The sequence below is a fragment of the Pholis gunnellus genome (assembly GCF_910591455.1).
Source record: "Pholis gunnellus genome assembly, chromosome: 14".
Classification (NCBI taxonomy): Eukaryota; Metazoa; Chordata; class Actinopteri; order Perciformes; family Pholidae; genus Pholis; species Pholis gunnellus.
Genome location: NC_136541.1, coordinates 14,414,472 through 14,480,660, shown reverse-complemented (window position 1 = coordinate 14,480,660; position 66,189 = coordinate 14,414,472). Strand labels below are relative to the sequence as shown.

The 66,189-nt window shown below is 41.0% G+C and overlaps 2 protein-coding genes across 2 annotated transcripts; one reads left to right on the top strand and one right to left on the bottom strand.

Annotated features, from left to right (window-relative positions):
• Positions 1-11,541: 11,541 nt before the first annotated feature.
• Positions 11,542-15,304, top strand: LOC306706420 (transmembrane 6 superfamily member 2-like). The gene is made up of 10 exons (XM_079173498.1): positions 11,542-11,781; positions 12,304-12,407; positions 12,486-12,583; positions 12,710-12,813; positions 12,902-12,984; positions 13,067-13,191; positions 13,654-13,755; positions 13,868-13,960; positions 14,055-14,174; positions 14,273-15,304. The coding sequence occupies exons 1-10, from the start codon at positions 11,690-11,692 to the stop codon at positions 14,480-14,482; spliced, it is 1,131 nt and encodes a 376-aa protein (XP_079029624.1). The 5' UTR covers positions 11,542-11,689; the 3' UTR covers positions 14,483-15,304.
• A 3,816-nt stretch (positions 15,305-19,120) lies between these two features.
• On the bottom strand, positions 19,121-47,786 carry LOC306706080 (neurocan core protein-like; the record flags this gene model as incomplete). The annotated part of the gene is made up of 20 exons (XM_079172990.1): positions 19,121-19,239; positions 19,760-19,942; positions 20,993-21,137; positions 21,580-21,662; positions 21,981-22,087; positions 22,286-22,337; positions 23,942-24,055; positions 27,888-28,004; positions 31,561-32,625; positions 35,986-36,145; positions 36,243-36,400; positions 36,493-36,582; positions 36,725-36,862; positions 37,576-37,860; positions 38,264-38,391; positions 39,835-40,009; positions 40,567-40,749; positions 41,677-41,880; positions 45,386-45,465; positions 47,719-47,786. The coding sequence occupies 20 exons, from the start codon at positions 47,784-47,786 to the stop codon at positions 19,121-19,123; spliced, it is 3,654 nt and encodes a 1,217-aa protein (XP_079029116.1).
• Between the last annotated feature and the right edge of the window lie 18,403 nt (positions 47,787-66,189).

The following is a 66,189-nucleotide window of genomic DNA, read 5'->3' as shown; positions in this document are numbered from 1 at the left end:
CAGCTGCAGGTGTTCTCCTTTTCTGTACAGTAGTTTAATAACATGTGACCAGAGAGTTTGGATACAATCACGGATTTATAACACATACATTCTCAACATTTAGTGATTTGATCCCATAGCGAGGACACTGCATCAAAGCAAACCAAATCAGCTCATTGCTTCTTATAGGAAGACAAGAAGCCACAAGATGGCACCGGAGAGCATATTTTCATTGTTCTAACTCACTACTAGGGTATTGCTCTTTGTGCTGAAGGACACTCACTCACATAAAGCTCATCGACAATTAAAAATCAAGACTCTTACCTGTTCAAACTCCCTGAGTGTGTGGAGCTGAAGAGGAGGAGAGTTGTCTGTTTCATCACTGCACAAATCTAAGCAGAGGGACACAATTCCTTTAATCACTAGTAATTGTGGAATCGAATTTTACACAAGCCTACTAGTTGTTTTAAAATGAGAGATATGTACCTGTCATGTGACCTGGGATCTTGGATGAAGTCTGCTCTTTCACAGCACTGTCCAGAGAAACAAAGAAAGGTATAGCACACACATTACACATGAGAGCGAGAGAGAGAGAGAGAGAGAGAGAGAGAGAAATAAACCGTCAAAAAAACAAAACAGCAGCATATCCATCACAACATTTAGAGAGGTGTGAATATCAGACACAATAAGCTTTGTAAGAGGCGAGAGCTCTACTGGAAATTAAAAAAGGCACTAAAATCCTCACACTGAAACAGCATGATCTCATTTGCACCTCTTTAGTGAATTGGGGGTCATCAGGGAGTCCCAGCAGGGGAGAGGAGGGATAGGAGGAGCCACTGAGGGTTAAAGTTCAATCGAGCCTCTCAGGCCTACCTGCTGTCTACCAACCAAAACCCGACAGTTGCAATCAGTAGAATTATCCTTCCCTCTATCTGGTTATAACCGAGTGATTGACAATGAAATAAACCACTGTGAGCACTGACAGCAGCCACAGTAGCATTACCACTGTTTAAACAGGACTGCATATCCCTTAGTCCATTGCTCCCCCTTCCAGTGTCTGTGTGTACATTCCTCTGACAGCTGCTCCGTCAGAAAATGCATAGACAGTTGGTGCATGCTGATGGTTTACGAGTTCACCCTGTGGATAAATAGTCTACATGCTGCGTCATTGTATCAATATCACTACTTTTTCACTATAAGCCTACTGCTTGGACTGTGCAAATATCAGTGGGATGGTCCATTTATAGTAATAGTAAGTCTCCTGTATATGTGGGAGGGATTTGGTGATGCAGTAACCTACATACAATACCACACAGCCCATGGAGAATTTGAACTGGAGGAACTGCAATCACTTAGTCTGAATTAGTAGTAGGCTGACTCTTATACTGTATTTGATGCATAACGTGGGTTGTGATCATTGAAAGTCATTCAATGAGTCATTCTGTTGTGCTCCCTCAGCACCTGAGTATATAAATTAATCTTATAATCTTTTGTATTACTTCTGGGCCTGCTACATTAAGTGTATCCCTGGCCCTATTGCCCAAAAGCACATTTGGGCCCTTTAAATAGCTGCTACTGTATTGCAATGCAATTTCATTTGTGCAATGTAGGCCAAAATTACCCTCCAGAAGCGCGTCCTTGTCCTTATATTTCATCCGAAAATTATATTAGCAATGCATTTCGGGGGAAATACAGACATCCGGTGCAATGTGCCATCAAAGTTGAAATGTATATCGCCAGTGGGCTCAATAGCACTACCCACCGATCCATAAAACGCATGCAGATGGCTACTGTGTGTGATACAGCCAGGCCTTTATTACACCGGAGGATGTACGGATGCTTTATGACAGAAGGCTGAAAACATTTGATAGAAAACAGCGGCATTGCAACCGAAAGCGGATTTTAATTCCAACCCAGGCTGCAAACCCGGGTCGCGTTTTGTTAAAATACCCATTGAGCACTATGGACTTCCGCTGCGGTGTCACCCCCACACACAATTGAATAAAAATGCCTCCTCACCTTTCAGACTCTCCCCAGATTTGCTCCGGCGGCGATGAGCTCCAATCCATATAGGCTACTCCTTCAGTCAACGGGCATCCATGCCGGTGAGCCGCTGCCTTCAAATCACTCGTCCATTGTTTAATTCTTAGAGAAAACACAACAACACAGGAACATGTCGATGAGCGCGGTCCAGCATCTGCACACCGCTCAGGTCCGGAGGGTGTGTGTGTGTGTGTGTGTGTGTGTGTGTGTGTGTGTGTGTGGATGCGCGCCCTGAGAAATGAAAGCAGGGATGTTACAGAGCCCCCATCCCACAGAGCAGAAACCCTGCTGTTCAACCAGCCCACCACTATAAGCTGAGAGGAACGATATGCTGCTTCACAAGCGAAAACGCTTTCTAAGGATACATCCTTCAAAATAATGAACTGGACATTTCCTGATTTAACTGAAGACGGCTGCATTTTCCAAAATAAAAGTACCACAACCATGTTTCAACGGACAAATGTACATTGAGACAGAACAAAATGCTAATTTTAGTAGCAGAATGCATTAATCAGATATGAACAGACGGTATATAATAATGCACTCTAAACAGTAGTGGTGGAAATACTTTACTTAAGTACAACATGATAGAAAAAGTAATTCATGTAAAGTCTGACTTAAGTAAAAATATTGTACTTTTACTGAGAAATAAAGTAGTCATTATGCAGCAGAATGGCCACTGACTTTTGTTATTATCATTATTTATATTGTATATATGATGCACAAGAAGGATTTTAATGTTGTAGCTGAGGTGAAGCTAGTTCACTATTGGGCAGTTAAGTTCGCAATGCCCTGCATTTTCTAAGATTCTCACATGTTTTGATTGTAAAAACTCATCATTAGTTCAATCAGTCAAATATTAACTACACCATGCAGTATTTGGTATGGAGTACAAGCAGAACATGGAAAAGTAAAGTAGCCTACACTAAATACTACACCATTCTTAATTGGAGAATAAACATTTGTTGTAACTGCAAACAGAAAGCCTAAGGTTGCATTTCAATATGATCCCATTATCTCTCCTCTAGTTTCTAATTTTAACAGAATGATTGCAACATACTTTGAAAACTGTTTCAACACATTGTGCCCTCTGAGGATAGGCTGCATCCTTCAAAACAAGTCTCTGTATTTGATTTTTCCACAAACTTGTTTTCAATCAAAATCTTTCTGAGACCGAACAACAAACAGTTGTTTATAGGCCTTAAAAATATGCTCTTGCACAGAACTGTTGATTTGATTTTTACCAATTACCGATTTTTATGGCCTCACATCCCAGTCTGTGCTGCTACTTTTCCCCAGTGAAATATAAATTCAAACACCGTAAAGTTCAGTGAGATCCTACTCAGCTGTTACCTATATCAGGTTGCACAAGCTGCTGATTGTTTATTCATTGTAGATAGTGTCATTGACTCGGGGGTGCTGCTCTGAAAGGGTAAGGGGACAAAGTTAATAAGATCATGTCAGTGTTCGCTTTGCCGGTCAGTAACAGCAGGAGGATGTGAACAGCTTTGGTAATCTTGTTGGAGGCAACAGAACCAAGAATCATTTCTCTGAGCTAATAAAGGTCCAAATATATCAAAGCTAAGAAGTTCTGTTACACACTAACTTCTTATTGGAAGCCTATTTGTTTGTCACCTCTAAAACCACCACATTCACACTAGCCTGAAGGGGCTGCCTGGACATTATCAGCTGTGGTGGTTTGTAGTTTATGGGCACATTTTTAGCATGGCGCCCTCTCCTGGAGCGGTGGTGCCACACTCCTTCAGATGTGTTCTAACAACCCAAGCTTTGACCTTTCTGTGTGCAGACAATCGCTGAAGACTTCTGTTTGTGCTATAATTTAATATAAAGTGACGTTCTGATTATAAATATATCTAGGTACATTCAGATACTTAGGACAGATTTAAATGAGAATTTTTTTAATTTGGATGAACCAACCCTTTAAGAATAGGGTTAGGTTTAGCCTGGTTCAAATCAGGATAAGATACTTGTCATGGTTAAAAGGGTTCATTCATTAATTGGGAATCCAGCCGAGGCAGTTGGAGCTGCAATTATACACCCGACTGTCAATTGCTACTGCACAATTTTATTGCCAGACTGCTTGTTTCTAGTATTATAGTTCATAGTACGTCTCCAAATGTCCTTGCTGTTTCATTTATATGGGCATGTAACTGAATTCAGATCAAATAATACACTCTTAGCTGATGTGAAGACCCTCTAAATCAGAGCAGTATTGTTTTACAAGTGAAGACAAAAAAGGGTTTCATTGATCCAATGTCCCTTGTACAAGTTGGTGACCACTAATTATTTTCTTCCTAAAGATGCCGCTGTTTATCTCGACACACTTTAAAATTCCACAGTTTAATCCACAACTCGTTCCACCACACTGTGCTCCAGATGTTACGAACAGCCGCAACTAACTGGCACAAAGTGTCCTTAAAGTGACGGCAGAGTGTCTTGAAGGCGCTTACGTGTCAAATGATAACATCATAATTGTAACATTCAATGTAGAAACACTTCTGATAAATGTCAACATGTAAATGCTAATAAATAATATTTAACAGTTGTTTTTATGTTGCATCTGTTTACGGACTGTCACAACTTCATAAAAAAATCATAAATTGCGTGACAGTGAGTTGGGCTGCTGTTATTTTATGCATCCAAACACTACTAAGTACTTCTCCCCAAAGGTTATGTTTCACCACCCTTTCTAATATAATTATTGAATCAATTAAACATTTTAGTGTTGACAATTTTGGTTGTCTTGTTTTATAACACCAATGTGGGCATCTGACTACTGAGTATTGAACATATATATATATATATATATATATATATATATATATATACACCTAAATATATAAATGGATAATGAACTGAAAACATTTTTCCACCTGTGTTTATTAAAACTCTGCAATAGCTACACTTGACTTTACATTAACACCTCTCATAGACGCACTACAGATGAGACATGGTTTTTATTCTTATCAGACATTTCCACAAAAAACAAGTAATGCAAGCTTAAACTTTTAAAACAAACTTTCGCAGAAACGAAGGCCTATTTAGTCTTGTTTTAATCTCTTTTTCTTATATCTGTGATGTGGTTCCTGTGTATTACTGCAAATCCGCTGCAATGATCTCAATAGACACTAGATGTCCTCATGAGACCACTGTGCACTCAGGCATTCATCACCTCCAGCCAGAGACACCTCCTGTGTCTATTACAAGACATTTACAGCCTTAACGCTTCATTACAGCCATTCACTTCACATCTCAGTCATCTCAGTACGATCACACCAGATACAGAAGATCCAGCTACATTAACAACAAGTCTCTAATCTGATGTCATCTTCTTTTTCCTAAGTCCTCTTCTCAAAGACCACACGAGGTCCCGACTTGCTCCCCGGAGGTTCTGCAGAGATGATCCAGATGGCGGGGGCTTGCATGAAGTCCCTGTCAAACATCTTCTTCTCCTCGGCCCGGGCCATCGCCTCTAGTTCTGGGGAGGTTTCTGGGCACCAGTCTGCCATGAACTTATCTTTGGCCTCACAATAGTTCACCACCACTTCCTCAGGCTGCACCCCAAGCACCCAGTCTAGCAAACAGAAAAGAGAGGGAAAGAGGGACACAGTCGATGCAAGAGGAGAGCTGTGAGTGATGACTCATAATAGCAGAAACAGACACTTTGAGTATCTGAAAGGGAGGGAAGGACCAGTAGGCTACAGTAACAAACCTGCAACATCATGAATGAGGTCCTTGATGAGGTGACCGATGATGGCATAAAGAACACCGAGCACGACAAAGATGGCCATGATCAGGTAGAGGACATAGGTAGGCAGGTGGATAGCATCCCGAGAGGGAGGTATGTAGCTCTCAAACAACACCGTCCCATCGTCCTCCCTGTAACGAACATTTATGTTGTCCTCCATCACCTCCGTTGCTGTCTGAGAGTCTTCAAAGCTGCTGTCAGCCTGGGAATCCACTTAATGTCTCAGAGTCATCGCTGTATCAAAAGAAGCCGGCACAAAGGTCTCCTCTTACAAAGCGCAAAAGGATCGGGAGGAAATACCTCATTGCTTCACATAATGTAACACAATGAACATACATTATACTTTCAACAAAGGTTTTGCATGCAGAACGTGAATAAAAACGTCTACATTGCAGCAAAGCAGCAGGCAACAGTCCTCCAATTCACTGGGTGTTTTTACACTCCTGGCCACACTAAGCAAGTAAGACTTCAATTCAAAGTACAGCTACATCCTTCACCCTGACACATTTTTAATTTGGTTTCGCTGTACCTATCTGTTTGCTTGTGGAGCTACGCAGATGAAAACTAGATTAGCTGCAGCAGCTTGAGGTAGTCAAGGTCAGAGGAATGACGCTGCGAGCACAGTTTTCCTAATGAGAATTTACCTGATGCATATAGAAAAGCATGCACATCTATCTATTTATAGTTCTATATAGGCCTATCTATCTATCTATCTATCTATCTATCTATTTACATCATTATCCAATAGTATTTAATATGACTCATGTACAGTAATCCTTGACATTGACATAAATAAGGTCACTGCCCAGGTATTAGAGGAAGGTAAGATGGATTAAAGGACAAGGACAAGACATAACAGCACTCTTGTTTTATTCAGTTGTTTGCTGGAGAGAAGCTTAGTCCAACACCAGAACAGATCAAACTGACATGTTTGTTCTTCCACAATACATTACAGCAACATGTGTGACGTAGTGGCTAAATGCAGGTTATGACCGTTTGACTGTTTGGTGAAGAAAATGCACAGAAATGACAATACATATGCAAATAAGCCTTCTTGATATTATCATGGAAGTTATACATATATAGTCATATACATACATACATACATATATAATCTTTGGATTGAAATGTCAGTTTTTGAAATGAAATGTATTTTTACAGCTCATATCAACATCTTGAAGTTTACTTGGTGCATAATTAAATTATTTTAGCATGAGAGAAAAAAATGTTTGGGCAGCGAACAATGATATAATGCAGTACATTTGGGATGACTGACATAATGGACCATGTTTACATACATTTTCAATAAGTAATCGAGGTAAGCATTTGTTTCTTAGCAAAATGAGTACAAACTAACTGTTGAGCAACATGTATTTTATATAAAACAAAAATGACTTAGCATTATGCATCACTACAGCAAAGATGCAACACTGATCACTGCACTGAAATGAGATATGCAACCAAAGCTGAATGCTAAAGTGGAAACTCAAAGGGAAGTGGCATAAGGGGTCGCGGGGCAGGCGAAGGTCACACTATGAATAGATATTCGTTCTTCTCCGGGGTATGATGCAGCGATGGAGCTTCTCAGTGGAGGAGGGATGGATGGACGATGGCAGCCTCCGTCTCCCTGGTAGAAACCGGGCAGCAGTCCGTCCTTTTCCATCTGCAGCCTGTCTCTCTCCATCAGCTTACTGCAAATGCTCAGTCGGCGCTCTTCTTCTATTTCTGCTCTCCCTTCCTCTGAATCATCCTCTACTGGTTTAGGGCCAAGAATCCAGTCTGTGAGGAGAAAAACATGTTAGAATGAAAGTAAATGATTGTCTGTGACTTCTTAGTGTGTTTTTTTAAAGGGGCACTCCGCTGGTTTTACGTATGAACTTCAGTTTACTTGTCATGGAGCCTGAGGATTCAATGTTTTGGGGCCTAAAATTCTGGATATTTTGGCCTCCCAACTTTGTGGAAGTGCAATCAAAAATCAGCAGAGTACCCCTTTGTTACTTTAGCAGCACTCAAATTGTAATCAGTTTTTGGCAATCACCTTGATGGTATAACAAAGAAACTGTTGGGAAGGTTGACCTTTGCACACAAACCTCAGGGTTAATGTGAAGGAGAGTCATCAAACAACATGGTCACCCAAAAGGGGAAAAAAGGCAAAGACAAAACACGGATGCAGCCTTGGCCCAAGAGCTCAAGAAGGAAAAGAGACTCAAAGACACCAGATCGGAGAGAGTGATGGGAAGGAGACACCAGCCGGGGGTTACCTGTTAGGTCATGTAATAGATCTTTAATCAGATGTCCCACTATGGCGTATGTGGCCACTATTACCAAAACCACCCCGACTAGGACATAGATCACATTGCGCGGCAGAGTTATAGCATCTCTCGCCGGCGGTACGTAGTCCACGAAATAGGCCTCCTCCTCCTTCCTCCTGGACAGCTGGAGGAGCTGTCGGTGCTCAAACACCAGCTGTGTGAGGTTCAAAAGCAGAGCTCCTCCTGAGGCGTTTAGGGACACACCTGGTTGTTGGTTCATGGTTTTAGTTGCTTTGGTAAAGTTGTTTTTTACAAGTGGATACTGTCTTTATAGGATGGTGTGTTCAAGGAACGTGGTGAAGCTTTGGGGCTGTTTCTTTGGGTGATTTATTGTTTTCTTGCAGGTCCAAGCTCCTTTGCCGCACTGTGAAAACTTGAATAACGGATGAAAAAGGTGCATCAGAGACGAGGGGGGACAGTAAGATTTTAACATTTTATTATTTCCTGAAGATGGGAAGAGGGATTGATGACGGATGGTTGAATAATGAAAACACGGTTTCTTGTAAGTGACAGCGCTTTGCCACAAAATAGTGCTTCAGAAAATCTAGTTCACCAGACAAGAAAAATGTGATACCATAAGTGTGCCAACTGTCCTAATCTTTTGTCTAGACTTAAATCCCAGAATTCGTCCTTCTAGTGTTCTGGAGAGGGGCTCTCGGCCAAACTTCCAGGGGAGCGAGGAGTGTGAGACGGACCAGAGGTGAATATGGGACAGACAGAGTTAATAGGATTGAGTCTGTCACGGGGCAATATCAGCTTTCCATCCATAGGGATTAGAGATATAAGCGAGGAGAGGTGGACAGTAATACGGCAAAGAGGCTTATGGTCCTCCATGACTAAGTTGCATATATATATATATATATATATATATATATATATATATATATATATGAAACATACATTACAGTAAACCCAGTTTATCTTGGGTTTAAAGTGTCATCACTCTATGGATATCCCATGCGTTGAAATTATACTAAGCACAGCAGGTCTACTTTTATATTCTGTATATTTCCTGTCACATAATTCACAGATATTTTCACGGCTCATTTCTTGATCGATGACAGAGCCGATGCTGATATTTCAAAATATGACCAGTAAATATCCCCATGGGTATAACTACATCATCAAATGACAAAGAACAAACATATCGACTCTCTTTCTAATATAGGATGAGAAAATGTTAGAGTTTAAAAATGACTAATGTTGATGAAATAAGGAAGTTTTAGGATGTTATGGTGAAGTTGTATGACGCCTTACCTCGTAATCAAGACTACAGATACTGCTCCACAGATCTTTTCCTTGACTTGTAAATGAGTGGACTTCCAAATTGGCGTGTGTCGTACACAAACGGCTCTGGAAATAACCACAAGCACAGTCCAGAAAGTTAAGGTCATGCAAACAAAAAGGCTCACCGAAGTGGCTGCTCTATCACAGCAAACTCAAAAAACTCACAATCAGTGATGAAGTAGGCAGGTACACAGTGATCCAAAAATAAGCTCTCGTCTCAGATCTTCTCGGTGGAGCATCAGGATGTCAATTTCTCCTCTACACTTTAGAATCATTGTCTTTTGGTGGCTCGGGAACTTTGCAAAACTGAGAAACAAGAAATTGCCATTCTATGATGGTGATGGCAACACTCGCAAAGACGATGAACCAAGAGACCGGGTGCAGACCAAAATAGAAGACGTGCGTCATGTTGTGTAGAAGTTGAAAGAATGATAAACTTAGTTGGAAAACAAGTCTTCCCGTAAACAAGGAACCAGATGAAAAAAAGAAGAATGAACAAATTGGACGAATGGGTGTAATGAAAAATCAGTGTGATGTCTCTGAATGCGTCTGTCTGAATGTGATGAGGCTGTCAGGAGAGCCAGGCTGTCTGTGTCAGCATCAAGGTGCTCTTCAGTAATCCATGATAGGATTTGCTTGACACTGTCGCTGTCACCGGCAACACCTTTTAACTGAGTCAGCAGACAGCAAAACAGAAGCCGGAGTTCATTAAGCATGAGCTGAAGTACCTGTTGACACTGAAGTGTGGTGCCGTTTTCTACAGCTGATTCACACTGTAAGCCACAAATCCGACTACAAGACAAACCGCAGATAAGCGAACATGCAATTTAATGTTTTTTCCTGCACTAAAGTTTTAGAAAAATCTTAGACATTACCTGTGAGACGGATTTTCTCTTTCACTTGCAGGATCCGTTCAGTTCAGTAAAAAGTGTAAGTTAGTTTCCAAGTCCTCTCCAGGTGACACAGACAAGCAGAAAGCACTAGAAGCTGAACAACTCTTGCTCACTAAGCAAAATAAAAACCCAAGACACCCAATAAATAAGTCAGTCCATATTGACTGTGACTCCCTCAGGCCGGGGTGACCAACTTCTTGGGTTTGTCTTCTTGCTTCATCAGCCACTTGAAGTAAGCATCACTCAGGATGAAGGCCCAATAGACGATGGTTAGAGAGGTGTTTACGGTCACAATGGCGATGATTAAAGGGTGCAGCATTGCTGCAGACTGGGTGAACTCTTTTTAGGAATCCGTGTCACCTCAAAAAAGCTGTGTCTGCTGTGCAGGCGAAGGTTGTCCGTGTGTTTGATTTAATCGCCTCTCTGTGCGCTTCTCCTCTATACTCCCCACCCCTCTCCGCTCTCTCTTTCCACTGGCCACTACGTTTCTGTGGCAGCAGCAGTAGCGTAATCCTCTTCATCATCTACATCATCCAGAAGATGTGAGGCATAATGCACATGCTCATTCTTTACAATATGCAGAAAGAAAAGCAGTATGAGACAGTCGTTTGTGAAGAAACTGCTCAAGAAATGTAAGAACTGAAAAAAAACATAATCCTTGTTCTGAACTTTATGTTCTCTCTCAGATATAATCCAGAAACTAATCAAGACTGGAGACATCAGACGGAGGAGTTCTTAATCTTTCACCAAACAGGACAGATGGCTCTTCAATCGAGCTACAGGGGCCACAGGAGCCCAGACAACACTGCAAACATGTGCAGCATCACTCAGATTATTTTCCTATTACAGATTCATCTCTACTATTCATGAACTGGATACAATATGAAATCAGAAGCTCAAAGGTATGGGAAAAGCCATGAAGGAAAGACATAAACAAGGTAAATTCCTCCACCAGGTGGCAGTCGGTACAAGCATACGCTGAACGGTGAATGACACCAGATTGTATGATTTGAGTGGTTCACAGCAGATAGGTTGAACTAATCAATTGCAGCCAGAAATACCAAAGTGCTTGTTTTCGTAATGACACACATTTTTTACGCATCACGCACTAAGTCCATTATCTGCACTTTGCACGATCTCCCTTTAAAGTTTCTCTCATCAGACGTGACTCCTCCCGTGTTGAACTTTGAGACCTGCTAGATAGCAAACGCATTGGAGCAACGGTGTCGTTTCATCACGGACTAAAAGGCAGCGGGGTGACACTCCTTTTAATGACCTTCCGTCGGCGGCAGTGGAGAGGACACTGGCTTCTAACATGCCTCGCTTCACAAACAAGCGTGTTTAGCAGAGACACTTTCTATGTGGACATTTATTTCTAATAGAAGTCAAACAATAACGTATCAACAATGAGGCCACCGGTGGAAGTCTGCGTTTTGATCCTTTCTCTCTTGGCTCCTGGCGTTTTGTACGCCATGAACAACATCCCTGCGCTTCAGGAGTAAGTGTGCATGCCCTCTAACAACTTCACTGTCATCTTGGCCTGCTGTTTGAAGGCATTGCACAGTGGGCCTAAAGCCGCTCATAATAATAGGCTTATAATGCGGCCCACAGCCTGAGGGGAAAGGAGGTTTAGCGAGGGCGTGTTTATCCAGAGGTAACCTCGTTTTAAGTTGCTGTTGAGATTCCTAAAGCCAACACAGACAACACAATTCATTTCAACCTTAAGGCTCAAATTTAGAAAATGTTAAAAGTAAGGACTTAACAATATAGTTTCTGTACTAGTAGCGTCCTTTTGGATCTAAATAATGTAAAAAAAGAAAATGGATATGTAATGAAACCCATAATCCTTCATTTCTCACCTACTTTTTTTCTGATGAAAATATGAATGTATAATCAAGAATGCAACTAACAGTTATTTTAATTTTCGACCAGTCTGATGATTTTTTTTCTATGACATGAAGATAATTTTCTGAAGCACAATTTGCAAATTGATGTATGACCTCCCACCATTACTCCTCAGACCTCTTCCTATCCTTGGAATGGGAATGGTCGTCCTGGGATTAGTTCTCATCGTCCTCCTCATCATTGTGCCGAACAAGATGAAAGTGGACCCTTTATTCTATGGTACAACCATAAAGCAGACACTTTAATCAATGATATAAAGATGTTGTTTTTTCACTGTGCCTCTTCGTGTCTGTTCAGTATTTGCAGAGTTGTCCTTCAGCTGCATGGTGGGCCTGACTAATGCTTTAGAGCAGGACGGGTTCATCTCTGGCTTCATGGGTTTCTACCTAAAGATGGTAAGAGGACCCACACTGAGTTACACCTTTCCCCTCTCTGCCTGAGACAACTTCTCAATAATGGTTTGTATTTCAGACTTTTATATGTCTAAAGTTAAAATTCATCATGTGATGCCATCTCTTCAGGGTGAGCCTCATCTAAGCACCGCCTATGCTGTGATGATGTCTTACTGGGAAGGCATCATTCACTTTGTCCTCTTCCTCACCATCATCCACCGCATGTTCAAAGGGTAAGCTGTGGCATCACCGTCAGAAACCCGTCCGCTATGTGTCCAGTGAGTCCTCTGATGAGACCTCTTGATTTTTCTGTCCATGCAGGAAGTCCTATCGTAGCCTGGGGCTGCTGTGGGCGGGCTCATCAATCGCCCATCAAATTGTTCACGTCCCAGGGGTGGTCATTGGTGAGCGCTGCCTACATTTGATTCGTCACATCCTCCACGTTGTTTGTGTCTGTTTCTATTATTGATCTTCTCATTTGTGCAGGTAAATACGGGTCTAACATCCGACCAGCCTTTTGGAGGAACGTCCCCTTCTTCTTGGTGCCTTTCTGGGCGGCGACGCTGCTCTTTAGCCGACCCAGAGAGATTCCAGTCATCCCAGCAGACAAGGTAAATCAGTTCAGACATTTATATTATATTATGTGTATCTATAGAGAAGTGATGTCCAACCCTTGTCCCTTTTTTTAGATTGTTTCATTTGACCTTTTTTCAGAGGACCGAAAGGTAAATCAGTATAGTATTTATCTTTGCAGTAAGAGGAAAAAGTGAAGATTAAATAAAAGTATGAAAAATATACAGCATTTTGTGAAGCAGACATTTGTGTGTTTTTTCCTTTTTCCTCACTCTAATAATCTCACGACTTGTCTGGGTCCTGACCCCCAAGTTGTGGACCTCTGCCATAGGGGATCAACTCATTTGTGCTTATTTACTTGATATTAGCCTGTATTTGTTGGGCATTCAATTGTAAAAAAAAAGAAAATCTGCCTATACTGGTCAGGCTTTAATGACCACTTGAAGTAATTTAAGTGATTGGATATGGCGCATTTATGAGATTTTTCCTGTGTTGACTAGATTTCAGCGGAGCAGAAGAAAGGTCTGCTGTCTCGACCTGTTGACCTGCTTCTATCGATTCTGTCACTTGGAGCAATGGCCTTCTCTGTATTCAGAGGCTTTGTGAGTAAAATTTAAATCTGTCCAACATTTCTGCTTCTGAATGAACTCCCTGAGACGTGAGGTCACATGCGGAGTACGGATGCTATAACTCACTCCTGCTGCTCTGCTCCAGGTGGTGCTGGACTGCCCTCTAGACACCTGTTTCACCTACATCTACCAGTACGAGCCCTACCTCAAAGACCCAGTTGGCTTTCCAAGGGTTATGGTGCGTCCTGAGAAAAGCACACCGCACTAAACCAGATATACTCAATATTCTGGTTCAAAATGATAAATGATATTGTTGTGCATCACTCCTGCAGATGCTGGTGTATTTGTTCTATGCTCTGCCTCTGCTGACTGTCTTCACCTATGGTCTGAAAACACCTGGATGCACCTGGATGTTGGACTGGACCATCTTCTTTGCTGGGGCCATGGCTCAGGTAACTGATTATTTATGTCTTTGCTGTTATTTATATTTATATTCCTTGAAAAAGCAAAATACAGCATAAAAGCTGACTTCCTCCTGCTGTTTTCTCAGACCCAGTGGTGCCATATCGGAGCATCTCTGCACTCCCGCACTCCCTTCACATACCGAGTCCCAGCAGACAAATGGTGGCCTGTTATCACCCTAAATGTGCTGCTGGCTGCTGTGCCGGCTCTGCTGGCCCTGCGCTGCCACACCAACCCCACTTATTTTATGAAAACTGTTCCCGAGGGACAGACCAACAACGGGAAGAAGAAGAACTAGACCACACACCAGCCACAAACTGTCGAGGAATACTTCACGCTGAGACAAGGCTCATGTTTTCTGGGGACTCTCTTTGGCACACAAACTGCATGAAACGCAATTTTTTTTTAACCTAAAACCCCCAAAAAATCTAAAAACATCACTCTCTGAGTCAACTGTTCAAAATAAGTCACCTCAGGCAGCAGTAGCACTCCCTGCATGAACTATTGGACTCTGATAAGAAGGCTGTTGATGGAGTTGAGGACTGTCATCAGCTTTCAGGTGACTCATGCAGATAAGTTGGTATCTTTCCAAACTAAGACTATTGACCTGGATCATACAGTTCGGCAACACCACTGTTTCGATCCACACCACAACTCCACAGCTTGAATTTTATTTTTACACATCTAAAATTGATAGTTTTCATTGTTTTAAAACTCAGTACCTTTTTCAGAAAAAGATTCACTGATTGCTTAAAAGGCTGAATAACTAAAAGTTGCTGATAAGGGAGATAATATCCGATGCTAATCAAGTGGAGAATTAGATGATAGAAAAACTCCACCTGGTGCCTTTGTATTGTGTAAAATATTTGATGATGAACATGACATCTTCAAATGGTTTGTTTTGTTGGAACAACAGTTTAAAACCCAACGATATTCAGTTTACAATGATATAAAATGGAGAAAACCGGCAAATCCTCAAACTTCATTTATTGTCAAAATAGTTCTGTCCATCAACTAAAGATGAATCGATTTCAGCTTTTGTCGTGACTGCATCTCGGTGTTGTTTTTTTTGTTTCATGTGCCACTTTCTTTTGTACAATAAAAGAAATTGAACATTAAATTTGACTTTTTTTTTGGATTCAAATAGGATACAGGTTACGTGAGCCAGCTGTGGGCGTCTGTGAATGTCTTAGATGAAGTCTATCTGCACTTCCAAAAGTTGATCATAGATCTATGTTACAATGTTACAACCTGAGCAGATTGTGCCTCATGTGCTGTGAACTGCAGTTAACTCTTCTGCTTTCGTCAAACTGATAAGAGGTGGACCCTGGATTTAGGTGAGCCACGACCACAGAAATGATCACATGACACGTCGGTCAGCTGTCCATGGCCCAAACATTGTTTTTGTTTTTGGTTCCAAAGTGTATTTTTCGTATGGCATATAGTTTTCACATGGTGGATTGAAATTGTTGTCCTTCTTTCTCAGAGGTTGTGGGCTGAAATTCCCATTTTGTAATTCAAAGTTACACAAAGTTTTTTTTTAACACATTTTCCCATTAGACTGTAGTCATGGCAGAGGAGAGATAAAGTAATCGAAAATTTGCTTTTAGACCATCATGTCGAAAAACACTAGGATATGCAAGTGGTTTTAAATGACTTACAAATAATAATGAATTGATTAAACATAAATATCATAGATGACAAAGGGGCTGCCTGGACTTTTTAAACAGAATTGAAGAACCATAGATAGATTTCTGTGGATTAATCGGATTGAACGTTTTACTTATTTTCTATTTATTTATTTCCAACATACAACAAATAAGTAAAAAAAACTAAAGATGAACAAGTAAAATTGGCAGTAAATATAAAAAATAAACAAATTATCATAAACGACGTGTAACCCTCATGAATTTATCAGAAAAACTGTGTTTCGTTATGTTGTTGTTCACGTGTATTTTGCTAGCTTAAGACTGCATTGCGCCAGGTGTTTATTTTCATGATGTGAGTGAATGAAAAACGGAGAAACATCTATTGTGTAAAAGAAAACCAGTACTGTAGGGAATACTGAGTAAATATCACAACTGTGAACTTCTGTCGCCAGCAAACTGTGAGTTCTGGTGTTGTCAACACTTCATTCTGTAAAGAGAGTGATTAAGGATTTGACTGCAATAATACAGATTATAAGCAACCCTGTAGTTTTTGCCAGTATCAATATTTGTTAAGCGTTAAATTTGCTTACTTGCTCAAACAATCTTTCAGTAACAAGGTAGGAGCAGTAATCACTTTTTGGCAAGTGGGAAACTACATTGTATGAGTTGTATCACCCCTTTAAAAGGTATTTTTAAAAGGTAAAAAGGACTGGATGGGCTATAATCTGTCAAATATGACACTCATTAATAAAATGTATTCAATTTTGAGACATGAATAACAATAACGTTAGATTACTACGTTAATTCAATCATCTTAGCTGCTGTAACGATTACGTTCATGGACATGTAATTGGTAATAATGCTTGTATCTATTTACATCAAGTCATACTCCGATTATTTTTTGTAACGTTAGATGTCTTATCCATAAGACTCAAAACTAAGATAAATGACATCAATTCTACCCAAGGGAACGTCTCACTCTATGTTTCAGAATAACGCTACATGACTTATGCTAGCTAGCTATGTTAGCAAATCATTAAATCCTCGGCAGACCTTCAACCATTACTGATTGTAAACCTTTTCAAAGACGGGTTTCGTTCAGAAGAACCTTCAAACTAACTTTTCTGTTGCATTTGTTACTTTCTTATAGTCTGGTTCATTTTTCTTTCTGCTTCTAGCTTACTATCGTTACGCTCTCTAGCTCTCTAACAAAGGAGCGCTGTTGTTTTTCTTCCTGCAGCGCCTCTACTGCCCTCGTTTGGACTAAAATTGCCGTATCAGATGGAAAAAGACATGAACTCTCCTTTTTATAGCCTATTTTTAGTGGGTTATACGTTTTTACAGATTTTATGTGGCTGCTGGAATGTGAGTAGTTTTTGATCTATGTTGGCTGCATTGTTAAAAAATGTCAAAAGTGTTGTTAACTATTGTGTTGTGTGTGATTTGAATTAATATATGAGATTCAATTTCCATTTTAGTTTTAGTTTTGTTTGTATCATAATATAGCTATTTACACATTCATATGACTTTACTGTAGCATATATATATATATATATTTATACATATTCTAATAGCCCATTTTGTCCTGAAAAATGAGGATGTAAATACATAAGAAGAAGAATGTAAACAATCTGTATAAAGTCTTTAAAGTAGTAACTGCATCTGTTATGGTATGTAAGAAGACATATATTTTGAAATCTTAAGCTCCAGAGGGTTAAATGGAGTTAGAATATATATTTTTTAATATCTCCAAAAGTATAAAAGCGATAAACGTGTATATGTTTTTGGTGAAATCTTTGTTACATGAAACATGAAACATGAAAAAAATGCAATTTACTGCTCACTTTACACTAAAGTTACCCCAAAAAGAGGTTGCTTGATATTTTGATTGCTTTGAGGTTTAGGGCAGATATTAGGGTACTTTAAGTGCAAATTTGAACTAAATCCTTTTTGCTGTATTTTGCTGTATAGAATATTTTTGTTATCACCATTAGAATTAAAATTCTGCCCCTGGTTCATCCTCTGGAGACCATAAATATCTACCTATTGTTATGGTAAGCCATCCAGTCGAGATATTTAAGTCTGGATCAAAGTGTTACTAGCATCGCTAATAAAAGTTGCATGTTTGAAGCTGAAAACCAGTTGATGTTTTGTTGACTTAAATACAAAATAAAAAAACCACCAGAAATGCTGTTGTTCGTTTTCTCACTTTATTAAGAATGGAATACAACAGCAGGACAAAAAGTCATAAGAACACCAAAAAAGTGGATGACCAATCAAATATCAAAGGGACCAAAGACAAAAAAAAAAGTGACGTAACCATCAGGTAAATATAGCCGTGCAAAGATTGAAAGTATTTAGCAATTCAGATACAATCAAGTGGTTATCTCAAGAAAGTATTGTGTAATCCCATCCTCACTATCTATGTCAATGGGACATATTCACTATAGCTGAGAGGGCAAGACAAGGTCAAGCTATTGATCAGGGACCAGCCAAAAACAAACACCACGATATTTACAATACAGAGATTAGACGCAATCAAATGATTAATTTAATTTATTGTTGATTGTTTGATTTATATACTGGTATAGAAAAAGGTTGTTACATTGGCTCTCTGAAGTATAAGTAAAAAAAGAAAGCATATTCACTAGCAAACAATTCATAATAAATAGCAACATAACACAAAAATAGCAAATATTAGAAAAAGCACGTCTGTGGAGTAAAACAAACTAACTAATCAGGGGCTCAATGGAAAAAGTAACAGCTACAGTACACATACAAAAAGCTCAGGGTCACCGGGGACTGAATGCTAACTTGCATCAATTACATCTGTGCTTTGCTAACAGAATACTAGGATGAGAGTCATTTTTCATGTAGAACAAGCAAAGATTTGCAAGAACAAAAAAAGTGACTCCGCACTTTTCTAAGTTTCTCTCTTACATGCACACGCTCACACACGCTCACACACAGCTGTTAGTCTGACCGACAGAGAGGGCTTTAGTTCAGAGACAGGAAGAGGATTTACCTTTTCGAGATATTTCGGAGGGAGGCGTTAATAAGAGTTAGTGTTATAGTTAGTGTTCACATGGACCTCAGTTAAAGGAAGCAGGGTAAAAAAAAAGCTAAACTCAGGGATAAACTGTATGTTAGTGTAATAAAACCTTATTGATCAGGAGAAATAAAGTAGAAATAGAAGTAGGAAAAGGAATGGCAATGGTGTGGACTACTGTCTTTCTTTATGGACCAGGGTTAGCACCTAGCCATTGAAGAAGGTTGTGTTATTTGGTTCAGTAGTAGCTGTGTGTCTCCTCTCTGGCCTTGTGTCCCTCTCCTCCATGTCTCCTGTGGCCGCGGCGTTCGTTGTGCTGATTGTGGTGGTGGCGTCGGTACCGGTGTGACCGCCGGGCTAAACGTGGAGGGAAAAAAACAAGTGTTATGTTTTACATACACTGTAGTAGATGCAGAACTGTCTTCTGTTTCTTGCTTTCTTTGCACTTCTCCGTCACATATTAATACTGTTAACTTAAAAAATATGTTGAAGGACCATCAAATTGTGATATAGATCAACTGATGCTGGACTTTAGGCTGATTCTGACGTGAATATCAGTTATAAAATCCAATAACAACAAATTGGCAGAGACTTTTTTGGAAGTGTTCTGCAGAGTAACTGTATTGTAAATTGCTCTAAATATGACCATCGAAAGACTAAAGAAATGACAGTATATGTAATCAGGAAAGTAAAAAAAAGATATAATAATTTACACTGACCACCTGGATGGGGGCAGGATAACAAAAGACATTATTATGGATCCTCAACACTGACACAAAGCAAAAGGTTATCAGATGATACTTAAAATATAAGGTGACTAAAAACCTTTACTTACATGAAACATAGCAACGCTTTAAAATAGACATTGAACACTCACACTTTGTGCAGATGATCCTCGGTCTCTCCCAGCTCCCGTCGGCCCGGCAGCGAGCAGTGGGGATGTGACGCTGGAAGAAGCCCTCAGAGCACTGGTAGCGTACCACTGCATGGATGTCATAATGTGACCTTCGCCGACCTATCAAATGGGCGTTCTCCACTGCGGGCGGCGTCCCACACAGCACTGCAGGACATCATGAAATAAAACCATCGTAGAGATGAGAGGCATACACAATATCTATTTCTCATCAATCCAGACGTGCATATGGTGCCAAAAGTGTGTATGACCCTCCATGATGAAATAGCTAGGATATTAGTGTCAACTTATTACACTTATTATCTTTTAAGTGCAGATACTACAAATACTGGTGCATTTTCTATACTGCTAGGTATTGACCAAATTCAATAGTGCAGGTGTGCTTTGCCTCTAGATGGCAGCCTTGTTGCTGTATCTGCATGTGAATTTGAGGGGAGACCAGGAGGAGGTGATGGGTCTCTGCAGTAGACAGGGAATACAGCCAAGCCACAGAGCCATGAGGCCGCAGCCAGACACTTAATCCGTTTCTCCTCCATCCCTATCCATCCTTTTCTAACTCCTGACCATCCTCTGTTTCTCCAGCGTGTTCCAGTCTTTAGCTTTCTTTGCATCCTAGAAGCTCTCGCTGCATTCACATTCAGGTCGGCTGAGTCGGGTCACAGAGGGAAGGTGTGGGAGACTATTAGGAAAACTTGGCAAACTGTCTGATTTCACATTTGTGGACAACGCAGTAATTGGCAATAACTGCAACTAACAGTTCTGCTGTCTGTACAAGTGTAAGAGAGCCCAAGGGAGAGTCGGCAATAAAGAGAAGATTGAGATTGATATTGCTCTCGAAAATCAATACAGGTTTGAGACTGACTCACAATCTTCACTTAAGTTTGTGGTTGTTGTCAATTTTTTTGGAGCATCTGCGGCTGTGACCTTTAAGGGAGAAAAGGTGCAAATGACTGAATCTTTTCTACACAAAGAGCACAAGAATTGATGATGAGCAGTGATGACTAACAGGTGGCAGCTGGTCAGTGAGAGAACACAAGCACAATGTATGAAGACAGCTAAAATCTCTCCTTATGAAGTGATTAAGCTTAGATTTGATGGGAGAGTCATACTGGACCTGAACGTGCAAAACAAGCTATTGTTCATTTGCACACTTTTGCTTGCTGTTTGGTTAGATTGAGATCAGCAGGATTTCAGTACCTGTGCCTTTCTTGCAGATGTAGGGCAGGTTATAGTTGCAGGGCACGTCGTTCCACTTGCCGTCCTCATGGGCAATGGTCACCACACAGTCCTCCCCACCCGCAAAGAAGTTATCTGGCTGGCTCTCCCTCCAGTTTTCATATACCTGCACGACAGCAAAAACAGTTGCTTTCATTTGTCAGCACCATCAGAGTGTTAGTCTCCAATCTTTTCCCTTTTAAAGGCAATGATGAACACTTTCAGGGGAATGACATTTGCTACATTACAGATTAAAATGCTAAAAGTTAAAACAAGTATCTTACTGAGCAATGGGTCCTTTATGAACACCAATATTTCTGCAAATGTTAAGATTTCTCTATTTGTGTTTTCCAAAGCATTCTTCTCACTGGTTTGAAATACTTCTGCTCAGCTCAGGATTTAGCAACTTTTTAATCATAAATCTGATGCCAGATGTGGTTTGTCTGCTGTTGTTGGATGGCTGCTCTCTATAACATCTAATCAATTGTTTCAATCAATAATAACTGATGTAGTTTTTCTTAATGCTTACAAACAGCACATAACAGCACAATTCAAGAGTGATCACTGACCAGATCGTTGCTGTCGGTCCACTGAAAGTCCTCCTCCACTGTGCGGTCATTCAGACCGATCCAGGCATTGTCATGACCCAGACCTGTAAAAGACAACAGCACAACTGTTGATACACTGATCTGTTTTTCTTCTCCCTCTTGTTTATTCCACCGTCTTTTATCTGTATTATTTCACGACTGCTTCGTTCTATTTGTGACTTCCTCCCTCGCCTTGATTTGTCTTCCATGCTCTCCCGACATCATACATCAAATTAACAACTCAGAAAGACTGAGGAAATAAGTACAATTAAATGAGATGTATGCTATATGTTTATTTTATTTTGTTTCTGAATATATAAACATTTGGTAGCATTCAAAAAAGATTCGAGTGTCTGATGAGTACTGTAGAAATACACACATACCGTTGATAAACTCCTGCTCAGTGGCTGAGATGACGCTACTGAGGTGAGCACTGTGCTCTCTGCAGTCTTTCTCTGCATCCTCCCAGGTGTGTCTGTGGGTGAAGTACCTGTGGGACAGTGAAAGTGGATATGAAAATGCATATTTCATACATTACGCAGCAAGACAAGTTTGAATGGTACAGAGCTCTGTGGTAAGTATATCAGGAATAGCTCCAGGGTATAAAAGAGTAATGCAGACAGATGAGGCACCTGTGGTTGCAGTTAAATATATTTTAACAGCAGAGCCAGTTTTTCATCATTTTTACCTGTAGCAGTGGCCGTGGAACTTCCTCCAACCGTGCTCGCAACCTTCTACGTCTGAAAAGATGAAGAGAAAAAAGAGAAGATGTGAGAGAAGCTAAGATCATCTATTGAAGGGCACGCAAAAGCGTAGTAAAAGAGCAGGGACACAAAGTCAGATAAAATGCTCTGTGTAACATGGGAGGAGAGAGGAAGCTTTTTTTTTAAACCAAGCGTTGCATCCCATTTGGCAAATAAAGACAAAAATATATGACTCGAGCATCTTGAGAGGCTAAATACATGAACCAATTATACAGGCTCGTTTTCAATTCACAACAATTCTCTCTGCACTATTAGTATTCATTAATAACATCAAAGCCAGTGGATTAATTTATAACAGCAAAGGTTAGATATTCATTCATTCTAATTACTACTAGTGCATGGCACGCACGCACGCACACACGCACACTCACACACACACACACGCGCGCGCACACACACACACACACACACACACACACACACACACCCACACACACACGGAGAGCAGATCTGAAGCTGGAGGAGGCTAAAACAGTGAGGTGATGAATCATCGCTTATGTGCATGTTGGTTTGAGTGTGGGATGGGGGGGGGGTGATTAGAGCCACCTACTACACAGACACACTTGTGAGTCTTGCCTCACGCTCATGAAACTAGATTGCATCTTTTTTGTTGTTATTATGGGCTGCCGTGTCCACGTTGGTAGCTGCCGTACGCCACTTTGATTTCCTCACACTAATTACTGATTTACCTACTTCGATATCAGATTACCTGCATCAGACTATTTTACCACCAGCAGGTTCATTGCTAGCTTAGCATGATTTATATTTCCTAAACAAAGCCACCCACCTGCTCATTTTCTCTGGCTTGTTTCTCGGCCTCCCCATTCTCAGTTATGACTTTTAATTACTTAGCTTAGCATAAAAAACTGTTACAGGAGGAAACAGCTAGCCTGGCTCTGTACAAAGGAAAAAAAAAGAAGAAAGAAAAAATACACCAACCAGCACCTCTAAAGCTCACTGATTAACACTAATATTAACACTAATATTTTGGCAACTCTCATCAAGACAGTGAATAAGCGTGGTTCCCCAAAATGTCACATTTTTATATATTGTCTTCTCTGTCCTTTTTAATGTCCATCTTTCCCACTTTCTTTATTTGACAAAGAACTTTTTATCTTTTGTTTTGAAAAGTGCTATTTAAATATAGTGTGCTTGCCTACTTCCATTTGATCCACTTTGATCCAAGCAACAAAGCTCCACAGGGCATCTTTAAACTACACACACTACATTATACAGGTACAGCAATAATCTATAACCACAGAAAAGTATTACTATCACACCAAACACTTCAGACTTGCTTGGAATAACAGTGTGTTGTGCCTGCAGAGTTTCAGTCATTATCTGTCAAGCTGTAGGCCTATGACACACACACACACACACACACACACACTGCTTAGAGATGCATCTTTGTGATGTTGTGTTATGACATACAGCTGTAACAGATCAAGATTATTTTCACCAGCACAGTTTGCACAACAAACATTTTACTGCAAGATGACCGAGAATCTTAGCAAGTTCACCGCTGTGGCTGCACAAACGACAACGTGCTGAATTTGTTGATGCAGTATTCTCATTCTCACCTTTCTCACACGTGTCTCCTCCATAGCTGGGCAGGCAAAGGCAGAGGAATGAATCAATCTTGTCGATGCAAGTGCCTCCATTTTCACATGGCTCAGACTGGCAGTCATCAACATCTGTGAAAAAGGGAAAAAAGCAGCAAGGGTTGCATATCTCATTAGAGTTCAAATTAACTGGATGTATTCTGCTAATCATGTTGTTCATAAAGAGAGAAAAAACTCTTTCGTCTTGATTTTGAACGGTGAAATTGTCCATTTGGGTGAGTACAGTGTGAGTGTGAGGAGAATACAGACAATCCCCTTTACCTTCCTTATTTGTCCTCATTCTCTCACTGAGGAAGACACTTCAAGCGTTATTGCATCCTTCTTCATGCATTTACAGTAAAGAGCGTAAGGCTGACTTGATGTATGTCTAATGTCTTCTTTTGTCTCCTGTCCTTTGTCTCCATTTACAAAAAGGCTGCATGAGGGAGAAATAGCACTTTGCATTGCTTTTACTTTAAAGCAGTTATAAATTTGGCGGAGCAGAGAGGAGAAACCTGACCAGAGGATTTAGGTTCGAGCCCCCATTTTGGCAGCCATCCACAATACAGAAGAAGCAAAGACAGATGCCAGCTCCAGGGCTGCTGTGCTACAGTGCTGTCTAACCCCTCTGTGAAAATAAAACAAGAAAAAGGAATATCTCCTCACAGGGATCGATAGAGTATCACTTTATCATTGTAAACACAGAGCATGTCATTTTCTCTCACCACTGTGGGGGGGTTTTTTTTGGACCCATAATAATAGATATACCCCAGGACTGCAGAAATCTATTAAAACTCACAGCAAGAGAGCAAAAACAAAGCTCCTTATACATTTTAATCATTCAGACAGGGGCTGTAAAGAGCTAAATGTGTCAGACAGATCAAACTAGAATGACCTTTAGCCTCATGAAATATCTGTTTCAGAGTGTTTTCACGATACACAATGAGGGTTGGTTGCAATAAGGCTTAGTTTGTAATCTGAACTAGATTGTGGTTTATCAATAAAGCATGTTTCAGAGTACAAGTGGGGCGAATTAAGTTTGTTTTTCTAATCCAATTTGTTTTAGTTTTAACTTTTTCTTTAAAATGTTTAATGTTTGATCTAACTTTAATCCAACAGCAACAATTGTTTTATAGGAATGGCAGCTGAGGCTTTTTTTTGTGGTCAGATATAGGAACTTAAACCAGTGGTTTATGCTAGTGTGTTTTCTCTCAACAGGCTTGAAGTTGAGCGATCGATCAAACAATGTTGTTTGTCTGTAAGATCATAATTCAAGAAGATAAGAAGTCGTCTTCCTTGACAACTTGGTTCATTGGTTTAAATCACTGAAAGCCACTCTGTGTAGAATTTGAAAATGTCCTACTTTTGCAGAATGACACTGTGACATTACAATTTGGTATTAAATAGACATTATATTTACAAAACACTTAGATGTACCAACGTGATTTATGAGAGATGAAATGAAACCATGTGGGTAGAACTCAATTCAAATTGTGAATTTAATCTCCACAAGAGAGAATTTATCTGAAGTGCAGAGTTTGGATATCCAAGTACACATGAGAAAACCAGAACATGTAATTCCTCAGGCCTCAAACGTGTCATAAAACAAATGTTAAATGGTTTGTGTATTACCAAAACCTAGCTTATACATTTTAAAATTGTTCTATAAAAATTAAAAAAAGCTAACGATGACCTTGAATGACGTCTCAATGTGTTAGTTCATAGTTAAACACACACCACCAACTCTCTCCTTTAAAATCAGTCCAGCTCTTTGTTGTTCAACCTAAAAAGTCTGATCCCCTCGTCCCTCTCATCCATTATGCAGAGGGGAAGCTGCTCCTCAGAGAGATAATACTGCAAATTCTGCAAATCCATAACAAAGCCCTCCAGCATACCCACACATCAGCTGCTGGCTGTCAGTTCAATTGTCTGTTTCTCCATCCGTCCAGCTTTCTGTGACACTGAACAGATAAAACTTGGCACTGAGTAAACATTAAGGGTAGAGCCCAAGACGGTTTTAAATATATATATATATATATATATAAGGTTCGTTGTAGAAGCTTGTAGCTTCTTGACCTCTCCTATCACACTTTTTATTATATGGATATGGATTATGGGAGGTCTTATGGTGCTAATAAAACAAAAATGTGTTACTATGTGTTTCACGTATTACCTCCCCCAAGGAAGTCATGTTTTCATTTTTTTTTAATTTGTTTGTTTGTTTGCAGGATTATGGGAAAAATACTGGGCCGATTTTTATGAGACTTGGTCGAGTGTAGCATTAAAATTTGAAGCGGATCAGAATCACGGGTCTTACACAAACTACAGACGTTTAGAATAGTCACAGTACAAAAAGCACTACTAACAATAAACAATTTATCCTATGAAAACGGCCTTTCAAGCCCAGTCCTGAGAAGATGTCTAACAAGAAGAAGTAAGTGAATACATCTAAGTGGGTCTGTCATGGGCCTTTAGATCAGAGAACATTATTTAAATAAGAAATAGCAGCAGAAATACTGACAGCCCATGGCTGCGTTTCATTTATGCTAGTGCACTGCTTGTTATGTGGTATTGCTCAAATTGATTGCAGTAGGTCCACTGTTGGGCAAATGATTGAAATGTAAACCATAGAAACCCCATCTTCTGGTGTTAAAGCCGGGTCAACATTTATTGTATGTCATGTGACACTGTCTCTCCAGTCATTTCCTGCCTGGCTCTGTATTATTAACCATCCAACAAAAGGCAAAGGAGTACAAGAGGCTCATGAGGCAGCAGGTCCTGTAGTTGAGATGCTGAGTTGAGATGAGACAGCATGTGTTTTCAGAGTTTGTTCAATACATTTCCCACTTCAGCTATAATAAGCCAAATGTGATTATTGGTCTGTTATCTTTACAATGCTGTTGGTACCCATAATATTTCGTTTACATGCGGCATAAAGCCATCGATTATAAGGCGTCATGCGCATCTGCCGTTTGTGGTCAAGTTTTGAGGTGCACCCATTGACCACAGTGTACGCTGGTTATCTGCAGATGTTCATTCTCACCTTGAAGACACAGGATCACATCTTATCACATCACATAGAGTTACACCACATAATTCAGACCTGACCTTACTGTGCTACAGCCAAACAGATAGGAAGAACAACAGGGGAATCAGCCTGAAGACAGAGGGAGGACATTGCATGTAGATAAAGAAGAATTGATCAGGAAGATTTAGAATGTAGATTCTGTCAGTCCCTCTTTGTCTTGCAGTTCATGCAGGTCACAATTGGTTTTGTGTCTGCTGGCCCTGACCTCCTGTAGTAAAATGAATCTTATCTCTAACCTCTAAAGGTGTAACCACAAACAACAGCGATCAGCACCTCTCAGCCATCTTTGTACCTGAACAATTATATATTTCCTCCTTCCTCTGTTAGTTGCTGCTTCTGTCAGCAACATATCATCAAATTCTGTGAATGGATTTCTGTGAAGTTTTTTGGCATAAAGGCCCTTGGGTGAGGAACAATTTATTTATTTTTGTAGAAATCCTTAACCTTTAGGTATTTTTGCAGGGACAAGAAATCAATTGAGCACAAAAAATGAACTGACTGTAAGCAGATACTTATTTCTTTGCTCCATGCGACAAGAAGAACCTTGGCTGTGAAAGCTCCCAATAGTTTGACATTGAAGGACCAATATCATCGCCCTGTGCTGTCGAAGGTCTGATCATAACCTTTGACCCCAGCCCCCATTATAAGCCCCCCCTTATTGTGACGCACAGCTCGACCTTTGACCCGCCAATAGGCCATTGGAGAGCCTTACGTCAACATGCATTAAGGCAGGGCTGACTTTATCGTGAGTCTGTGTGGATACTTGCATGTGTCTGTGTGCTTGTGTGGGATGTGTGCGTGTATGAGTGTGTGTGGGTTTGTGTAAGCATCACTCACCAATCTCACAGTTCTCCCCAGTGTATCCTTGTGGGCAGTAGCAGCTGTAGCCCGTTCCCTGCGGAAGGCACTTGCCTCCGTGCAGACATGGGTTTGTCACGCAGGGATCCACCTCGTCTACAAGAGACAGACGGATGGAGGGAGGAGGGGAATGTTGGGATTCAGAATAAGGGGGTTGATTAGTGATGCTGTACAGGAGAACGCTTCCTCTGTGTGTAAATGGGATTTATTTCGGCCGAGGACAAAACATGTGTAGCGAAGCTCACCAGCTGAACAAAGCTTAAATATTTATTTCCATGGTGATCTTCTGACGTCGGATGGCTTTAACACAATTTTCCACCCTCACCACTTCTAGGATTTTAAATAAAAAGTAAAAAAGGCATGACTCAGAAAAAAATATGCCACCCTCATTTTCCACCATTGCAGGCAGCTTAGTCAAAACCAGCGGTTACAACACACAAGCATATCCATTTCACACTCCGTCTCTTTTCAAAGGGATCAGAAGCCAGAGAGCCTCAACCTCGCCATCCCCTCACAGCCACAGTTGTCATGGTTACCATATGGAAAGCGAGGCCTTGGCTCACTCCACCGAGCGTAGTGGGCAGCGTGAGAACTTCAGACATTAGCCATCCTCAACAGAAATGAGCAGACCTCCCGCCGAGGGCCCCGGCCCCGCTATTCACCCCCTAAATGTGTGCGTGTGTGGTCTCCTTCCACAATTACACATTTCCATATCAATTGACACACTACCACGTGTTTCTCCCCTGAGCCGCTCATTATAGCAACTTAAGGTCTTTGAAAAAACCGTTCATCCTGGCCGCAAAAGCTCTGCTGTGGGAGTCTTTGTTCTGCCAGCTCTCTCTGACACTGAGGACTGCTTAGGAGGGGGTGGTGTGTGTGAGGTTGACAGTGTGTATGTGTGTAGGTTTGTGTGTTTGTGTTTACACATTACGAAGAGCGAAAATCTGGCTGTGATTAGCCTTGAAGCTGATCCTGTCCAATAACTACCCCAGAGGCAGATATCGACAGCTCACATCCTCTGAATTATCATGATGTCGGCTGCTGTGTTGGGCAAAATAAATGTTCAAGGATAAAAAAAATAATAAAAAGAAGGGTTTTCAATCAAAAGAGCAAGATTTCTCAATAGCGTCCATAGATTTATGTTACGTTTTGCCAGCCAATCCTCTGCTCGTGGTTTGAATTCTGCTGAAGTCAGGTGCTAAAACCAGCCATGCATTCCCTTTAATGTACATCAGTCCAGGCCGAAGTGCACTCGCACCCTCCGCGTCAGTCAAGGTCATGGCCCGCCTTGACAAATCCCAACTGTTATGACAAGCAGATTTACTACAGCATGTGTGTGTATGTGTGAAAGATAAACTCTGTGCGATTGGCCGTTCATTAAAGCGAGTGGTGCAGAAAAATCAATAGAAGTCGGTAGAAGGAGTTGACAGAGTGGACTGTCCCTCGCTTTGCACAGCGGCCGACACCACCGGCACAAACAACAACAATAAACTGGCAACAGCTAAATCCAACTAATATGTTTACAGAAACAGCACAGGAAGATGATAAGTGGCAGAGGCAACATTGGGATACCTTAAAGTATTAATCCACACATCACACGTAGCCTTTGCTTCGAGTAATAAAAGCTACAGACACGGTGGAAATATGGTTCACTTTGGAAATATTATTTTCGGAGAAGCACTTCGTTGGCATTTCTGTGAGGGCAGGGAAGCACGAAGAGGAAGGTGGAAACAAGTAAGCATCTGCAATTTAAGTGTAAACAGAAAGATGGTGTGATAAAAATCTGTTTAAAAAATGGAAAGAAAGGCGACTGCATTGTGTGTTGAATCCTTGTGTGTCTGAATGTGTTTGTTTTTGCTTTGATCAATTTGCTTTGCTCCTGAAGGTCCTTGAATCTAACCTGAGGCTTCTTTTTTTTCTGTCCTCATTGATTTAACTGACTGATGAAGTGCTCCTTGATCCAGTCAGGAGAGAAAATACTGACCACCACCATGAAACCCAACCACAGGGGACTGAACTAGAGACGAGAGCGAAAGAGAAAGAGAGAGCGATAGAGAGAGAGAGAGAGAGAGAGATGGAAGACACTATTGTGGTTGAATCTCAAGCGCATCCATCCACCTCTCCTGTTTGTGTAGCAAAGATATCACCGTGCCTTCTGCCTGCATGACTCCAGGGTGTCAGTCAATCAATCAACACTCATACTGTACACCAGAAGCCCAGATGGTCGCCCTCAGGTTCTTGTCGATGCATTTTACAGCTGTTTTCCACTCTCATACTCGAGCTCGGCCATATCTGCCACAGACATGAGCCGCTTTCACTGGGAGTAAAATAAATCACCATAAAAAAAATATGTGATAGCATGATGGGCGCCAGGTGATAGGATGTTCTCTGTGTGAGCTCTCATTATCAAGCAAAAAAATAAGTAAACTGGTTGGCCAGCCAGGAGCTTGACTGAGAAATACAGAGCTGCAGACTTAATCAACAGATTGTGTGGTGGCGGGAATGTGGTCTCTGCTTCTGGTGGGAATAAAAGGTGTGTAGCCAAGGGAATAAACACGGAGTTTTTTGAATAAATATGCCAGTGGCGAGGTCAGGGGAGGAAATGAAAAGGCAATATTAAAGGATACTTACATATTTACAACTTGGGTCTTACTTTCATCTGCCTTCATATCCTATCAGTTATGAGAACCTACCAAAGTTAATCCTGAGACATGCAGGCACATTGACGCACCCAAGTGTGAGCAAGCAAGAAACACAAACAGTCACACAATCGATTCATCTTTACACACGGAGGCCGTGACAAATAAACACAAAAATGCAAAATACTCGGCTGTGAATATTTTGCATCACAGCTATTCATACCAGCAGCGGTGCATATTTGAAACAGTTTTCAATAAAATGTTCGAATAGATTTGCGCAGGCAGGGGACCAACTAGCTAGATCCTATTGACCTACAGCAGCGTCTGACAGTCTGCCTGAGGTAAACTGTTGGATAGCCTGAGCTACCGTAAGCTGAATTTGAGTTTCCTCTGGTAAACAGTTATGCAGTGAATATTGCAAGGGCATTTATTGTGAAAGGTAAGAACAGAGGGAGTAGATCTCACGCGCTGCCTTTGTCAAGGTTAAATGGAGTAGCAAACCGTCTTGGTTTCGGACCGAAGGTGCCTCCATGTTGTTGTTCAATATAGAATAAGCACAATGTGATTTGTAGATGCCCTTATTCCTGGTGTAAAGCCTAGCAGGGGTATATGTCGATCCATTTCTTGACTGGTGGTGGATATAGATTTTGTTACTTTCAGACTGCGCCGGGCTAGATCGATCCTTTCATCAAAATACTCCTCAAAAAATATACATTTCTTCCTTCAACAAGCAGCCAAACTCTGATTTGGAGAAATTTTAAAAATCAATAGCTATCTTAGCACCGGTGACTTCAAGTCCAGTCTTTGCAGAAAAGCAATATGGTTTACACATTCTTACTATTGGCAATAGAAGCGATGGTCAAAACTACAAAAATAAGACCCACATTGCATAAAATCTGAATTATCACTGAAGCCTATCAAATCAAAATTGTGTTTTTTGTAGAATAATATCAACTAATTACAAACTAATACATGGATGACAAAACATCTGAAAACAGGCATACAATGCTAACCTGTTGGGCTGAGATTTATGGTACTGATGTTGACTCCGCCTCTGCTGCTCTCCTCCTCCATGTTGCCAGGTAACAGGGCCCCTGACCCCACAGCGTGAGACCAAGCAGACTCCTCCACATCTGGGGGTCCCGACAGTAATGGAGGATGATCCAGAGAGCTGTTCAGAAGTCCTTTCTCCGCTGGGATCCAGTGGGACGATGTCAGGGTCTTAGTGGAGCTGTCTGAGCGAGTAGATGGAGCTGGGTCTCCTGATCCGGCAGTTTGAAATGGGGAACGGGGGGATGATGGTGAGGTTGAGAGGGATGGGGTTTGGGATGGTTGGGAGGAGGAGGGAGATGGGGACGCAGTAACAGAGGACAAAGGTGGTGGAGATGAGGAGAGGGATTGGTATGGATCTGGTGAGCTTGATGGGGATGGGATTTTTGCCGGTGAGGTGGACGAGGATTCAGATTTAGATAAGTCAACCCTTTCCGACCCAGTTGTGGTCATCACTGTGAGCTCCAGAGGACTAGCAGTAGTAGTGGTAGAAGTGGTAGTGGTGGACTGTCCCTTCCTGTGACCCCTGTCTCTAGATCGTTCTCTGGATCTTTCTCTTGGTTTGCTTGTTCCAGCTGGTCGACGTGAAACTTGTACCTCCCCTTTTGCTTCTGCGCCAGTGATTTCTCCACTCCCCTCTTCTTCTCCTTTCCCTTTATCCTCTCCTCTCGCCTTCTCTTCTCCCCTGCTCCTGTCCTCCCCTCTGTTCTTCTTCCCTCTTCCTCTTCCTCCTCTACCGCTGCCTCTGGAGGTTACCGTCTCCTCCCTCTTGTCACCCGGCTGGGTTGTGGACGCTGATTCAACACGGACCCATGTCTCCCCTTTGGATGAGGTGATTCCGGGTGCAGAGCTGGAGGCGTTGGACGTGTGCGTATCTGAAGTCTCCCAGCTCTTGGTGCTCTCTGTAGTCATAGAGTTACTGGAGGCGGCCAAAGTAGATGCCAGACGAGTGGGAGATTCTTCACTGGGTGGTGTAGAGTTTTCCCTTGTGGAGCTGCTGAACCATGAACTGCCCCAGGAAAACAAACCTGCAGAGGGCACAAAACAAAGAAAAAAAGAAAAGAAAGAGTGAAGTCAGGGGTCCAATTTTGCAGACAGAGAGAATAGTGCGAAAAAACAAAGCCAAGAGTGACTAACAAAGCAAAAATCTTCTTATGGATTCACTTTGCTTTGCCAAGGGAGACAAAACAAACACTTCTGAGCTGTCCGTCAGCTGTTTTTCCTCTATCATTGTACCAGCACCGTCTACACTTCAGTAAGATCACAGTCAGCTAGCAAACCTCTGTGAACACTGTAAAGAAGAACATTTGAAATAAACGTCTGAACATTTCCCTATACAGTATGTTATGCATTATTGTCACAGAGATATATATATGACCACTGAACACAGTAGAGATGGATAAGCAATGGCAAACATTTCAATACTCACCTGTCTCACTGCCAATCAGCAGTAAGTGCTTGTTTGAAACACGCAACATTCAGCACTGAGTGTAAGTGTGAGCCTTCAAACCAACATAACGCCGTGTTCATGTCACATCAGAGTAGCCACTGACCGGTTTCTGACTTGAAGTTGTAATTACAGCACATTAAATGCCTTTTTTTTCTTCTGAAAACTCAGGCATGTTCGCCTTGACACTTAATGGAACTGTTTATTTAAAACAGCCACCGTTAACGACAACAAATAAACAAATGACAAAGACAAACCAGACGTAGGTGAAGGTTTAAAAACCTCTCTGCACCCACATTAAGACAAAAACAAACGCATTCAGGTGAAACAGAATGAAACTAAAGACCACCACAGCCTCAGAATTAAATCAACAACTCTGTAACACAGTTCTAACAAACACTAAATGGATGCCTGCCATTTGGAAACCACTTTCATCCTCGTAAAATCACATACAGATAAACCTGCTGCACCCAGAGACAGGAAAGAGGAGTACATTTTGATGAGTTGGATTTAACTCGTTTTCCATCATCTCTCTCTCTTTGAAAGAGACCAGATGTTTTTAACCCATGCCTGTGCCTCAGTGTTAATAATGGGCATCCAGCTCAACAGAGACAGGATTTCTCTGCATGGATATGACAGTATGCCACTACATGCTGCATGTCTGCCATGCAGCTATTGATAAAGTATTATAGAAAAATTGTATTTAGCTTTTTCCTGTGGTTTTGACATTAGTTCTGCTCTTTTTTTAAATGCAAGTTGAAACTGTTTAGTTTACTGTTTGAAGAGGTGGGCTTCATTGATGAAATCCTCATATCATTTCTTAATTTTGATGTTGTGGATTTACTCTCAATAAAGTCTTTAGATGACTGCAGTGTTTGTGTTCCTCACTGTTCATGACAGTTACACTGAGACACGATATTAAAGTTACAGATGCCTTGGCCGTGAGATGGACAACTCATCATAACTCTACTGTAATGAAAATCATCTTGTGTAACAGCAGTGTCAATCCACACAAACCTGAACCACCTCAGGCTTCTGAAGACCACTTTAAGTACAATATTGCACCCGATTCAATGTCGTAGGCCTACTTTACAACATACACAGTAACATAAAGGCTGTAGTCCACAGTTTGTCCCAAAGTAAAAACATAAATGTACCCCATAGTTATTCTGGGTCAATGTAGTTAGCTTTTTCCTCAATGTGTTTTCATCTGTACCCCTCCAGTGTAAGTAAGTAAGTAAAACTGTATTCACATAGCACCTTTTATACTTTACAGAAACAAAGAAAACACAGAATACAAGAAAAAGTAAATACAATTAAGAACACACAACGCAACGATTAACCCCACATATATATTATAGAAAAAACTATGATAGAAAAGCCAACTCTTCTAGGTGTTTATCGATTTTGCGTTTGGCAAGGGTATAGCCAACAGGTTTTGGTTGGAAAACCTAAGTGGACGCTCGGCGGTGTAAGGATTTAGTAGCTCGGAGACGTAGACCGGGCTCGGCCAAGGAGTCTCTTATAAGTGATTAAAATAATCTTAAATCAGTCCTGAACTTGACTTGCGGCCAATGCAGCAACGCTAGGAGTCTACAGCCCGTCCCAGTTAAGAGCCTAGCTGCTGCATTTTGTACAAAGTAGTCTTAAGTAGCTATTACTTAGCTTTGTTGCCAAGTAATGGTCAGTTAAAAAATACAAAAAGTATACATTATTTTCACATGTTATGGAATAAAACTATATAATTATAATAATACATCTAAAGCCCTGATTTTTAGACTTTTAAATAAATGTCCTGCTCATTTGGGTATGAGTAATTCCTACAATTATGCAAATTAACTTTCTTATTAAGCTGAACAGATAAATATCAGTGTTTATACTATATAGCGTTTGTTTGTGTTACCATTTAATTGGTATCTGACTTTGACCTCGAAATAATCTAATTAAAAGTCTAATTAATGTTTTAGGCATTGACTTTATTGCTTGTATGGCAGAATTATGGCTGCTCATTATTTAATTATGCCTTAAGGAGTGCTTTTAATATTTCATTTTAACATTTATATGTTTAGTTATTAAATCATTATTGTAATAATAAATTATTGTAATAATAAATCAACGACAAGTCACAGTTAAAAGAACAGATTTTTTTTTTTACTATTTATATTGTATCCCAAAATGAGGGAAATCACAGCTGGAGCTCGTCAGCTGTCACACCTGGGGCTTTTCTCGTTTCTCGATTTTGTGCCTCGCTCCTCCGGCTTGTGACCCGGAAATCATTCTCAGTGCTCCATCTTTAAGGACGTCTCAATGCCTAAAATCCATCTTGAGGAGCGAAGAGGCTTGCCGGGGGGGGGCAATAAGTGAGGAAACACCAGCGCGTCCTTTTTGGAAGATATATATACAATGTATGTCACTTTATTTGTACGGTACTTTTCATACAAAGAAAGAGGAGGTACTGGACACACTCCTTTTGTTCTCCTCACTGCAAGGCGTCTGCTCTCCAAGTTACGCCTTATTCATTGTGTTTCTCTAATGAACTTCAATCCTGGGGCTTCCTTGTACTGTAATTAATGTACCATCCTGTTGTGTTTCCCCAACATCACAGACCAATTACTGCCTCAACAGCAATATGTTCAGAATACTGTACATGCTTGTAAATACACACTGCCGTCAAGCCTGGTTGCTTTATAACTCAAAATCCGTGACCGTGTTCCTTTCCAGACTGCTTACTGTGCTAATAATAAGGTGTACTGTATTATGTTAACACTGGAAAAGTAAAAAAAATGTAGTATACTCAAAGATTGACTTAATTTCTGTTTGCTTTTTTTTTTTTTACAGATTTTCCTCTTTTTTCCTCTTTTCAGAGATGTATTCACTCATAAGCTCTCTCAGGGAGGTTGCTCTAGATGATCGACCATATAAGTTATATAAGTCCACTCACTTGGTGATGCTGCACTGGATGAATTTGTCCTGTCATCTGTCTTTTTCGTGGCCGTTTCGTCTTCCCCTGCCTGTCTTGGTGCTTGGGTTCCTTCCTCATCTCCAGTCCCCGCCAGGTAGTTCCAAGGCTTCCAAATGGACTTGACGATCTTTGAGATCACCTTAAAAATATAAAGTGGATGCACGGAAAGTTAGCTGACCCAGTGATGCTACTCCTGTTCGTTAAATCTCAAAATAAAAGCTTGAACCAGGACCAACCTTCTTGTCAGCAGGAGTGGGGGTGACCGGCGGTCGGAGAAACTCCTCAGAGTCGGGGCCAGGCTCCAGCGGCTCCCCCCAGTCTAAGAGGTGCTGTCCTGGGATCAGCTGGAGGGTCACAAATGACCCTGAAGATTCTGAGGACCAGGGGTCTGAGGCTGAGGACACAATCAGTCAGATTATCAGCAAAAATCTACATTCTGTTGTGATCAATACATATAATCAATTTAGTATTAGAAAGCAGCCTTACATGCTTCAGTGCTGCGAACGGAGGCCTCGTCTTCTAGTTCAACCAACCCTGTCCAGTTTGATGGTGAAACATCACCGGCATCTGTGGACCCTGCAAGGATGAGTTTGCAAAAACATAGCTATTGTAAGTACAGTCTTACTGTATTTGTGTTTACTGATTGGACGGTTGATCCTCTGATTAATCAGCTGGTTCTTGCTGCTACAGATCTGCTAAACGTAGACAAATGTAAAACCTCCGGCAGTGGTGGTCTGCTGTGTAGTCGCGTCTGGACTGCCCGTCCTTGTGGAGTCAGCATCGCCTGCGAGGTAGCTCCAGGGCTTCCACAGGGAGGTGTAGATCTGAGAGATGGAGCCTGAATTCTTCACTTTACCTGGGAAAAAAGTTGAGATTTGCCCTTTCACACGGCTATTGTTGAAGGATCTTATGAAGTTGGACCAAAAAGTTTGCTGTGTTTTAATTTTGCAGAAATTGGCCAATATCAGTCAACACAGAGAACACAAGCGGAGCTTCTAGATATTTAACTTCAACACATCCTGTTCTCTTTTTCGCTCTCAATCCAGCAGACAAATATGTGACCGTTTGATAGATCACATGGATAAGAAATTATTGTTGCCATAGCTACAACAGTGCCAATGACATTTACTGTGATTGTAACTAATTGCACTCAAAGCTTCCACAGAAACATCAACACCTCTGTTAAGAGTGTATAAGGATTGTCGCATATTGATGTTAAGCAGGATATTTAAAAAATGAAATATTGATAATGTGAATAATACACATATGATGATATAATGTAAATACTGCAGCACCTCTTAAATCATATATATTATAGTTATGTTCACAGAGTCCTCTCTCCACCTCCCTACACTCGTATTTTGAGTCAAAAAAGACACGAAATGCTCAATAAACAAAGTTAAAGATGAATATGAATTTGAACTGATAGCATTATTTGTTTATTTAAAATATTCTATAGATTTAGCAATAGTATGATTATGATCATTGAGATTATTCTGTAGATTCACTGTATATATGTGTGTGTGTGTGTGTGTGTGTGTGTGTGTATATATATATATCTTAAGGTACCTCTGTAACAGTACGCATCATATAGCACGGTGGTGTTGTCCGCAGTGCTGTTGGGTGCGACGGTGCGGACTCCCGGCTGGCTCCCTCCACAGTCCGGGCGAGGCCAGGTCACCGGGTAGCGCACGCTGCCATCAGACAACCAGCCCGGTGCGCAGCTGTCCAGGCCGGCCTTCCAGGCCAGATAAAGCTGTCCCACTGTGGCCAGCTGCCCGCCGAGGGACACGCAGCGGTCTGAGGCCGACGGCAGAGACAGCCTGCCCGGGACTGCGGAGTGAAAGACTTCACCTGGAGTACGGAGACATGAGACATGAACTTGTTGAGAGGATGTCTAACACCTGGATTGAGTACTGAAATTACATGACATCACACATTATAATTATATTGGTATGTAAAGGATAAGGATGGTGATATTATGTCTTTGTTCTGTTATGTAGACGTAAATATTTAAAAACATCATTTTTTGAAAAGGCTTGATTTTAAGCAAAGGTTACTCAGACAGGTGTAATTGATGAATGTACTACTTTCAACCGTGGATTAATATTGGTTGTAAAAGCAAGTTTCTTTGGCTTTTCACTTTATTGAACTTTAAAAATAATGAAAAGATTCTCACCTGTCCTTTAATAATGCAGCAGAATATGATGTGTGGTGCTATTTTGATGTGTGTGTGTGTGTGTGTGTGTGTATGTACCATCCAGTTCTTTTGCTAAACAGTACACATCAAACAGTTCTTTGGGGTCCCTCTTCCCATAATTCCTCACTCCAGCTGAGTACTCCTTGTGTCCATAGCAACCAAGCCCTGGCAACTGGACCGAATAGCTGTGAAGAAAACCATATGGGCATCATTAAAGGGAACGAACCTTTTATTTGACTAATTACAGGAAATAAGTGACACGGTCTTGTGGACATTTTCCTGTATGAACATTATCTCAGCTCAGATATTAAAGTGTTTGTTCTCATTTTCAAGACTTCAAATGTCAGTTAAGAATAAATTCGAATTATGAATCTCTTTTAAAGGGCAAGAGATTAAAATAAATTGAAATACAATCAGCAGCAAATATACAACAGCGGTGAAAAGAAGAACATGAATCGGAAGCAGATAAAGTTACAAAACAGAAGAACTGAATATTAATTGACATGTAGATGGTCAAAGAGGGAACAAACTGTACATGAAACAAAGCAAATGTCTTCATATTAGAGAATTAGCAGACATATTAAAAATGTAGCAGTTTTCAAAATAGTCCTGAACTAGTGATTGATTGATTAGTCAGTTGACAAATTTGAAAATCGATTAATCATCAAAATAAGTTTGACATTTTGACAAATAGACTAATTTGCTTTCTTTGTTGAGTTACATGAGAAGATTGATATCATTCTACCACCAAAACACATTTTCACACCATTGCATCAAAAAATGCAGCTTGGTCAGTGGCACTAAGCTTCAAACTTTGAACTTTGAACTTTGAACTTTGGACTTTGTCCCACTCCTGCGTCAGTTTGGCAATTCTCAGTGACGGTGGGTCAATATTTGCTCGTTACAAAATGAACTTTTATCTTTAGGAATTTAGATTCAGGCCACAAAACCACTTAGTTAGGTTTAGGAAAAGATCGTGGTTGACCTTGACTGACTAGCGACTCACGTCACAAAATGTCGACGTTAACTTTTGGTTTCTCACGGGACACATACAGCGGCCTCTTAGACAAAAGTCCTGTGTTTGTTAGACATCCATCCACCTCCCCTCAATGAGCCACGGCGTCAAAGGCCGAGCAGCAGAGACCAAGCTGCGTTATTTGACACGTTGCTAGTGACCACAAGCAGCCAGTTAGCTTAGCTTAGCATAAACACTGGAGACAGGGGGATCTGGCTCTGTCTAAAGATAAAAATCCTCTACTTGCACACTGTTTCCACCAGTTTCCAGCCAGTCTTGCTAAGCTTCGCTAACGTGGTAGCTTTATATTAACCATACAAATGTGAGAGTAGTATCATTCTACTCATCTAACTCAAGAAAACAAATTTGTTGAACTATTCCTTTAAACATCGTTTTTTAAATGAATGGGTTCCATTAAATATCTGAGGTTTTTGGACTGGGAGTTCAGCAAAAAAAGTAATTTGTTTATGAAAACCTGGACTAATCAATCAATTGAGAAAAGATCAGTCGATACTGACTATAATTGTTAGTTGCAGCCCTGATTTAAAGCAACAACTAGTAAGCAACAAGGCTGACGTGACAAACAGAAGGAAGTTATTGAACGTCTCCTCACCGGACAGTCTGATCATCCAACCAGCCGGCTGCACAGCTGGCAAAGCCGTCATAGTGCGCTGCCCACAGCTGGGCCGGTGTGGCCATCTCAGCCGAGTTTTCCTGGCAGGCCCGCTGAGCATCGGCAAATGAGAGGGCGTATCTGGTGCTGGGAGCCTGGTAGTGAAACACCAGACCTATACAGGTACACACAGGGACATGTGATGAGATGGATGTGAATTTATCTAAGAGATACACCAACACAGCCGAGTTTAAAACCAATAAGTCAGTGGGAGGTAATCAGTAAACATGTTATTGTGGCCACAAACAGATCGATCTAAGACTTTGCTAGTTTCAGCTGAAATTGCACAGATGGGCACACAGCAAAGTGATCATTGGTATTCAGTCTAAACTCTTTAATTAGAAGAATTACACAATCACTCGAGTGGAAAACTAGATAAAAAACAACACAGAGAGCAGCGGGCTACATTAATTAAGTCAGTCATTTTGATATTGATACGGTGAATCAATGTTATTAATGTTTAATTAAATACAAAAGCTGAGAAAGGTTGGAAGAGCTCCTGTTATCAAGCTGTATCTGTCTGACATTAGCACAACAATCCTGGAATGCAATAAAACCCAAACTTTAAAGCCTTTTGTGTTAATGCTGCTCAGTCCATCAGCAGCGTTTCTTCTTAGCTTGAGGGAGTTGGGGCACTAAACCTTTCTCACAATGAGCGGCTGCTGCACTTACCGGAGACCACCAGGGGCACCGTGTCTCGCTCATATTCGTTACCCAGGACAACCTGACAGCGGTAAGTGCCCGAGTCGTTGGTCCGGAGACTGGAGATCTCCATGGTAGCATTCAGAGGATTGGCAGCATATCCTGGCAGCATGACGCGGCCACTGAAAGCCTTATTCACCTTGATTACATCACCTTTGGCAGAGAAAGAGAGGTTTCTTCATTATAAGTGTCTATTGGCATCCTGCAGATTTGAGCGATAAAGCATAAATTTCCCACAAACAACTTTTGTACTTTTGTTTTTGTCTTTGCTTTTCCCACTGGTTGGAAGAGGGAACAACGTGATGTCACATGCTTTTGTGGACCAATCAAAATTCAACTTTTGAATCAAACTCTGACAGTTGTTTGCTTCAGTTTCAGACCAAAATCAAAAGTGATCAAACCACACCCCCACAGTCCTGACAGAGCAGAGTAGCTCCGTTTTTGTGAATTAAATTAGGTTTTCATTTTTGACTTTACCTTTAATAAGAATTTCTTTATTTGTCATTAACATTTGGCGTTGTAGAGGAAAGAATATCAAACGTTTTCAAAGACTTAAATATGTGATCAACAATTTTTTGTGAGGTTCCATTTAAAGTAAACGTTTTAGAGCCTTTTCACTGAAAACAGCTGCCTTCTACATTTGAAAACCAGGTTGATTAGTGGTGAGACTGAACCAAAACAGTAAATTTGCTGGTTGTAAAACCAAAACAATGAACTGAAAGACACCAAGACTTTCAAGGGGCCTGATATAGATGACTTCAATCTGTGCCAGCAATGACATTGCTAAAAAATCCTTCCACTCAGAGAGGTTTGGAGCATTTACAGCGGAAAATCTCCAGGAGCTTCTTTTGTCAGTTCTTGGTCATTGTTTTACTTGTGAGGCCTTCAGAGTAATTCATTAAATAGGTTCATTAAATCAGGTCATTTAACTATGAGATTTTACTATTAATATGGAAATATTGAGCACATTTTAAGTGCACTTTCTAAGCATTCTAAGAAATGTTTTCTGACGGAGAGAAGTAGAGTGACCCACTAGGTAATAATCAACAGCTAAACCGCATCATCGTGTCTCTGTTTTACCTTTAACAGAGAGCACAATCTGCTCCAGAGCAGCGCCCTCTCCTTTTGCCGGTGCCCTGATGCGAGTCCACAGGAGGTGGGAAGGCTGGCTGAAGGAGCTGGTCTGAAGGGTGAAGACACAGGGGAGGACGGCGTTGCCTGCCAGCGTTTGTTGTACAGTAGGATGCGTGATCCTACGCATGTTCACTATGGAGGAGGCTGAGCCTACAGAGGACGAACAAGAGAACAGGACATCATTACATTATGCAAGTAAATATGTTGGAGGATATTTTGCAAGGGAAGAAAACAATGAACAATATATTTCATACACTCCTTGGCAGATATGAATAAGGCTGGTGTTTGATTATAGGGTAAATGACGAACAGTGTTCTATACAAAGAAAGTGTAGGCTGTTCTGTAGCTTCTAACCAAGGTGCCTGCTACAGTAACAAGACCTCAGGGGTTCATTAGCAAGTTCACACTTGAGAACAAGGAACTGGTTTTATCATTCCAGCAGGGGAACATAACGCTGACCTATTATAAGTCCCAGTCACTCACAGACAATTATATACACACAGACAAGAGTATAAAGACACACAAGTGATGACACAGGCTCCAAATTACAACTTACTTACCTCTAACCTATGTTTCCTCTCTCTGCGTTCACATAAATGACTCCAACCGTCACTCAAACTAATTAATTTAAAGTCATTTCATGCAAGAGAAGCGTCAATGTAAAGTCAGTGTCACTGTGTCTTGGTAACGCAGATTGATATCAGCAACTCACTCCGTCTGGTTGCCATGATATTGCAGGTTCAATGTAACCATGACAACAGGATCACCTGTACAGACATTATTTGCAAACCAATTCCTGCCTTTCTGTGGCTTTAACCTCGGTGCACCTGACCGTCACATACCGAGCAAGATTGTGTATTATATTAGATTGTAGTTCATCAAATATTTAACAAATGTCCCCATGCGGGGTGAATAAAGTATCCATCTATCTATCCAAAAGGTAGAAATTATAATTTTCTTAAAACATAATAAAGACCTTTTCTATGAAGTAATTTCCTCAAAATGTCATTTTAAGGAACACAGAGTTATTGCCATGACAACTGGTCATACTCTATCTATTTCCATGGAGATTGTGAGATGCAGTGGAAACAACAACAAAGGATCTTCAATTAAAATGCATTTGTTGCTCATTTATTAAAAAAAAGAAAAGAAAACAATGATCAAAAACAAATAATTTATACTCATTTATAATTTATCGTGAGTTAGTTGATGCTGTCATACTGAGCTGGATGCTGTGTGCGTTAGAAAGTGATGCCAAGAGTCCTGACCAGGCATCAGTATGTGACGAGATGGGAGGAGAACATGTTGGTGAGGCGCGCCGAAAAGGCAAAAGACGTAATTACAAAGCTTTAATAAGGATTTTCACAATTGTTTTCTTTTGTGATCCTCTTCATTCAAATCCTCACCATTAGTCAAATGCACCAATATGTAGAAAACTAATATGAGCGTAACAAGAGGTGCTGTGTAACAAAACAAAAAGAAATGCCTTATTTGGAATATTGCACATGGTGGAATTAAATCCCCAAAAGATATTTGCATCTGCATTTAGATTGGACTGCTTTCACAAGCTGAACCCCCTGAGAGCATCTCTCTGTGCTGAAGAACGCCTCCGCCGCCTTCCCCCCAAATCAGATGTAATCTCAGAATAACAAATACCAGCGAAAAAGCAGGAGAGCCAGAACAAGACAGGGAGCAGGAATGAGAGAGGGATGGGGGAAGAGAGTAAATAATAGGGAAAATCAAAGATGAGGATGGAGGATTAGAAGGAGTCTAAGAAACTGAATGGAGCAAATTGAGAGACTTTGGATGACAAGTATGCCCTGTAACATGGTGGTGACAGATGGGACAAAAGAAATACAACCTAAAAGGAGGAAGAGAGATCTGGAAGTGACATGAAAGGACACTCTCTATCATTAACAGATGCCTTCTCTTATTGCTGTGAGTCCTCCTCCAGAGTCCAGTGAGCTGTCCAATGAAGACAAACTGCAAGGAGGCTTTCAAGGCCAATGACAGTGTTTAATAAACAGAATTGATTGTGCTGGCTCAATCAATTTGATGATTTCATGCTTAGAATAATATTGCTCACAAACATGTAATAAGGACATACTAACTAATACTACCACAAAAAGCACAGAAAAGCACAGAAAAAACAAATATTTCTTTGTTGTGTAAAGTAATGAATATTGTTCCACCATTTATTCGGTTCAAGACTATTTATGCTAAGCTAAGCTGACTGGTTGCTGGCGCGGTAGTTTCATTTTTACCGTACAGACACGAGAGAGCTATCAATGACCTAATCTAACTCTCAAGAAAGCACATAAATGTGTTTTTATCCCAAAATGTGGACCAACTCCTTTAAGCAGAGGAAATGCACGTATCAGATTAATAATATGATCCCATTTAGGAGCAGCTGCACACAACTGGTGCACTGTATCTCTTGCGGCATTTTGTATCCCACCACCATATGTTGCTGATAACTGGCTTAGTCAGGTGATTCTTATCAACTCATGGAGTCAGGAAATATCAGGCGACCATGTATTCACTAGATATTCTCTAGCGATGGGCATCTGCCACAGAGTTGTGATACCATAAAGAGTTGCCAAGGTCAAAACATGATTAAATCCAAAACAAACAGCTTTAAACTCCACTTGTTCTTGTTAGCAGACTGAACATATTGTGAACTACACGTTACAGAGCAGATGGAGATGCAGTATGTATCATTAACCTGGTACAATGCTTGCCAGCTGTCCATCACCACAGCTCATACAGTAAACTCTGTCATCCAGATGTCCCAGTTTGGTATATTGTGGTACTTTGTTGACTGCTTGAGGGCAACTTTGTGGAGATGAACTTGAAAATTACTTATTCAAAAGTAAAATAATATAAATGTTTTAACAGCTTTTACGACTTAAGAATGTTGTCTAGTACTTGTATCTTGGAGTAATAGCAGGTTTCAATCTTTTTTTCTTTTTTTTTTAGCAGTGCTTGGATTATTTTGTTTACTTTTGGAGGCCGGCTTGTGCAGCAAAAGCAAAAACGTGATTGAATGGAGTAATAACTTTCTGCGGCCAGAGCATAATGACCATTAAGGTATTGCTTTTTTTGTTTCAATTCTGGAAATAAGTGATGCAGTTTCTTCTTGTAATGAAAATCCAGACTGAACAGCTATCATGCATGCCAATTGCAGGAAAAGTAATTAAGGAGAGGAACTTATCTTTACCACAGGCAGTCAGCAGACTGCACGTGGGGCCTCAAACCTGCGGCTCTGAGATGTTTTGTCTTTTTGTTCCATAATTGGGAATTTTATGCATAGTTGTAATGGAACAGATGGTCGACTAAACTTGCAGAAATGAGCTTGGAGGTGTTCCAGCTCAGTCCCACCGAGCATGTCTGAAAACATCCTCAGCATGTCAGCTCTTACTTACAACACTCAAATTAGTGCAGACCTGTCTTGTGTATTCATGTCTATGTGAAAATGAATGTGGGAACTGATGTTTTTTTCCATATTCTGGTCCAGCTGCTCCTTCCCTCTTTCTTTTTACTTGTGTGCCAACATTAATTTGTCAAATTGTGTCCTTTAGATCATAAACTGCTGGTGAATTTCTGTAGCACATGGAGATGCAACAATTTAGGAGGGAGGGGGACGACAACTTACCCGAGCCTAAATAGAGCAGCAGCATCAGGGCAAGGAGGATCTGCTGCCCAGCTGCACACAGACTGACGGCCATCCTGGACCTGCAGAGAGAGAGAGACAGGGTAGACATTTAAAGGTGTATGTACTGCAAATATTTGTTTATCTTTCAGTTTAGCTGCAGCTATTTGAGTTGTAAGAATCTCCATCTTCCCTAATGTAAGCATATTATCATCAAAAAGCATTTCTTCATCCATAGTCATACAATAAGATAATTCATCTGTGCATGCATCTGTGCCCAGTGCTGTCACCCTCAGCATCAACATGCATACAATGTGTGTTTGTTTACAAACAGTAAGAAAGAATGATGTGAGTCTGCCATGTGAATGAAACAACTCAACATAATGTAAATTAGCATAACATGAAGTCTGTTTTACTGCCATAAAGCTGCATGATCGTACCAAAAACCATCAGAAATATGTTGGTCAATAATTCCCAACATCGGACCTACAGTCATGTACAGCACCTTCTGTACTGAATTAGATCTATGTGGTGTTTTCTGTGTGTGTGTGTGTGTGTGTGTGTGTGTGTGTGTGTGTGTGTGTGTGTGTGTGTGTGTGTGTGTGTGTGTGTGTGTGTGTGTGTGTGAATGGGTGAATGTGAGAGAAATTGTAAACTGCTCTGGATAAAAGTGTGATATAAATACAGTCTCCTGTCAGGTGAAAACAGTTTGGTGATTCTTTGTGATTATACAGATGAAGGAAAAAAAGCTCCCCAGCTTGGTTTACTGGGGAGCTGGAGCAGAAATTAATCCAAACTAATTAGACCAACTCAAAACCAAAGTACTGCCTTCTTCTAACTCTGATGTTCACATATACGCACAAATACATGTCACTCATCTTGAAGAGCTGTCCGTCCACTATGAAAGCGACTTTTACAGGTGGTAAAGCAGCAGCATGACATCTTACACACACAAAAACGAATGCTGACCTTCACAAGGTTTTTGAATGAGCAGATTACTTTGTTTTCATCCTATCTACTGTGAGTCATTGCACTGTGGCCACACCTATAAAATAAAGTACCCCAACAATGCCTTGAACATTGAATCCTTAAAAAGCCAATCTCAGGCAAATGAGGTGATTTAGTAGCATGCATGCACACTGTATCACAGACAGGGACGGATAATGTATCATGTCCATCGTATTTATTGGTGTTATAATGTAAGAAAGAAATAAACTATATTGCATATTTAAGGGCACTTAGAGGCCAGTTGACTGACTTGTATTTAGTGCTTTCCATTTAGTCGATGCCTTTGTCCACACATATTTACATTTTTCACCCACTCTGCCACCTGAGCTACCACCGTCTATTTAACTAACACAACATTGTCATCCAGTACTGGTCTTATTCCCGGTGAAAACTGGCCATCAGACGTTGTTAAGTCTGATCACAGAGTGATACGTCAAATGCAGAATCATGATTCTTAAGAGAACCACTCTTGAAGTAAAACAATGGATTAGGTTTGAGCACACCACAGTGAAAAAAGTGATCCTGGTGCATTCCTACTGCACAGCATAGAGGGAATCCTACCACACATCAGAAATGAGCTGTTGACATTGCCAGAGGATTTGGCTCGGGGCCCAAAGCTTCTCAGCTCAATGGAGAGACGCCTGAGACAGAGCTTTATTGCCCCGTACTGGTATGAAATGAAGAAGAGAGTTGTTTGTCTGCTGTTTGAAGAAAACAAGCTTTGTTTATTAATGCTGATTAAGGGGCGCTAAGCAACACAAATAAATCCAAATGATGTATTTACAAAATATTGGTTCTTTATACCTTCCTGACTACAAAGGCATCATCAACAGAGGCTCGCAATAGAGGAAGAATTTTAAGTAGCTGGAGCAGAAATTAATCCAACATGTTTGGACTGTCTAGATTTAAGTATTAATTTATCCTGGAAAGCAAAAGACCTCTTTGCATTCACCAAGGTAACAGCAACTCGTGTCACCAGCATCTCTGATGCTCAGAGAGAAGATTACGCAACACCAGTTCAACCCCTTATAAATTACAGGAATAATGGTCGCTCTCTTCTCTGACCATGTGAAAGCTCAGTAAAACCTTCAGCCGTATAAAACTGGAGCGTGTGAGGCAAAGCAAAACATTCCTCTCAGATAAGTAAAGCGCCATGCGACGCCTGCCAAACTATACTGCCATTAAACAACAATTTGTTGAGTGATTTTTAATGGTGGGCAATCAAGTTGGCCTGTCTGGACTCTTGGAAAAGGGGGGATTCTGGTGCGGGTGGGACCCCACTGTGCCACACACTTTGAGGCATCCAATCTCTGAAGGTGGGTTAGGACCTTGTGATGGGCTGTGACAGATTGGGGTTGAGCTGTTGGACTCTCTGCATGTTGAAGGCCTGAACCATTGGTGGAGCTGGCTGGGTGGGTGACAATAGATTTCTAAAGGCTTGGAGAGGGTCATGACACCGAGGAGTTTGCCCAGTCTTGTAAGAGAGAGCGTTAGAGAGCGTTGTATTGGAGGGCCAGGGACTGGCAGGGGCCCAGCAGCCACTATCCACAGCAACAGAATACAGATTTCAGCCTATGGACATCTCTATGGATGCTATACAACATATAACGCTGTGTGTGCTCTATAGATAGCCGCCTTTCAAAGTTTTACCAGAAGGGATTTACAACATACAGTGCACTGGCCAGCCAATCACACCGGCCGCATACTAACCAGTACCACCTTTTGTTAAGGACGAGACATCAGATGTCGTGAACGCCTCCCTCTAAAAAGCCACTCTTCACTTTCACAGGCACAGCTGTGTCTTGAGGAGAAAAGAGCCAGAAGTCTCTAAAATGCTTCAGTGAACTTCAATGTGGATGTCCACCCGACACATTTTCCCGATGCTGTCTGAATAGGACGTATTCTCAGCTCATTGTAAGAGACGACGAGCGGAGTGACAGAGATCCAAAGAGAGCTAACAGACGAGGCTGGCAGTCCTACATTACGGCTCAGCGCTAAGCTGTCAATCTGTTGAAGCAGGAGACCAACTGGCCTCATGTTCGTCGTGACGCAGGCAAGACGGGCCCCTCGACCCCAAATCTCCTTCGGTTCTGCAGCTGGTGGGAAAATAGCTTAAAGAAAAAAACATGTGAAGTGTGGAACACGTCATGTCAGCTGATAAATCGTGTTTGTAAGCACAGCATTATTCTTACAATGCTTCCATCACGCTACATTAAAGTGTGTGTGTGTGTGTGTGTGTGTGTGTGTGTGTGTGTGTGTTCACAGACTGCAAAGGTTTACTTAATCAGGCCAGGTTGATTCATCACACACACTCACACACACACACCCAAACAACACTGTAATTGTACATCTACCATAAAGCCCTACATCAAACTAAAGCCAATGCACGTAGGTCACTGAAACTCACCTCCTGAGTTCATGTGCACAAAGTATGTACACAAACATGCCGGTTTCACGCATTACACACAAGCACACACTGGCAGCTGGTATCTCTGTTTAAGTCAAGACAACAAATAAACTAAATGTATTATAGTTTGTGAATTAACCCACATAATGCAGTTTGCAAAGATAAAAGTGGCAGATTTCTAAATCATTTTTGGAAACAATGGGTCCTGGTTTTCAGACAGAAGTAGATTGAAGTACCTCTCACTTTTAACAGGCGACTGTCAATTTATCTGAAAAATTCTATAAGCTAACTTTATAGCTGGCTAGCTAATTAACACTAACTCCTTGAGTTCTCCATCTGACTTTTTAATGTTTCCAGTAGAAACTCAACAAGAAGGGTCTTATATATTTAATAGCTACAGTAATTACACATTAGGCTACTAAATGGAGTCATTTAGCATGAGAAAGCTACATGTTCCTGGTAGAAAGTCAGCATTAAAATGTGATCGGTGATAAAAATTACTCTTTTTCGATGCTTACCTTAGAAAATAAAATTATAAATAAACAATAAAACATACCAGGGCTAGGTTTTATTGTTTATTTCCGAACAATATTTTTCACTTAAGCGAAGAGGATTTGAGAATGAGGACGAACCAACAAGTTTGAGAAATGTTGCTGGAGTTTAAACGTCCCTAAACCACATACAGAAGCAAGACAGAGCCACCAACGTTAGCCTGAACTCTGATGTAGCAGGATGTGGTTTCCACACAGCTGTGTCAATCTTAAACTGACCTTTTTGTTCAATCATTTTTAACCAAAACCCAGAAATTTGATTTGCTAATAGCTTTAAATGCAGTTAGCTTTGGAAGTAACTCTTCCTACTCAACTTGTTTAAGGATGTAAATAAGTAAAACTCTTGCTCTCCTGTTTATATGCTATATATATACATATATATATATATATATTTTTTTTTTATATTAAATAAACCAATAATAATGTTTTTTCTTTCTGCCTGGCATTTGAAAGAATATTGTACCCAACAGAAAAAAAAACTCTCTCTTTTTTCCCCCTTGGGAAAATGAATTTCAGATAGGAAAAATCCAAGAGTTTCTTTTGTATTTTTACAGGAAGTTCTTTTCTTGGGCAACGGCATGATGACAAGAAGAAGCAGCAGTGTCTAAAAATATAACGTATGCTAGCTCAAGAGGAGAGGCTGAAGACTAAATCTGTAGACTTCGGGATGGAAGCAGAGCCAGTTCTACAGTAAGGAGTCAACCTGACAGCCTTGTATCCCCCTCCTGGGACCTGACAGCAGAAGGTGATTTCTCTCCTTCCCTTTTTCTTTAATCATGTCTCACAAAACTATTACCTCCAGAGAGCGGCGGAGTGTACAGCAGAATAACAGCTCTGGATGAGTGACAGACAAAGTGGTGAGCTGGGAGAGGAAGCACATGAAGGAGGAGGAATGAAAGGAAGGTCATTTTATCACTGTCGTGACAATACTACACTGCCATGATGAAAGCTCTTCAGAGAAGCTACGTTGGAAGCTCCATGATTCTTCTTAATTTGCTGTTTGTAAAAATGTTGCATGTTTAATAGATTCGTGGCCAAAATGTTAACTTATGTGCAAGAACACAGACGCAATTTTCTTGAACGAATTTTAAAGACAGAAGAAAGCACAGTGGTAGTATGGTGCAGTGGAGATTTGTTACCATTGAGAAACTAAACCAAAGTGTATGAACATGAATTGCTTAAAAACGGAACTTTATAAGAAGAGAGCTGAGCAGAGCTGAATCAGGTATTCACTTCCTGCTCCCTTCATGCACTGTGCACACTCTCTCACACACTCTCACACACATTCAGACACCCATTGTGTTCGGTGTGCCTGTGTGGTGACTGATCGCATTCAAAGCAACTAATGACTCATGCAGCTCTGGCCCTGGCTTCAGTTGGAGAGAGGACTCTGGAAAGCTGGTCTCTCCGATTCAAGATTATACACCTCTTCCTCACACACTGACACCATTGATCTTACTGGGCATGGAGACAGAGGTTATTTAAACCAGCTTGCTTAGGACGGGCCAGGTTAGGATTTTATATGTGTGTGCAGTTAAGCGCAGAGAAGAGGAAATTTGGATTGCTCTAACAGACAAGTCGGGTGAAAAAGAGACTTGTTGTAACTAGGTAGTTACACATTTTCTGTTCTTTTCATTAATTATTCAGTGTGGAACAGCAAACCAAAAGGAGATATACTGATGTGATGTTTAATGCATGTATCACCAATTTGTGCATTCATGCGAGAGATTGACAGCTCTTATAACATCCATCTGTTACCTAGATTCCTGTAGAGCTGTTAAGCTGCTGTGGAGCGACACTCAACAGACCAGCAGCAGATGATCTCAGAAATGCTCTTTTTCTCTCGCCGCCTTTTCATTCTCACTCTCTTTCTGGCACCGTCACATGTGTGTTTTTTCGTTGTGTGTGCATGTACAAAAGGTTGTGTGTCAGACAGAAAAATCAATTTAAATGAATTTGATTAGAATGTGAGGGAGCCACACTATTTATAAGTGTGCACATAAATATTTGAGAAGCATTGTAACAGCTTTTAGAGGAAATAGAAACTGGGGAGCGCCAGACAGCGACCTCGGTCAAATCAATCATCTCTCTTTTGTGTAATGCATCAAAAAGGATCAAATCGCACCAACGTTTTGTTGGTGAACCTTTTGCTGGAAGAGGAAATAAATTGTATTTAACTCAGATAAAGACTACGAAGAAAAGAAAAGCTGATTTGCTTTGTGATTGAATTTATCCTTCAAGCCAGGAAAACTGATGAAAAGCAAACATTGATGTAAAAAAACTACATAGTACTTACGTATTATATACACATTTTGAGAAACTACAATTTTGACAGTTACCACACTGTCCCATCATTTTGATTATTGTCTGATTATTACAACTATGTAATGATATTCAATAAAATTCAAAAGGGCTAACGTTAGCCAACTATCTCGAAATTGCTAAATTTGATGTGCCTCTTTAAATCTGGGCCTTTATACCGGTACTTGTTACTTTGGTTGTCAATTAACTAAATTAGCATTTGCACTTTGTTTATCTAATGTTAGCCAGCAATCTCTCAGTTGAGACGTCCTACATTAATTTGGAGACAAAACAGTTAACGGTAAGAAATAATCCTTGTGAAGGTGTAAAAGAAACAGACACATCGCTGCAATATTGGGGAATGTTACAGCTTCTCTAGCTTAATCGCTGTCATTACTTACGTGTGTGCAAGCTAACAATATCGGCGAGATGAGTAGCATGAATGGAATGGACAGACATTATTGCATACAGTCCAGTCCTATAGGATATTTACCGAACTGACAGACCATATCATTATGTCCAGTGAATGAGATCCATTCATAAATGGATTTGTTTATGATTGCAGTCTGGTCAATGATGAAAAGTTGGCTATGTATCATGATGCAGCTATCTTGACTTGAGTTGTATGCAGCTGTTGGACAGAGCCGTGATCTGTTTAGAGACCAAAACAAACATTTAGTCGCCATCACGCAATGTGTCCTGTTTTTTTTACTTTGTGAAAGCATTTTTCAGTCAAAGGTGAAACAGCACAGATACTTTGAGTTACAGTGGGGCTTGCCATGCCCGCCCCATTCACTTTAATAGAACTGGCACGCTGTCGATGACTTAATGACCCTTCCATCTTTTATAGGTTCCTTGACGCCTGCCAGGAACAAAGCTAATGAGAATTAACCAAAATATTAAACACATTTTAAATTATCTAAAAGATGCTAAAATGCTCCGCAGAAGGGAACTGCAGCGTTGGGAGGGTTCATCACTACGATCGTATCCTTTCACATACCATGTAGTCATTTGATCCAATGTTATTATACAAAATGATAATAAAAGCAGCTTAAAAGAATGAAGACAGGTAAAATGTTTTGTTTTAGTAAATAGCAATATTGAAGGGGATAATGATTTTAGGGTCAGACGACAAATACATGTAGGAACTGGCTAGTCGTAAGTAGCCTCTACACCAGCTGTGTTATTAAGACACCAGAGGTCAAAGGTGAAGGTTCTGAGGTCAACTCTTGGTAACAAAGTCAATAAAGGATCAGGTGCATGAGACGCAGCAATTAACTTGAGTATATTAATCTATGACTCCACACACACACAGGATACTGAGAGCTTCCATAAACAGGCCACCACAGCACAACCACATTTCCATCCACTCGGAGAGGTGGTCAGAAAAACGATTAGCAGTGAAATGATATAGAAGAATAGACAAACGTAGACGTGGTGGAGGAGCTTCTTCCAAAAATCCCTCATCTTTAATGCTGTGCGGAGTCTGTGGAATATTAACTCGGTGAGAAAAGACTCTTCAAGCATTTATAACCAAAGCCAATGCATACAGAGGCACAAGCCATCTACTCATTCTCACAACAGCACAACAAGAAAGAAGTGTTGAGTACATGTTCCATCGGTGAGACTTTAAGGGAACAAATCCTAACTGGAATGACTATTAACTACCTCTTTGAAAGTGACTAACCATTCTAATCTTCTGTGTTGCAGAGGTAGATCAAAATGTTGGTCCTGCCTAAAAGAGCTTCTTCTCAGCCAACTGCAAAGCCAAACATTTGTCTTCCACCAGTCAGTACCTTAGAGAAGAGCTTCTGGCCAAAGACAAAGAGAGGGACCTCTCTCTTTGTGTGGGGGAGCTGTTCAGCTGTGGTCTCATCTACGCTTGTAATGATTGGCCTGGTGGGCTGCTTTAGTCCCTCCCAGGCTAAAGACAACTTGATTGATGGATTGGTTTGTCCAATCCCTTTTGGATTTTGGTGGCTGGGGACTCATTCTGGTTTCAATAGGCCTATTCCAGGGAGAGAGGGAGACATTACGTTTCCATCCAGCAGCTCAAAACACAACTATTCACTGCTCTTTTTCTATTTGGCTAATGTTTGCGGTTGGAACATTGGGCTCTGAAATTTGGGAGCTGTCCAGTGCTGAACACGTTGACAGTTTTAGCTCCAGTCACTGTGAGGACATTGTTAGTCTAAAGCCTGTTCCCCTTTCTGGCAATAAATGAACCTTAAAGTCCAAAGAGATCATAAACTTCCCACTTCAATTCTCAGTTTAATGTGCTGTTTGTGAATTACTGCTATGACAGACTGCAACAAAGAAGTCTCAAATATTTGCTGCATTGTACATCAGAACACATCACATTTGTATCCAAACAAAGTCAACACATTTCCAGGCCAGCATAACCGTAAAGAAACAAGCCTCTGGCTGGCTCAGATGTGAAGCTTATTTTGATTGTCACTATAAGCGAGCGCTTGCCATGATTTGCATTTTTATGGCGCTATTCTGTTAGCTATTAGCACTGCATTAAAGGGGGATGGACCCCATAATCACCTGACTGACATACTGGTGTGGGCACGTTCATACCATAGAGAAGAATATCAAACCTCGACTGAGAACTGACTTTAGCTTCCACTGAAAATACATCATCAGCAAGGTTTTGACAAAGCTGCTTATTTTGTTTTATTTTGAAAAATGACTGTACTTTAGGGCTTAAAGTAACTATTTCCATGACCAATTAATCTGCAGATTATGTTCTCAGTCATCTATAAAATGTCAAAAAAATAAAGCCCAAGGTGACATCTTAAAGTTTTGTTTGACCAACAGCCCAAAACAAAGATATTCAATTTAAAATCATAGAAACTCATAACTCAATCATAACTTTTGAGAAGCTGCAGGCAGAAACATGCGAATGTGTGGCATTTTCTGCAGATCGGCTGATCATTTCACTTAGTGTTTCATCTATCTGAAAACATCTACCATTATTCTTTTTTTTTCATCTTCCAGTGATCCAAAGTGTCTCCTGGAATGGCAGCCGTCTCAGAGCCAGACATGATAAACAACACTGAGGCTGATTGAGTGCAAAGTGTGCAGCAACAGACAGTGAAGCATGCCGAACTGAGCTTGTACTCTATTTTAGTCAGACCTTTTTCTTCCCCACAACACCGCTCTCTCTGATCCCTGTACTCGTATGAGTGCAGTCATCTACATATACACATCTCTGCTGTATGCGTGCCGGTGCTCACGGATGCCCTTTCAAATAAGGCTACACACTTGCACACATCCGGACAGAATGAAAAATGCATGCTGTAAACTTTCAGCTGGGTCTCTTAGCCTCATTCCTCACTATTCTCATCCCACTACTGCTCTATATCTCTTACACACACACACACACACACACATTTCAGGCTCGTCTATAGCTCGGTGTTGCCTGGTTAACCACGTCCTTCTTTGTGGCATTGACACACAGCTGGTGGTGGACACACTAACAAGGCCAAGGAAGAAAAGGCTTGCACTTTGTGAATAGAAACAGAATGGGCTTTATTGGGCTGCAGGGGCTCTCATATTCTCAGACAATACAGCTCATTTGTCAAGGTGACCCAAACTGTTCTCCTTCACTGTGATTTGTACATGCCAGTGTTTGTTTACAGAGAAAGCATCAATACAATACTTTCAAAAATCCATTCAGCTGCTTGGCACCAGGCAATCCCTCATTTTACTATAATTTGGTCACTTTTTAATCATTTTGTATCTCCAGAGTTAGTTTATAAAGCTAAGATAATTCAATGTAAAGATGAACCCCTGGGATCACTGATAATCCAGTTCCATATATATAACAGGATCTTTGATGCCATGCCCAGGTGCAGATCAGATTTTAGCATATGTTCAGCACATGTTGTTCACCAAATGACTCTGATTTACATAATATATTTCACAAACACCTGTTCAAGAGTTCAGATCTTCCACAATTGCATCTCTCAACAGAAGGCACTCTCCCCTCTGATTTCTAATGATTTTGACATCTGTAAATGAAGATTTGAAAGATGTATGTAACCAAAGTTCTTATGAAGACAGGACATCTCCTTAACGTTAGGACACACGATTACTCGGAGTTGATGATTTATGCATGCCCCTACATGGGTAGTAAATATAGACCAAAAATAAAAGCTCTGACCTGTAAATAATTAAAGATATCCCATACGGGTGCGATTTGTGTGCGTTTAAAGGTGGAGGCTGTGATTGCGCGAGAGGAAAGGCGTTTATTGGTACACAAGAATAACCTATAGCATATGCATATAATTAAATATTGCATGATTAAGCATTGTGAAAAGAACTTCACAATTTTTATAAATTGCAACCTCAGTTTTTTAAAGTACCTTTTTATATTTAAACCAAGAAATAAAACCACTTTGAATCCTCCGCCTCCTGCCACCCGGTGACTTGAGATATCACACACTGACCAAATGACTGATTTCATAAAGCGTGCATGCGAAGCAAATTATTTCCATGCTTTCAGTCCTACCTTTTCTGTCAAAACGAGACCCGTCTCAGTGGTGCAATCCTCAGGAATGTGAGCTTTGCGCCTCAGTGCAGGTGCTCCCCAAAGCTCCCACAGGGTGAAGAGACGGCCGAACGACGAAACAAGGGTGAAAACAGCACTTTGCAGAGGCAGAAGAAACTGGCGTGAGTGTGTGCACAAGCTCTAGACGTCTTGGACTTGTCACTCCGTCACCGACGTTATCCTCTCCTCGCTGAGCTGCAGCCTATGCGCCGTTCATCCTCACGCGTTGATATCTGCGAGATCGGAATAGATGCGCGCGGACACACACAGCAAGGTGCTGCCTCCGACCCCCTCCTCGTCAGCAGCAACGCTGAGGGAGAGAAGCAAGATCAGTTTGAACAAAGAGGCAAAGCAGTGACAGGCAGACGGCTCCAGCGCCCCCATTCAATGAGGGGGGGGGGGGGGGGGGACACACACACAGGGTGGGTGGGAGAGGGAGGGTGGGGGTGTGTAAGAGAGCGAGAGGAGGGGAGGTGTACTTTATGACCGTAATCCGATTCCTACATAAACCTCAATGGGTGATCCGGTGTCTGAATTAAATTGAAATTTACCCATGAGCTTACAGTCTGACCTAAAGTCCCTGATATCCTCATGTCACATCCTCTGTTTCTACACATACCTTTGATCAATCAACTCAACTTGTGCATCACCTAACATCAGGCCTTCTGTTCTATTGAAATAAAATAAAAATCACACCGTATCTGACCAATTAGTGCAGGACTAACGTTTTGACCGATGCCGAGCAGAAGTCAGTGCTGCCAAGTGGAAAACACAGCTGCCTCAGACACATCTCACAACAGCCAACATCTCAACACTGCAGCAAGGTCAATACTCAAGTCAGTCTTCATTAGCACATTATAAAAAGCTTGTTCGTTGCTATAGTGGCAGCTTTGACCAAGGCCATCTGACCAGAGGCTCAGCTCCTCCGCAATTTTCCATCAATGAAGAAATGAGCAGAAGAGCATCAGACTCATATTGCAGGTCTACAGTCGGTTGCTCAACACGGCATGCATTTCCCTTGAGTAATGGAGGCAGGAGTTGGTTTTGTACATTGATCGAGCAGCTAATCATGGGAATCAATGACTCAAATGTTTGAGGACAATTCCTCTTTTCACTTGTGTGTATCGGAGGTCTTTTAGAACAAAGGTGAAATGTTTCTTTTAAAGTCTGAGAATTCAGCTTGTTCGCTTTTTAAAATAAGTCAGAGCACTTCTTTTGGGATTCGGGCAAGTGATGCAGCTTTGGTTTTTCAACATTGATTTGAAGCTCAGTTTAACCTCCCTGTGGGTCAGTCATCGCAAATTCATGCTGTTCAGACAAACTTTGTTTCAAATGCTAGTGGAGGTCTAGTTTTATTGAAATAAATCAGACATAATCAAATAGACAGGGACAGGGAGCTGTGGAGCAGGAAGTAATATTAATAGCCAAATGAAAATAACTTAAACTAAAAAAAGGAATACAAATTGTTCTTTATTACAATTTTAGTTTAATACAAAATGTAGACAACCCTTAAGCTTCCAAAACTACGAATCCACCATAAACTAAGCAGAGCTGGAGAAACTGAGCTGATGCCACCGGTGTAGAGGTTGACTTCACTGATGAATTCTAGCGCTGGCTCCATCGGGTGCAACGCAACAATCCTCACAGCAAAAATGGTGCACTCTACATCGTGTCCCAGCGCTGGTACTTTCCTGCATAAGGTGAAGGAGCCTCAGGCGTGAGTGCTTAGCCTCCCAACAATGTGGCACTCCGCTTCACTGAAAGAAAGGGGAACACAAAAAGAATGAAAAACAAACCCAGCTGGTCTGACAATGCTTCACTGAAAGAAAAGAAACAAAGAATCAAAACAAATAAGCCAACCAGTTGGCCTGACAATACAGGCAAAATAATAACAGCAGCAGGTGAGCTTTCAAAAAGAAGAAAACTGTGCTCACGAGAGCTCACCATAATGCATACTGAAATGATTCACTCCTTACCTCTGGTATTAACACATGGGCTCACCCAAAAAAAGTAGGCAGGACAACAATGGGGTTCCAACACACAATATGCTCAGTGAACATCTCAGATCAAAGCTAGAACAGAGTACAGTCAACTGAATGTGCAGCGTAAAAAAGATAAGTGATTTAATGACATACCTGTAACACCACACTACCAGCCATGACAGGGTACTAAAGAGAGAGCAAAGACCAACAGGTGCCTTATACAATCTGGCCATAACTAGGGAATTGATTAGGTGATGAGCCAGGCCTGGGGCTGCATTCACCACCACTACACATGATTCATGATTCACTTGCACTCGGGGAGCATTCCTCACCACACACCAGACGTTTAGAATACTTCCGTTTTATGGTGCAGCCATAAACACAGGGTTGTTTTGTTCAGGTCGAACTCCTTGGAGCTGTGCCTTGAAGCTTTTTTTCAGTAAAACGTTTAATTCTTCTGCATCTCCTTCTGGTCCTCCTCCTGTTGTGTTTAGAGGGAATCAGACACCCGGTAAGAGCCGGATGGATCCCCCACTGTCCTGTTTGTCTCTGTTTTTCCCATCACTCTCACAGCGCCGATGAGGGTCCAGTCAAAAACACTTGCCCGTAACTGTGTCTGCTTGTAAAACAAACACGCTGACTGGATCAGGAGCATCAGTAGTAGGCCTGAACCACTGCTATTTCTGATCCAAAGTTTTTGTGGCCGCATATATTTTCTCCTTCTAACGCGCCATTGTTTTTGAATGCCAACAAAACCGAAGCCAAAAAATAACAGTTGCAACGGGATTAGAGGCGAACTATGTTTACACACTAAATACGATTAAATATGACTAAACTATGTTCTCCGAGACATCAAACAGCTTTGTTTAATCTGAATTTCTGCGTTTGAAATGGAGATTTCTTGGAAGAAAGTTTTTTTGTATTTTGTGCCACAAAGAAAGCACGATGAGGTATTTAGATGATTGAACTAACATTTGCTTAGAAGAGGTTCAGCCAGCTCAGGCCTTGTTGTCATAAACATTGTGTCTCGTAGAGTCACTCAGCGATACACCCACCAGTAGATTTATGTGCTGACAGAAAGAAAAAGCTTTTCTGTTGACCAGAGGTGCACTTAATCATATTTGTACTTCATTGTCAGTTCTGCAGGCTAGAACAAAGAATGACACAATGTCCATTCATCTTTGTAATATTTATGTCAGAAGACCACAAACTGAAAGAATACTTCGTCAATATCAGTAATGGACTGGATCAATACTTGTTATTGGAAACTCCCATACCTCTGCTGGCTGGAAAGAGATCAGTGCCACTGTGGAAAGACAATCTGCCCTCAGCTCCAATTCCAGAGGATCAATTTCTAGTTGAATTATAGCAAGTCTTTCCCCGTACCAATAGTCAACCTTGTTTATCCAGTCAGCTCTTTGTTCCTCAGTGTTAAAACTAAGACCCAGAAACAAACAGTATAAAGATTTATCGTTTGTCTTTCCTTCGTCTGAGGTGTCTCCTCTTTCTGAGTTTATAAAAGAAACACTGCATCACATTTCAAACCGCTTCTACGCCTTAAAATGTCTTACAACATTGCAGGCTTCAGGAATCACCAGCATCAGCACATTTTAAAGACTCACATATCCCCGAACATACAATTTTACCATTATTGCCCATTAAGCTGCTCTATGATTGTGGATGAACCCACTGAGTATTACTCTGCTGTTCTCTTCAGCTCTCCAGAGATTGTTGAACGTCTTTCAGCTCATTGTTTTAGTTTTACAGTCTGCAGCGTTTCCCAGCGTCATTGTGGGACACAACAGGCAGCTGTTGATAAAATCGAGGCAGAAAGACAAAGTAGCTACTAGCTGGTGAACATAGTGGAGCAGTTAGAAGCTAAAGAGGCAGATATTTCCCTCAGGAGATGGTGGAGACCAAAGCAAAGCTACAATTAGAGTAAAAACTGGACTAGCATTGATCATGCAGCAGGGAACAACACTCCAAATGAAATTGCTGTTGCAGAAATATACTTCTGAATATTAAACATATAATTTACAGCAGGAAGTGAAAGTGGATATCTGAGCATGTTTGTGTTCAACGAGATTAAACTTTGAATTACACAGTTTCATAGCATGCTGCACATGCACTGCTCATAGCCACTAATTCATGCACACACACACACACACACACACACATATGCAAGGAGGCTTGGCTCAGCCTTAATGTGAGCTGTGACTTTTAGAAATGTCAGGCGCCTCGCCAAAGAGACAAACAATGTCAATCACTCTCCAGCGAGGGAGCAGCCATCCACGCACAATGGAGAACACACAATACACAAGGGAGGCAGCATGAGGACGATGACGCAAACATGACTTCTGGAAAGCTGTTATAGCTTCTTAACGGGAGCGAAATAAGACAGCCAAGTAACACATGCTGTTTTTGGTAGGAATCAGAGAGTCTAATGAAGCTTTCAGCGGCCTCGTGATTTCTTCACACTGATGGAGATGTGTGTTTAGGCTCCTGTGTTTGCTTAGAATTTACGGGGCGGCCTCCTTCATGTGTTTGTTTTTATGGTCATGCTGTTAATGTGAAGAGATCAAACAGGCCAGTAACCAAGCCACATAAAAAGAGAGGAAAACAGGATACCTCCCAGAAGAGAGAGAGGTCTGAACTCAACTAGATTTGATAAACTCAGCAGTTGTTCAGACTTGGTTTAGCCACCATGCTGCGTTTAAGTCTTTGCGAGGCAAGAGGTCCCATCTGGGAGGCAGCCGAGCAGTTATGGAGGAAGTCAGGGAGACGTGGCGGCCACCGATGATAACCACATGGGATACCTCCACACTGTCTTAACCACAGGCCGACTAGTTAATACTTACTTTGGTCTAATTTTTACGATTCATGGAACCCACATAGATGGTCATTACAGACATAGTTTCATACTTTGTCATGTTATCTCTGGCGGCTGCACAGTAGAAGTTTCAAGGTTTGAAGCTCGCTCTGAAACTGGAAAGACAAGCTTCTGTTTCAGTGAAGTGGAATACTTACTGTGAGAGGTCATTTCAAAAGGCACTTAACTCAAGGTCCAGCGAAGACTATATTCATGCTTACTCTATTTAAAATGCTCAGCGATGCTTGACATGGAATGCTGTGTTGGTCTAACAACTGTTGGATGGATCACGATAACGGTTTGCACAGACGTTCACGGTGCCCAGAGGATGACTTCTACTGGTGATCAGGGATGTCCTCTGACGTCACCATGAGATTCACATCGTTGGTCTTCAGAGTAATGAAGAAAGATCAAGAAGGCCGGTCACGTCGAAGTTATATTACTTAAAAGAGACAAGCTACAATCTTCCCCCATGTACGACCAGCTGATGGCTCAGTTGTCATCACATGACCCAAATATAATGGATTTTCCAAAGTGATATACAGATATCAGCCCCAATGCTGACCTTTTTAACAGACTTGCTTTCAGCCTCAACATGACCAATCCATGTTGAATAAACAGAGAAATAAAATCATAACATTCTGTGTTTTCACTATCAGTTACTTTCATTCAGCCGACTCAGTTTTCAGTAATACTCTAAATCCTGAACTCATGTTACCTAGACGTTACTGAACTGAACCATCACTATGACAACTGACAAAACTCTTTGAGCTGATAAGATGTGTTTGAAAGCTCCGGAAAAAAGCCAAACGTGATTTGTTTTTGTCAAATCAGTTGCTCTGTTTTCACTGTAGATGTTCATACAGTCAGATTTGATGGAGCTAGTCACTGAGCCTGAGGCCCAAATGTAGCTTTTATAAGTTGATGTGTTATAGAAGAAAAATATATCTCACGAATCAAAGAGAAAGGAAGTCTTGGCAGCCTGGAAGAGATGAGATATGAGTGGGCAAAAGATCAGACAGCAGTGGAGGGACTATTAGCAAACAAGGGGAGTGTTTGGGGGAGGAGAGAACAAAAGGAGCGACGGACTCCCAAATCATGACTGTTTTTTACACTGAAAATTCAAATGTTTGAGCTCAAGCTTCTGGGACTGAACAAGACAATTTTTTGGTGAAGCTTTTGTTTTTGTTGTCATTTTTTGATCCTATAAAAATGTTCAGTTTCAGAGACACTTTGTTTGTGCGTGTGCATCTGAGCTCGTCTTACAGTTTGTCTGATGTGTGAGTGCTATAATTCAGACTGAATGAGAGCTGTAACAACCCCAACCCCCCAAATAACACACACACACACACACAGACACACACACATGCTGAAAAAAAGAAAAAAACTTTTACATGCTCAATTAATCACTTATCTTGGAAGTTAAAATTCAGGTCATGTGTGGAGGAGCAGCTGTGTGTGTGTGTGTGTGTGTGTGTGTGTGTGTGTGTGTGTGTGTGTGTGTGTGTGTGTGTGTGTGTGTGTGTGTGTGTGTGTGTGTGTGTGTGTGTGTGTGTGTGTGTGTGTGTGTGTGTGTGTGTGTTGAGGCTTGTTCACATGTGTCTATGAGTGCAATTGTTTACATTCTCAGGCATGGTTAGGGTGTGTTGAAATTATGTATTTGAGTGTGTGTGTGTGTGTGTGTGTGTGTGTGTGTGTGTGTGTGTGTGTGCGTGTCTAATGAGCTCTCCTGTGCGGCATCTGTGGTCTATGTCACACTCAGCCTCCGTCCCTCTCCTCCTCCTGCTTTCATCAGGTATCTGTGGCAGTCGCTCTCTTCACAGTAGCAAATAAAAACAGAGCTTTGAAAAGAAGAAGCTCTGCTGTCAAAGCTTTCACCTATTACACTAACCTGTACACACACACACACATAGAGAGAGAGAGAGAAATAAACACACACACATACTAACACACACAGGCTTATTATCGCCCTTTCAACCTGACAAAAATAGATAAAAGAGAAAAACATAATCTTACGTATTGTCAACTGTTGTACTCTACTGGATCTGTACTCACCTGTACTCTACTCTTCACCACTCTACAGTGATAACTCTTCTTTCTCCGTTCTGCTCTGCTTTATTTAATATACGCTGCTTTTAAAGCCGCATTATTCTGCTCTTTTCTGTTTAGTACTTTGCACTAACACTTATCCAATCTACTATTTTTAAAGCTTTAAAGATAAAACTTAAAAACGGTTGTTGGCACAAATTGGAGCTAACTGAAAACACAACAAAGCTAAAAACAAACAACAAATAAGAGTAATCAATGAAATAGCAGGAAAAGACACACACATAGATACATATTGAAATAAAATCTCAAATCCAGGGTTATGATTTCAAACTTTGGAAAGCTCCTTTAGATAATTTGATCTTTAACTCTTCTCATCTCCATTATTCTATTCAGCTGCAACTCCTCTCTGCTCTTTTCAACTCCAGTCTACTCCGCTATAACTCCCCTTCACTCTAGACTCCTCTGCTCATCATTACTCCGCTCCCCTGTAACTCAGCTATAATTCATCATGACTAAATTGCAACATAACGAAAGAGTGTAACAAGTAGGTGAGCTCTTAATCTCCTCATCGCTGCAGGTAAGACTTGCCCTAGTTGGCCAGACAGTAGAGTGTGTTTCAGTCTTATTGCCTCACGCTGCCTCCCTGACACTGAGAGGAATCTGACTAAATGATCTCTAGATCTGCACACTCACTCCTTAACCTACTTCACTCCAGTTTTAAGCCTATTTCATCACTCAGGTCTTCAATCTGTGTTTTGTTTTTTTTTAGCCTCATGCTTTTTGAAAGCAAGTTGTTAAAAAACATGTTCCATTTTCTGTCTGTGCCGAAAAATGATTTCTCGGTGTGTTTAAGATATTTCATAACAGAGTAAACACTTCTCCTGAAGCCTTTTATAATGCCCTTCTGTATGTTATTATCAGCCGTCTCTCTACTGCTTCCTATTGAAATGGAAAACATGGACCGTAGATATTTCCAATTACTGCAAACAGGATGCTTTGCACAGAAATGCATGGTATTCACTGCTTAGGGGAGGGGGTATTAGCTTTAGCCCACGAGTGAAAAAGCAAATCAGATGAAATTGTATTGATAAAGGCCATCTCAGATTGCTTCTAGGCTAAATATCCTGCACTGCAGACCTATTGGCATTAGGATTAATGCTGAAATAAATTGGATGTAAAGGACAATTTCACAGTATTTAGCACTGAGAAATAAGGCTTTTTCTGTTCAAATGTTTTAGAGTAACACATAAAAAGGCTTTACAGAGAAGCTTTATTACTGTTTTTGTTGGTGGTGTTGATTAGATTTTTTCAGAAATCACACAAACCCACATTTAACGCCTCTAATGAAAATGCCCATCTGTTTGTTTTTCCTAATTACAAAGCATTTGGCTTGTCAGAACATTAACACAGCGTGAATCAAACATATTTTTTTAAACGCATAACTCCAGTGGAAATATTGTGCATCTTGAAGGCACACAACTGTTAAAGTCCCAATTAGTGCTTTACAATCCCACGCCGACTACATTGTCAGGTTGATGTAACAGGAAACGTGAAGTATCCTAAAAGTAACAGTTGAACATTTTGGGAGATAATGCTAACGGGAGAAGTCAGGTGTTACAGAGCAGCTCTGAACCAGCACCTCTAAAGCTCACTAACTAACACGCTGTATCTCGGCTTCTTTTTTAATCTGTAAAAAAATCTGTACTTTAAAAACAGAAATCAACCGTTTTATGGGGGTTACATGCTAAGCCAGTTCTTAGCTCTGACAAGCGTAGACACCGGGAAGTTACTGCTCTTAGCAAATATATTATTTGGCACATAACCCCTGTAAAACAGCAAGTTAATGTTTTTACACTTTGTTTTTAAATATTGTGTTCTTTCGTGAACTTCAGAAGTGCTGGTAGGTGTTTGTTTTTTTCTTTGGACGGAGCTAGCCTAGCTCTTTGTTTGTGCTAAGCTAACCGGCTGCTACCGTGCCTTACATTTAACAGCACAGCAAAAAGTAGGATGAAGTAGCATATAATGTTAGTTTTAAGACAACACTTTTTGCAGACGAAGAGCTGAGGATGAACGATGAGAGAATAAGTAATGCTGTTCGCTGTCAAATTTGCCCTTCATGCCTCCTTGTCATTTTGAGGAACCTGGACGTCCTTTATTTGCCTTAACGTCTTTCTCTTCTGTCCCTGTTGTGTTGTTGCTGTCTGTCTGTCTGTCTGTCTGTCTGGAGAGGAGAGGAGAGGAGAGGAGAGGAGAGGAGAGGAGAGGAGAGGAGAGGAGAGGAGAGGAGAGGAGAGGAGAGGGGAGGAGAGGAGAGGGGAGGAGAGGAGGACGTGTTTGGATTATGCAGACAGGCCTGTTAATCCTTCAGTAGCAAAAATATTCATGCTTCACACTGCAAATCACAGCACCATCCTATTGTCCTTGACTGAACACTCAGATAACTTCAAGTAAAAGAACAGGAGGCCTTTATTTATTTTTTCCTATTTGATTGATTTTTAGGTTTCAGGCTATATACCTATGCAGACATGCACACACACACACACACACACACACACACCTGGCTAGATGGCTAACAATCTCATTGATCACATGGTCTTTAACCTCTTGGGTAAAAAAGGTCAGACTAATTGAAAGCTCTGCATCCTCAGGAGAGCTGAACTGTGCCGAACTGTGACATTCACTGAGTCCTGATTTCAGGTCGCCTCCTTTTGCCCTCTGTCTCCTCCCTCTGCAGCACTGTGCCGCTAATGGTCTCATCACTGCAATGCAACCACTGTTTCTCACATCCAGAGCTCCCTTTCTTGCTCTCTGCTTTCACTTCTGTGCTAATAAATGTTTGGAGGAATTTTCTTGAAGGACACCAAGTTGCTGCTGCTTGTCCTCGGTGCTCCCGTAAATTACACCTCAGGGTCAGTTTGACCCGACTGGCAGAAAGGGATGAAGAAGCCTCCTCAAACTTTTGTAACACCTCTGTCACTGAAGACAATGTCACCATGACTGATTTACATGTGTGAAATAACCCTTCAGAAATGTCTGTTATGCTGTCCAGCTATTGAAAGCTTTTGTTGTTGCTCCTGTCTAT

Bases quoted from the DNA above. Each gene is read 5' to 3' on its own strand.
- LOC306706420 (XM_079173498.1), top strand. From the start codon at position 11,690: ATGAGGCCACCGGTGGAAGTCTGCGTTTTGATCCTTTCTCTCTTGGCT. The intron at 12,985-13,066 runs GTGAGCGCTGCC...TCATTTGTGCAG, and splicing joins CGTCCCAGGGGTGGTCATTG to GTAAATACGGGTCTAACATC. The intron at 13,756-13,867 runs GTGAGTAAAATT...GCTCTGCTCCAG, and splicing joins TCTCTGTATTCAGAGGCTTT to GTGGTGCTGGACTGCCCTCT.